This window comes from Phyllobates terribilis, unplaced genomic scaffold, assembly GCF_046119375.1.
Source record: "Phyllobates terribilis strain yellow unplaced genomic scaffold, ASM4611937v1 Scaffold_4__5_contigs__length_816908805, whole genome shotgun sequence".
Lineage (NCBI taxonomy): Eukaryota > Metazoa > Chordata > Amphibia > Anura > Dendrobatidae > Phyllobates > Phyllobates terribilis.
The window spans coordinates 257,559,401-257,631,489 of record NW_027362764.1 but is presented as its reverse complement, the minus strand read 5'-3'; positions in this window follow the sequence as shown (position 1 = coordinate 257,631,489).

The following is a 72,089-nucleotide window of genomic DNA, read 5'->3' as shown; positions in this document are numbered from 1 at the left end:
GAACTCGTACCTAACTCCTGCCTGTTGTCTCTGTACTCCCGTTTGTGAGTTTGTGGTCCACTCGCTACTTCACTGCAAGTACCCTGTGGGTGTCTGGCTCTGCCTTTCCCTTCCTGTCTGTTCCGTGTGAACAGAGCCCTGTCCCCCCTACTCTGCCTTGCCTGCTCTGACTCCTTTGCTCACTGCTCCGGCGGTTCTAGCCTGCTCTGACTCCTTTGCTCACCGCTCCGGCGGTTCTAGCCTGCTCTGACTCCTTTGCTCACCGCTCCGGCGGTTCTAGTCTGCTCTGACTCCTTTGCTTACCGCTCCGGCGGTTCTAGCCTGCTCTGACTCCTTTGCTCGCTGCTCCGGCAGCCTTGCTCCGCTCTGACCCTTTTGCTCGCTGCTCCGGCAGTCTCGCTCCACTCTTGCTCACCGCTCCAGGCGGCCTCGTCCTGCTTTACTCTTGCTCACTGCTCCAGCAGTCTCGCTCAGCTTTGATCCTTTGTTCACCGCTCCTGGCGGCCTTGTCCTGCTCTACTCTTGCTCACCGCTCCAGGCGGCCTTGTCCTGCCCTGTTCTCGCTCACCTCTCTGGGCGGCCTCACTCTGCTGTGTTTGTCCGCCACATCTGTGGCTCTGTTCCTGAGTCCCAGTGTGTACTGGGTCCTATCCCGCCAGTGTCCCTACCTGCTAGTGCCTCCCTGTCTGCACTCTAGCTGTGCTTGGCTGTACCCCTCTGCCTGTATTGTTCCAGAGTCCCAGTGTGTACTGGGTCCTATCCCGCCTGTGTTCCTACCTGCTAGTGCCTCCCTGTCTGCACTCTAGCTGTGCTTGCCTGTACCCCCCTGCCTGCTTACCCGCCTGCCTGCATACCAGTCGTGCCTGCCTATACCCACCAGTCTGTGTGCCAGCCTACCAGTCTGTTCCTGTATTCCCCTGTGTGGGTCAACAGCCGTGTCCGGGGTCTGTCCTGGAGTAGCACCTGGTCCCTTTGCTCGGTTCCTCCTTGGTGCACTGGCGTCGTATGCCGTCGTGCGACCCTGGTCGGATCGGGTGAATACCTAGTTAAGCCCCTCCAGGCATTCACTCTCCGGCACGGTCCAGTGGAATCACTACAATCACACGCACACGCCGCTCAGCCCGGGCGTGTGCATAACACAAAGTTTGGGAAGATGGTGAGGGAGTACCTTGCCGACCATACCAACGTCCTCCGTGAATCCTCTGTGCCTTATAATTACTGGATATCCAAGCTGGACACATTGAATGAACTGGCTCTCTACGCCTTGGAGGTCCTGGCCTGCCCTGCCACTAGCATTTTATAAGAGCGGGTTTTTAGTGCCGCCGGTGGAATTATAACCGATAGGCGCATCTGCCTGTTAACTGAAAATGCTGACAGGCTGACTCATAAAAAATGAACAAGGGCTGGATTGTGCCAGACTTCTCAACACCAACGAATGATTGCAGCGTAACATAAACTCAAATCCAGTGTCTTTTTTTGGGAGATCTATTCCCATGCACCTCTTCACACCTGCACATGGGTATACGATTCCTGATATTCTCTATTTGCTCTTGTCCTCCCCCTTCTCCTCATCCTCCATAAGCATATCATTCACCACCATATTTACCATATCACCTTCTCTAAGTGTCTTGCAAGGGCCATTGGAGTTCCTCCAAATTTTTGGCAGCTTTTGCATTCACTGCATAGGCAAACAGTATGGGAGACCCACTTCCTTATAATGAGAACATTGTATTTAGAAGGCTCTCCGACCTCTATGTCTCTTCCAAGGGGCATTGTAGTGCCTCCAAATTTTTGGCAGCCACTGCTTCACTGCATAGGCAAACACGATGGGAGACCCACTTCCTAATAATGGGAACATTATTTTTAAGAGGCTCTCCGACCTTTACGTCTTTTGCAAGGGGCATTGGAGTGCCTCCAAATTTTTGGCAGCCATTGCTTCACTGCATAGGCAAACACTATGGGAGAACCACTTCCTAATAATGGGAACATTGTTTTTAGGAGGCTCTCCGACCTCTATGTCTCTTGCAAGTGGCATTGGAGTACCTCCAAATTTTTGCAGCAGTTGCTTCACTGCATAGGCAAGCACTATTTTGGAGACCCACTTCCTAATAATGGGAACATTGTTTTTAGGAGGCTCTCCGACCTCTATGTCTCTTCCAAGGGGCATTGGAGTGCCTCCAAATGTTTGGCAGCTTTTGCATTCACTGCATAGGCAAACACGATAGGAGACCCACTTCCTAATAATAGGAACATTGTTTTTAGCAGGCTCTCCGACCTTTATGTCTCTTGCAAGGGGCATTGGCGTGCCCCAAATTTTTGGCAGCCGTTGCTTCACTGCATAGGCAAACACTATGGGAGACCCACTGCCTAATAATGGGAACATTGTTTTTAGGAGGCTCTCCGACCTCTACGTCTCTTGAAAAGTTAATAATGGAAATAACAAAGCATAGCCGGCTGATGGCTCTCTAACAATAGCAAGGGCCAACTACTAGCCCTTTAAGAAAAGTAAGGGCCACCTGATGACCCTATAAAAATATGCTTTGTGACTTTCACATTCCATCCATCATAAATAGTGTTGAGCAAGCATGCTCGATACTGCTTGGTACTCGCCCGAGCATCTCATTACTCGGGATGTTCGGCGAGCACCGAGCATTTTCGGGTTACTCGGGCGGGAGCTCGGGTCTCCACCCTGCATGTTTGGCGCTCTTTACAGAGCCAATGAACATGCAGGGATTGCCAGCCAGTCACTGTAATGCTGCAGCCATGTTGGTTGTGGGCATTACAGTGATTGGCTGGCTGCACAGCATCACCTCGAGTATTTAAAACCGGGCAACGCCATCTTGGACACAGTTGCTCCAGATCAGACAGTGTAGGAAGACTGCGGCTGAGCTAGGGAGAGATTTATACTGCGAAATAGGTAGTGTAGGGTCTCTAAAGCCTGCAAAATCAAACAGTCCTTCTGAGGACTAATATCCATCCCAGATATCAGGCAGGCAGGCAGGCTGTATAGGAGATGCAGTGGTTATACCAATAAACACTGCATTACAATCCTGTGTGCTGCTTCTCAAATTGCTAGACTTAGCCCCAGGTCTCAGGGGCCAAGAAAAATCCTTTTTTTTCATCTAAATCCTCTTTTTTTTTTTTTCCTCAACCAGACTGCACAAATACCAGTCTTATTAACCTTTTAATATCCCCCCCCCAAAAAAAAAAAATTAGTGTGTCTGTGAGTGTTCAGACACAAATATATCTGTTTAAAAGATTCTGGTGTAGGCCAGAGAAATAGAACTGTGGTTTTCCTCTTCCACGGTTAAAATCTGGGTGTAATCCACCTTTTTGCCTTTTTTACATAAGAAAAAACAGTTTGAGTGTCTCGCTGACTGTTCAGAGACAAATATATCTGTTTAAAAGGTTCTGGTGTAGGCCAGAGAACTAGAACTGTGGTTTTCCTCTTCCACGGTTCAAATCTGAGTGTAATCCACCTTTTTGCCTTTTTCCCATAAAAAAAAACAGTTTGAGTGTCTCGCTGACTGTTCAGACACAAATATATATGTTTAAAAGATTCTCGTGTAGGCCAGAGAACTAGAACTGTGGTTTTCCTCTTCCACGGTTAAAATCTGGGTGTAATCCACCTTTTTGACTTTTTTACATAAAAAAAACAGTTTGAATGTCTCGCTGACTGTTCAGAAACAAATATATCTGTTTAAAAGATTCTGGTGTAGGCCAGAGAAATAGAACTGCGGTTTTCCTCTTCCACTGTTCTAATCTCCTTTTACTTACCCTTTTGCCATTGAAAGTGCGAGTGTAAGCTATTTTACTTAATTTACAATGGGCAAGGCGCATGGCAAGGGACATGAAACTGGACGTTCTGGTGATGGTGTGTGCAGAGGACGGGGCCGTGGCCAAGGTGAAAATTTGCCACAACCAACAGCCACATTTTCTTGCTCCCAGTTCTTGACCGAATTACTAGGGAAGCACACAACAACACCACTAGTGCCAACTGATCAGTGTGAACAGGTTATTAATTGGATAGCAGATAATACTTCCAGTCACCTGGACACCATCACCTCCGGTCTGTCTTCCACACGGTCAAGTCTTAGTAGCCGTGAGTCTCGACCGCATACTCCTCCTCACCCTGATGCTCCTTCCTCCCACCATGCCGAGTGTCGTCAGACAGCAGCTGATCCCACAGTTGGACACTCTGAACAGCTGTTTACTGGTCCATTTCCATATTTGGGCCCCTCGCCTGCTCCGCTTGAAGTGGTGGAAGAGGGGATGCCATGTAGCGATGGCCAAATATTTTAACAGCCATGGCCACTGGAAGGTGACGCTGACAATTTGTCACAAGAGGTGGACGATGATGAGACACAATTGCCACGAAGTGAGGAGGAGGACCATGGTGCGGAAGTGGAAGAGCAGGAGGTGGTGGATGATCTAGTAACTGACCCAGCATGGCAGGAGGACACGCAGAGCGAGGCCAGCAGCCCACAGGGGGAGGGAGACAGAGTACCCCAACAGGCAGGAAGAAGCAGTGTGGTGGCCGCAGACAGAAGGCAAGCAACCGTTCCCCATAACCATAACACCAACACGAGGGACGTTGCCAGTACAACCGGTAGGTCTTCCAGAGTCTGGAATTTTTTTAAAGACTCTGCTGATAACCCCAAAAAAGGTCATTTGTACCACCTGTCAGGCCAGCATCAGCAGGGGTGACAAAACTACCAGCCTGACCACCATTAGCATGATCAGGCACATGTCAGCAAAGCACCCGACTTTGTGGGGCGAATCCCAGGGTCCACGACCAGTGTCAGCGAGTGTCACCACTGCTTCTTCCGCTGTTGTGCATGTAAGAGAACCCCCTGTTGTGCGTGCAAGGCAATCCCCTGTCCATACTGAAAGCAAAGATGCCCCCTCCTCTCAGTCTTCACTTGTTATGGCAGTTTCTCAAGAAACAGCATCAACGTCCACGTCCATGTCAAACCGCAGAATTCAATTGTCCATATCCAAGACTTTTGAACGAAAGCGCAAATTCTCAGCCAACGCGCCATAGGCCACAGTCCTAAATTCGCACATTTCACGACTGCTTGCGTTGGAAATGCTGCCTTTTAGGCTGGTGGAGACGGAATCCTTCCGCAACCTTATGGCGGTGGCCGTCTCTCAGTACTCGGTCCCCAGCCAACACTATTTTGCCGGTGTGCCATCCCCGCACTACACAAGCACGTGTCCCAAAACACCTGCTGTGCCCTCAACAATGCAGTTACTGGGAGAGTCCACCTGACAAATGACATGTGGCCAAGTGCTTGTGGCCAGGGACGGTACATCTCCCTGACGGCACACTGGCTGGAAAAACATAGTGGAAGCGGGAACCCAGTCGGACGTTGGGACGGAACACATCCTCCCCACACCGAGGATTGCGGGCCCTATGTCAGTCAGAGTTGCCCCCACAGTGTACAGCTCCTGCGCATCATCCTCCCCCTCATGTTGAGCATCCGTCTCAGATATCACCACATCAGTTACAAGCTAGAAGTGCCGCAGAACTGCCTCAGCCAAGCGACAACTGGCTGTGCTGAAACTCATAAGCTTAGGTGATAGACCTCACACTGCTTGTAAGTTGTGGACAGTTGTGAAAGAGCAGGCAGATCTGTGGCTGAGACCACTGAACCTACATCCAGGCATGGTCGTGTGTGACAATGGCCGTAACCTGGTGGTGGCTCTGAGGCGAGGCGAGATCACACACGTACCATGCCTGGCTCATGTGCTTAACCTCGTGGTTCAGCGGTTTCTTAAATCGTACCCCGTGTTGCCAGATCTGCTCGTCAAAGTGCGCCGCCTGTCAGCTCATTTTCAGAAGTCAGCTACAGCTACCGCCGCCCTTGCTGTGTTGCAGCAGAGTTTGCAGCTTCCGGCACACCGACTGGTGTGTGATGTCCCCACACGTTGGAACTCTACCCTCCACATATTGCAAAGGATTTGTGAGCAGAAGAGAGCAGTTGTGGAGTACCAGCTGCAACAAGACCGTCGATATTCAGGTCAGACTCCACACATAAGACCTCATGAGTGGACCTGGATGTCTGACATATGTACCAACCTGACAAACTTTGAGGAGTCCACCAAGATGGTGAGTGGCGATGATGCCATCATTAGCATCAGCATCCCTCTTGCCTATCTTTTGCAACGCTCTCTGCAGAGAATTAAAGAGTAGGCATTGCAGCCAGAGTATGATGAGATGGATCAAGAAGCCGTAGCGGGCGATTACACACAGCCCAGCCTCATCTCATCCCAACGTGCATTGGGGGACAATGAGGGAGTGGAGGAGGAGGAAGAACAGGAGCTGGTATCATGCACTGTAGATGGTAGTACCTGTACAACTGTCATACCGTCAATTCAGTGTGGGTGGTCTGAGGACAGAGGAGAGGAGGAGGAGAGCATTGTCAGTCATCATCTTGGTGAGGACACGGAAGTCTTGACCGTTACGAGTCTGGCACACATGGCTGACTTTATGTTACGCTGCCTTAACCGTGACCCTCGTGTTCTCAAATTGTTGGGTGACAGTTATTACTGGTTGGTGACACTTTTAGACACCAGCTACAAGGAGAACTTTCACTCTCTTATTCCTGAGGTGGAGAGGTCTACAAAAATGGGGCAGTACCAGAAGGCCCTTTCTCCAAAACTGTTAAAAAAAATCCCATCTGAACACGCTAGCGGCAAAGGTCACAGTTCGCTGCCCAACCAAGGTGTACAGGTGAGAGAGACGCAACTCCAATCCAGCCGAGACAGGGGAACACTGTCAATGTTCTGGGACAGTATTCTGAGTCCCGCCCAGCTTACAGGCCCTGAGGCACGGGGTACTCTCACAAGGAGTGGAAAGTTTCAAAAGATTGTGAGGGATTACCTTGCTGACCGTACCAGCATCCTCCGTGATTCCTCTGTGCCTTTTAATTATTGGGTATCCAAGCTGGACACTTGGAATGAACTCGCTCTGTACGCCTTGGAGGTCCTGGCCTGCCCTGCCGCTAGCGTGTTATTGGAGTGTGTTTATAGTGCCGCTGGGGGAATTATAAGTGATAAGCGCACTCGCCTGTCAAATGACAAAGCTGACCGTTATCAAAATGAACAAGGGGTGGATTGGGCCAGACTTCTTATCACCACCAAATGACAGCAGAGTAACATAAAGTCAAATCCAGTGTGTTATTTCGGGAGGTGTAATCCCATGCACCGCTTCACACCCACACATGGGTATACGCTTCATCATTTCGGCTGTTTTTTGCTATACCATCAGGGTGACCATGGTCCATGTTGCCAGCATTGCAAGTTCCTCCGTCCTAATTTTTGGCAGCTTTTGCTTGGAAGGCATAGGCAAAGACTATGGGAGAGCCACTCCCCAATAATGGGAATAATGTTTTTAATATGCTGTTCTGCATGGCTCTTGTAAGGGGCATTGCAAGTTCCTCCGTCCTAATATTTGGCAGCCTGTGCTTGGAAGGCATAGGCAAAGACTATGGGAGAGCCACTCCCCAGTAATGGGAATAATGTTTATAGTATGCTGTACTGCATGGCTCTTGTAAGGGGCATTAAAGTGGTCTTGTTAAGCTACTGTGACCTCCACGTCTCTTCCAAGGGTCATTGATATTGTATTTTCATTCCACTGCGACCTCCACCACTCTTCCAAGGGGCATTGATATTGTCTTTTTATTCCACTGGGACCTCCACCACTCTTTCAAGGGGCATTGATATTGTCTTTTTATTCCACTGCGACCTCCACCACTCTTCCAAGGGGCATTAATATTGTATTTTTATTCCACTGCGACCTCCACCACTCTTCCAAGGGGCATTGATATTGTCTTTTTATTCCACAGGGACCTCCACGTCTCTTCCAAGGGGCATTAAAACCATCTTGTTAAGCTACTATGACCTCCACGTCTCTTCCAAGGGGCATTAAAACCGTCTTGTTATACCACTCTGAACTCCACGTCTCTTCCAAGGGGCATTAAAACCTTCTTGTTAAGCTACTGTGACCTCCACGTCTCTTCCAAGGGGCATTAAAACCGTCTTGTTAAACCACTCTGTACTCCACGTCTCTTCCAAGGGGCATTAAATTCGTCTTGGTAAGCTACTGTGACCTCTACGTCTCTTCCAAGGGTCATTGATATTGTCTTTTTATTCCACTGGGACCTCCACCACTCTTCCAAGGGCCATTGATATTGTCTTTTTATTTAACTGGGACCTCCACATCTCTTCCAAGGGGCATTAAAACCATCTTGTTATACCACTCTGAACTCCACGTCTCTTCCAAGGGGCATTAAATCCGTCTTGTTAAGCAACTGTGACCTCCACGTCTCTTCCAAGGGGCATTAAAACCTTCTTGTGAAACCACTCTGAACTCCACGTCTCTTCCAAGGGGCATTAAAATCGTCTTGTTAAGCTACTGTGACCTCCACGTCTCTTCCAAGGGTCCTTGATATTGTCTTTTTATTCCACTGCAACCTCCACCACTCTTCCAAGGGCCATTAATATTGTCATTTTTTTCCACTGCGACCTCCACCACTCTTCCAAGGGGCATTGATAATGTATTTTTATTCCACTGCAACCTCCACCACTCTTCCAAGGGGCATTGATATTGTCTTTTTATTCCACTGGGACCTCCACCACTCTTCCAAGGGGAATTGATATTGTCTTTTTATTCCACTGGGACCTCCACGTCTCTTCCTAGGGGCATAAAAACCATCTTGTTCAACCACTCTGAACTCCACGTCTCTTCCAAGGACCATTAAAATCGTCTTGTTAAGCTACAGTAACCTCCACCACTCTTCCAAGGGGCATTGATATTGTCTTTTTAGCCCACTGGGACCTCCACCACTCTTCCAAGGGGCATTGATATTGTCTTTTTATTCCACTGGGACCTCTACGTCTCTTCCAAGGGGCATTAAAACCGTCTTGCTAAACCACTCTGAACTCCACGTTTCTTCCAAGTGGCATTAAAACCATCTTGTTAAGCTACTGTGACCTCCATGTCTCTTCCAAGGGGCATTAAAACCGTCTTGTTAAACCACTCTGAACTCCACGTCTCTTCCAAGGGGCATTAAAATCGTCATGTTAAGCTACTGTGACCTCCCCGTCTCTTCCAAGGGTCATTGATATTGTCTTTTTATTCCACTGCGACCTCCACCACTCTTCCAAGGGGCATTGATATTGTCTTTTTATTCCACAGTAACCTCCACCACTCTTCCAAGGGCATTGATATTGTCTTTTTATTCCACTGGGACCTCCACCACTCTTCCAAGGGGCATTGATATTGTCTTTTTATTCCACAGGGACCTCCACGTCTCTTCCAAGGGGCAAAAAAACCGTCTTGTTAAACCACTTTGAACTCCACGTCTCTTCCAAGTGCCATTAAAACCGTCTTGTTTAGCTACTGTGACCTCCATGTCTCTCCCAAGGGGCATTAAAACCATCTTGTTAAACCACTCTGTGCTCCACAGCTCTTCCAAGGTGCATTGAAATGTTGTTTTTAATTACCTCTAACCTCCACGTCTCTTCCAACAGGCATTGCATTTCCTCCTAATTTTAGTCAGCTTTTGCTTTACAATGCATAGGCAAACACTAAGGGAGACCCACTCCCCAGTAATGGGTAGATGGCTTTAAGTACGCTTTAATCCACGTCTGTTTCAAGGGGCACTGCAGTTCCTCATAATTTTTGGAAAGCGTTCCATTCACAGCTTAGGCCAACAGTGTACTGGAGACCCAGTTGCTATAAATGGAAAAAATGGTTTAGTTAAGGCCCTCTGACCTCCATGTCACTTCCAAGGGGCATTGGAGTGCCTCGAAATTTTTGGTAGGCATTGCACTCACTGTATGCCCTATAACTGTGTAGCTGAACCGCTCCTTTTGGTACAGAAACATATCCTACAAGACATGACTGGCCTGATATTGATGTGAATGGTCCCTGTTCCTCCTGCTCTTTCTCCTTTGCCACCACCTCATCCATCATTCATCACCTGAAGCTTTGTTTTAACGGGAGTCATAGAACTGGGATAGAAGCAGGAAAACATCCAGCAATCCTCGGAGGAGGTAGGATATGCCTATGCTGATCACCTCAGGCCTAGCCGCTACTACATACATGCGCTTGCATTCCAAGGAACAGAAAGCTAAGGAGATGGATGGCCTCATGATCATGAATAATTTACTCGTTGTGTAGGAGGCCGACCACTGCTGCAGTCTACCTTCTGAACTTTGTGTTGAAGCCTGATTGACCCAGAACCCGCAATCCTCTATGTATGGAGGACGTGTTGCATCCCAGTGTCCAACTCCGTCCCAGCTTCCACAATATTAACCCAGTGTGAAGGCGTCAGTAAGATGGACCATCCCTGGCCACATTCACTTGTCCACGTGTTTGTGGTTAGGCTGTGCTTCCCACTAAATGCACTAGGGAGGGCACAGGTAATGTTTTGGTATGCGCGCTTGTGTATAAGGTGCACCGGGACAAATAGGGGCGGCTGGGGACCGTTTATGGATACCAGGCCACCGACGCAGCCATGACGTGGTGGCCAGATTCTGCCTCCACATGCCTAAAAGGACCAATTTCAAGTGCAAGCAAGCAAGCAGTATGGTATTGCAGCCTGGGGGTGGGTGGGTGGCAGGCTGCACACTTGCACTTGCATTGCAAGGAATGGGGGAGGTACAATTGAACACTGCCCTGGGACAAGGACTTGCACGAGGATAGTTGCAAGTCTGCCTTTTCTGATGCGGCAAGGATCACTTCTGATGGGAACACATTTAGACAATGACCTGGGTGTCAGAGATGCTTCCAGGGGTCTTCCCCATGCTGTTCTTATGTCTTTTCAGCACTGTATGCATGTGTCACACAGCACATGGCCAGGTAAGGTTGTAAAATGTTAAAATGACATTTCCCGTGAATGCATTTGTCACGGTTGAAAGCAATACAAAGGTGCTAAAACACATAAAAAATGCTACTTGTGAACATAGCCCAAGGTGTGGAGGAGTAATTTTGTTTTTGGTTATTTATTTTACCTTATACACAAGTCTTTACCCTGGAAAGGATGTTCCGTAACATATTTCACAGGAAAACAGTTTCAGTTTAGTTTTTGAACGTTTTATTGTGAGCCCGTAAAAGTGGCTTAATACCTCTGACCACATTGTTGACAGCAGTGACCAGGGGGTCAGAAATGCGTCCTGGGGCGATCCCCATGCTGTCACCATGTCATTTGAGCACTGTCACTATCGTTTTGGGCACTTTTTTGGCTTTCTACAGACTGCCGAGGGTGCCGCCGAAAAAATGCTCGGGTCTCCCATACACTAACATTGGACTCGTTGCTCGGGTCGAGCACCCGAGTATCACGGTAAGCTCGTCCCGAGCTTCGAGCACCCGAGCATTTTAGTGCTCAATCAACACTAATCATAAATGAAACAGGATGTGTCTGATGATGTGTCAAACACCACATGGCCAGCTAAGGTTGTTAAGTGTTAAAATGACCTGACCTATAAAACTGTCGTGCTAGTTAACCCCTTTACTGAACACGGTAAAAAAAATTAATAAAAAACAAAACATAAAACGATGTTTTATCATCATACCGCCAAAAAAAATATGGAATAAAACGTGATCAAAAAGACGAATGTAAATAAAAATGGTACCCCTGAAAGCGTCATCTTGTCCCGCAAAAAACAAGCCACCATACAGCCCCAACGGCCGAAAGATAAAAAATTTATAGCTCTCAGAATGAAGCGATGCAAAAACAATTATTTTTTCAATAAAATAGTTTATATTGTGTAAAAGTGCCATAATATAAAAAAAATATATAAATTAGGTACTAGTGTAAACGTATTGACCCAAAGAATAAAGCTGCTTTATCAATTTAACCACACGAAGAATGGCATGCAAAAAAAACAAATAAACAATTCCTGAATTGTTGGTTTTTGTTTATTCTGCTTTCTAAAAATCAGAATAGAAAGCGATCAAAAAATGTCACATGGCCGAAAATGGTACCAATAAAAATGTCAACTTGTCCTGCAAATAACAAGCCATCACATGACTCTGTGAACCGAAATATGAAAAAATTATAGCTCTCAAAATTTGTCGATGCAAAAACTAGTCTTTGCAAAAAAAAGGGTTTTTTAGTGTGTGACAGCTGTCAATCATAAAAACCCAATATGAATCTGTCATCGCTGTAATTGCACCAACCCGAAGAATAAAGACATCGAATTACTTATACCACATTAGGAACGGCGTAAAAAATAAACTTTAGGGTTGTGCTAGGGTTAGGGTTGTGCTAGGGTTAGGGTTAGGGTTGTGCTAGGGTTAGGGTTAGGGTTGTGCTAGGGTTAGGGTTGGGCTAGGGTTAGGGTTGTTCTGGGGTTAGGTTTGTGCTAGGGTTAGGATTGTTCTAGGTTTAGGGTTGTGCTTTGATTAGGCTAAGGTTAGGGTTAGGTTAGGGTTAGGCTAGGGTTAGAGTTGGACAAGGGTTTGGCTAGGGTTAGGGTTGCACTAAAGTTAGGGTTGGTGTTGGGATTTTTTCAGAAGGAAAGAAAAAAATGACGATGATATGGCGACTAATGTTGAGCGCAAGTGCTTGCTATTTGAGTTTGCATCGAGTGCTCGGGTATGTGCCCAGTAGAGCGGGTGCTCGAGTGACATGCTCGAGTCTCCGCCCCAAATGTTTTGCAGCTGTTATACAGCCAAAAAAACCTTGGGGGATTTCCTGCCATGCACGAGCGATCCCCGCATGTTTATTTTTGGGTGTCTAATAACCGTGAAACATGCGGGTGGGGACTCAAGCATGTCACTTGAGCAGCCGCAATACTTGGTGCATACCTGAGTACCCGATGCAAACTGAAATAGACAACACTTGCACTCAAGACTAATGACAACTTATTCAATATGACCTAATGTTATCAAATTCTGTGTTGTACCTCTGGGTTCAAAATGTTCACTATACCCCTGGATAAAATCCTGGAGGGGTGTAGTTTCCAAAATGGTGTCACTAGGGGGGGGGGGATTCCACTGTTTAGGCCCATCAGGGGCTCTCCAAACACAACATGGCGTCCACTAATTATTCAAGCAAATTTTACATTCAAAAAGTCAAATGGCGCTCCTTCCCTTCAGAACCCTGCCGTGCGCACAAACAGTGGTTTTCCTCCACATATAGGATATCGGCTTACTCAGGAGAAATTGCACAATAAATTTCATGGTGCAATTTCTCCTGTTACCCTTATGAAAAAGCAAAATTGGGGGCTGAAAAACATTTTTGTTGGAAAAATGTGAAAATTTTATTTTTACGGCTCAATGTTATAAACTTCTGTGAAGCACCTGGGGGCTCAAGGTGCTCACCACTCACCTAGATAAGTTCCCTGAGGGGTCTAGTTTCCAAAATGGGGTCACTTGTGGGGGTTTTCCACTGTTTAGGCACATCAGGGGCTCCCCAACGCAACATGGTGTCCGCTAATTATTCAAGCAAATTTTACATTCAAAAAGTCAAATGGTGCTCCTTCCCTTCCGAACCCTGCCGTGCGCCCAAACAGTGTTTTTTCCTCACATATGGTGTATCTGCGTGCTCAGGGAAAGTTGCACAACCAAATTTGGGGTCCATTTTTGGGTCCAAACTTTTGCATGTGGTTTTGAACACCTTGAGGGGTGCAGTTTTTAGAATGGTGTCACTTTTGGGTATTTTCTGTCATAAAGGCCCCTCAAAGTCACTTCAAATGTGATGTGGCCTCTAAAAAATTGGTTTTGTAAATTTTGTTGTAAAAATGAGAAATCGCTGGTCAACTTTTAACCCTTATAGCTTCCTACTAAAAAAACTGTTGGTTCCGAAATTGTGCTAATGTAAAGTAGACATGTGGGAAATGTTATTTATTAACCATTTTGTGTAACATATCTCTCTGATTTAAGGGCATAAAAATTAAAATTTTGGAAATTGCGAAGTTTTCAAAATTTTTGCCAAATTTCCGATTTTTTCACAAATAAATGCAAGTGATATTGAAGAAATTTTACCACTATCATGAAGTACAACATGTCACGAAACAACAGTCTCAGAATCAGCGGGATCCATGTAAGCGTTCCAGAGTAATTACCTCATAAAGTGACTGGTCAGAATTGTAAAAATTGGCCTGGTCATTAACGTGCAAACCACCCTCGGGGGTAAAGGGGTTAAAGTTGAAATTCATATCTGATGTTTTTAATCAATGAGATGACCGGTGTAAGTGGGCGAGCTAATTTATTAAAAGAACAGGGATCAATCAAAGTCTTATCTTCAAAACACGTTTGTGGAAGTGTATCATTGTACGAACAATGAAGATTTCTCAGAACCTCAGAAGAAGAGCTACTGATGTTAATCAGGCAAGAAAAAGTTGCAAAGCCATCTCTAAAGAGTTTGGACCAAATCACAGTCAGACAGATTGTGTGCAAATAGAGAAAATTCAAGACTATTGTTACATTCTCCAGGAGTGGTCGACAAACAAAGGGCAAAAGTGCATAATAATCTGTGAGGTCACAAAAGATAACCTCTAAGCAACTAAAAGCCTTTCCCACATTAGCTCACTTTCATGCTCCCAAGGGTGCTTTCATATTGCGTTTAGGCACCCGCTCAGTGGCTCCCGTCGGGACTTACATCCGAACTGCCCGCAAAACAGGATTCGGGTGTATGTGTCGATGGGGCCATAGACTATAATGTTGCCGGCAGAGCAAACGTGCATCATTTTCGGGTGTATATGCCTACTGGAGGTGGAAACCCAGACGTAGTAGCCTACCATCAGGAGGACACTGAACAACAATGATGTGTATAACAGGCATGTAAGGAGAAAGTCACTGTTCTCCAAAAAGAACATTGCTGCCCATCCACAGTTTGCTAAAGATCATCTGGACAAGTCAGAAGGCTATTGGAAAAATGCTTTGTTGATGGATGAGAGCAAAATAGAGATTTATTGTTTAACTGAGAAATGTTATGTTTAGAGAAAGAAAATCACTTCATTACAGCATAAAAACCTCATACTATCAGTGAAAGGTGGTGGAGATAATATTATGGTTTGGACCTGTTTTGCTGCATGTGGGCAAGGACGGCTTGCCATCCATCATTGATGGAACAATGAATTCTGCATTTTATCAGCAAATTCAAAATGAAATTGATGGGACATCTGCCCATGAGCTCAATATTAGGAAAACCTGTGTCACACAGCAAGACAACAATTCAAAACACATAAGTTATGCTACAAAAGAATGGTTAAGGAAGTTAAAGTTCTGGACAGGCCAATCAAAGTTCTGACCTTAAAGGAACCTTTCAGAAACTTATACCCCAACCACCCACCCCAATATGATACCCTAGCCCTTTAAAAGATAAGGCAGTTAGTCTCTGCATTATCCCAAAGCACTGCTCAGGCATCGAGAAATCGCATTTTGAAGTTATGTCTGGAAGTGAATTGGGGCTTTATAATGCACTTTTAGCTTCTGTATTTCCTACCTAGTAGATCTCCACTTGCTTATTGATAGGTTGTTTGCTTTTGTACTGTACATGGACATTGACTTGTCAATCAGCTAGGGGAAGCTAGAAGTTGATTGTCAGGCTCCAATGCACTTCCAGACACAACTTCAAAAAGCGATTTCTTTTTAACCTGGAGGCTAAATGACTCATTAATAGATAATAATTAGTGATGAGCGAGAACTAAAATGCTCGGGTACGCGTTGCTGGAGTCGAGCAAATTGGAATGCTCGAGTGCTCGACCTGAGCAACGAGCCCAATGTAAGTCTATGGGAAACTCGAGCATTTTTCCAGTGCCCCCCTCCCCCCGGAGGTCAGCAGGGGACCTAAAAACTGCCCAAATAGATGTGAACAGTGCTCAAATGACATGGGAACAGCATGGAGATGACCCCTGGAAGCATCTCTGACTCCCAGGTCACTGCCTAAAATTGTGGTCATCAGATATGATCCTATATTACTTTGTTAATAATACAGACATTTTGGGCAACGTGACAAATATTAAAATCCATTTAAAATGGTCAATGTGTGTGGCAAGTGACAGGAAAGGGGACGTTATGGTGATGGTGATAGTGCACGCAGAGACCGAGGCCGTGGGCAAGATGAAACTGTGCCTGCTGAGGGAGCACAACAAACACCTACATCATGTTGAACTACCTTCCTGTCCCAATTTCTATGGGGCCATGGTACACCACTACTGAAGCCAGAGCAGTGTGAAAAAGTTGTTGCTAGGATAGCAGATAATGCTTCCAGTCAGTTTGCCACCACCACCGCCACCCTGTCTTCCCCATGGTCCATTCTCAGTAGCCGTGAGTCTGGACAACATTATTATTGCTACTTTAGCGCCATATATTCCATGGCTATTCACATGTGGAAAAGGGTTATGCATCACAAAAACAATTACAATAATCTTGAACAAAAATGTGACAGCGACTGGTACAGGAGAGGAGTGGACCCTGCCTCGTGAGGGCTCACAGTCTATAAGGGATGGGTGAGGATACAGTAGATGAAGATAGAGCTGGTCGTGCAGCGGTATGGTGGAGTGAAAATTACTGCAGGTTGTATGCTTTTCCGAAGAGGTGGGTCTTCAGGTGCCTTTTAAAGGTTTCAACAGTTGGAGAGATTCAGAAATGTTGGGGTAGAGAGTTCCAGAGTAGGGGGGATGCACGGGAGTAATCTTGTATGCGAATGTGGGAAGAGGAGATAAGAGGGGAGTAGAAAAGGAGATCTTGCGAGGATCGAAGGTTGCGTGCAGGTAAGTATCGGGAGACTAGGTCGCAGATGTATGGAGGAGACAGGTTGTGGATGGCTTTCCATGCCAAGGTTAGGGTTTTGAACTTGAGTCTCTGGGTAATGGGGAGCCAGTGAAGGGATTGACAGAGAGGAGAGGCCAAGTAATAGCGAGGGGACAGGTGGATTAGTCGGGCAACAGAGTTTAGGATAGATTGGAGAGGTGCGAGAGTGTTAGACGTGAGGCCACAGTGCAGGAGGTTGCAGTAGTCGAGACAGGAGATGATGAGGGCATGCACTAGTATTTTTGTAGATTCATGGTTGAAAAATGTGCGGATCTGGGAGATTTTTTTACTTGGAGTCGGCATCTTCCTCACCCTGATCCTCCTTCCTCCCACTATTCCGAGTGCCCTGAGACAACTGATCCCACACTTGGACACTCTGAAGAGCAGTTTTGTTAATCTTTCCATTTATATAACCTGGCCTCTCGCTCGGTCCGCTCAGAAGTGGAAAGAGCTTGGATATGTGGTTTTAAGGAGAGATTAGAGTCCAGGGCTACCCCAAGAGCTGTTCACGTTTCCATTTATAGATTCGGGCCTCTCGTCCTGCTTGCTTCAAGCAGGGCAACAGAGGATCGCATGAAGCGATGCCCAAATATTTGAGCAGCCATGGTCACCCGAAGGTGACAATGGGAAAGTCCAATTACTGTCGCAAGAGGGGGATGATGATGAGACACAATGGACAGAAATTCAGGAGGAGGACCAGGGTGTGGAAATGGAAGACGAAGCGATGGACGATGAAGTTGCTGATCCATCCTGGCAAGAGGACATGCAGAGCGAGGGCAGCAGGACACAGGGGGATGGAGGCATAGGACCACAACAGGCAGGAGCAAGCAGTGTGGTGGCTAAGTGACAATACTAAACTGCCACATTTCTGGACTGCTTGCACTAGAAATTTTGCCTTTTAGGCTCGTGGAGGCAGAAGTTTTCCACAACCTCATGGTGGCTGGCCCTTGGTACTCAGTCCCCAGCTGCCACTGTTTCTCCTGATGTCGTCCCCACCTTATACAAGCTTGGGTCCCCGAACATTACCTGTACCCTCACCAGTGCAGTTAGTGGGAAGGACCACCAAACCACAAACACGTGGACAAGTGAATATGGCCAGGCAAGGTACATCTCACTGATGCATTCACTAGGTTAATTTTGTGGAAGCCGGGACCCAGTGGGATCATAGGACGGAACACGTCTTCCTGACGCATAGGATTGCGGGCCCTGGGTCAATCAAGCTTCAAGGCAACAATGTTCACAAGGTAGACAGCAGCAATGATCGGTCTCCTAGACAATGAGCAATTTATTCCTGATAATAGAGGCCATCAATCTCCTTAGCTTTGTGGTACTTGGAATGCAAGTGCAAATATGCAGCCAGCCATCCACCCACAGGCCGCAATACTAAACTGCCACATTTCTCGACTGCTTGCACTCGAAATGTTGCCTTTTAGGCTCGTGGAGGCAGAAGCTTTACACAACCTCATGGATGCGGCTGGCCCATGGTACTCAGTCCCCAGCTGCCACTATTTCTCCCAGTAACAGGTGAATAATGGGAGGGCTCCATCCAGTTTTAGGCTATGTGCACACGATGCGTATTTCATGCGTATTTTGAGCGGAAAATTCCGCAGCGTAAATGTATGAATTACGCATGTTAGCCTTCTGCCATGGTCCCCTATGGCATTCCGCAATTGTAATGCCCACGCTGCGGAATTTTCCGCAGCGTTTTGTTGTGCGGAAAATTCCGCAGCATGTCAATTCTTTGTGCGTTTACGCGGAATTGCCATCTACAATGCAGTAGAAAACGCAAGGCAATACCGCATGTGCAAAACGCGCGAATTACGCGCGAAAAACGCATGCCAAATTCCGCATGCGTTTTCCAGGAAAAAGGACATGCGGAAATGAAGCGGAAATTTCCGCTTCAAATATGCATCGTGTGCACTTAGCCTTAGGGATCTACATGCAGTATACCAAACATGAAGATTGTAAATCCAAGCAGAAAATAGAGGTATACTATAAAAGCCGTGATCACCAATAAATAATTAGATGTAGAAAAAAAATATATATAGAGAGAATATAGACTATTCAGGCAAAAAATAAAGACAGGCAACACTTATATCAGAGCATAAGGCAAACTGTCTATAAAGCCATGAGATCTACACAGCTTGCAGAAAATTCCTTCACGGAAGATTGAATATACAGTCTATATTCCCTCTTTGAACAAATGGGAGCTATACTTATTGATTTATAGTTTGTTCTATGCTTTGATATAAGTGTTGCCTGGCTCTATTATATGCCGGAACAGTCTATATTCCCTTTTTGAACATATGGGAGCTATACTTATTGACTTACTCATCTATACTGATATGCTAGTCCATTAGATGTTTTCATTACAGATGAGCGGTGTTCGACTCAAACTGTTTGCCAATCTCAAATTCGAGTTGTTTTGAACAGTGTTCGACTCGTTCGACGAGCTCAAACGATTTGCAAAAAATTCGGTTGTTCGAGGTTATGTTCGATAACTGTTCGTGCACCAAAAATGTAACTGGATTTTTTCACACTAATACTGTTAATCCATGTTAATAGACAGTTTCAGTGTAGAGTGGGCGGGGGGAGGGGCAGGGGATGGATCTCTGCAGAAATAATTCCGATCTCCATTATTTTTTTCTTTCCCGCATTTACAGTGATGGAAGGTACACCGCCTGTGTATCTAATTCTAATTTTTTACTGCATCTAACCCAGGAAATCCTTTTGGGCCTAGTAGCAGTGTCTGGTAGTTAGTGGAGTAGCGCATCTGAAGCAAGCTACACCACCTGTGTATCTAATAATTTTTTACTCCATCTAACCCAGGAAATCTTTTTGGGCCTAGTAGCAGTGTCTGGTAGTCAGCAGTGTTGCCCACCTGTGAAGGAAGCTACACCGCCTGTGTATCTAATTCTAATTTTTTACTGCATCTAACCCAGGAAATCCTTTTGGGCCTAGTAGCAGTGTCTGGTAGTCAGTGGAGTAGCCCATCTGAAGCAAGCTACACCATCTGTGTATCTAATAACATTTTTTTACTGCATCTAACCCAATAAATCCTTTTGGGCATAGTAGCAGTGTCTCGTAGTCAGCGGAGTAGCCGACCTGTGAAGGAAGCTACACCGCCTGTGTATCTAATTCTAATTTTTTACTGCATCTAACCCAGGAAATCTTTTTGGGTCTATTAGCAGTGTCTGGTAGTCAGCAGAGTAGCCAACCTGTGAAGGAAGCTACACCGCCTGTGTATATAATTCTAACTTTTTACTGCATCTAACCCAGGAAATCCTTTTGGGCCTAGTAGCAGTGTCTTATAGTCAGTGGAGTAGCCCATCTGAAGCAAGCTACACCACCTGTGTATCTAATTCTAATTTTTTACTGCATCTAACACAGTAAATCCTTTTAGGCATAGTAGCAGTGTCTCGTAGTCAGCGGAGTAGCCCACCTGTGAAGGAAGCTACACCGCCTGTGTATCTAATTCTAATTTTTTACTACATCTAACCCAGGAAATCCTTCTGGGCCTAGTAGCAGTGTCTGTAATTCAGCGGAGTAGCCTACTTGTGAAGGAAGCTACACCGTCTGTGTATCTAATTCTAATTTTTTACAGCATCTAACCCAGGAAATCCTTTTAGGCATAGTAGAAGTGTCTCCTAGTCATTGGAGTAGCCCAGCTGTGAAGCAAGCTACACCACCTGTGTATCTAATAAAATTGTTTTACTGCATCTAACCCAGCCAATCCTTTTGGGCTAGTACCACAGTTTGGCCACTCAGCTCTGATCGGTTTCCATCCATCGTCTTTTGTGCAAACAACTACAGAGTTGCCAATTAGTTAACCACCAAAATGAGTGGCAAAAGGCCTGCTGCTGGTGGAATGGGGAATAGGCATGTTGGAAAGGGAAAAAAAGGTAGTGTCCGTGGGGTAGGTGGTAAAGCAACAGTAACATCTGCAGAAGAAAGACCATCTTCCAGCCAAACTAAGATGTCTACTTCTTTTCGTGGACCATGTGATATGATCCCTTTCTTACGGATACCCCCATCACTACAAATTCCAGATGAGGCACAAAAACAGCAGGTGCTTCAATGGATATCAAGTGCTCCATCAAGTGAGCTCTCCTCCACCTCAACTTCAACATCACAAATACTCCAGTCCTCAGAAGTGTCACCACAATAGCACTTGCTTCCTCACAGCTCCCAAGTCTCCAGTTGCCCGTCTGAGTATGGGGTAACACAGATGGTTGAGTCTGCAGAGCTGTTTACTCATACTATAGCCTGGGAATCAGAGGTCTGCTCCAGAGCTTCTGTGAATGCAGACAAGGAAATGATCTGCACTGATGCCCAGATGTTTATGAGTCGGATCCAGGCCCAGATGAAGAAGGTTCTGAGCATAATGTAGACCCTCATTCCCAAACTGTAACTCCTGTTGGTGGAGACAATGAGGAAGACGATGATGAGACTCAGATACCTGATTGTAGCGACAACTTGACTTTTCGGTCAGGACAGGAAGAGGTTGGCTCTGAGGACGACGGGTGTGAGAACACACAGGGTGATGATGACGAGGTTGGAGATCCCACTTACTGTCAACCCACAGTCAGCCAGTCGATGAGGTCAGCAGAGGAGGTGGAGGAGGTTGCTTGTGATGACGAGGTTAGGTTGCGCCTTCCTGGACAGAGATGGAGTACTGGAAGCACGTCAACAACTGCATCCTCAAACACAACTCTACCTCTGACCACAAGTCGTGGTGGCTCTTCAGGTCGCATGGGCTCTAAGCCTTGCATAGCCTGGGCATTTTTTGAGATCGCAAAGGATGACCCAACTCATGTTATCTGTAACATTTGTCACCAAAAGCTAAGTAGAGGCCAAAAAATCCATAGTTTGAGTACTTCATGCATGAACCGTCACATGGATATAAAGCATAAGTTGCAGTGGGAAGCTCACTGTGCTACAATGCGGCCTAGCGGGCCGGGCCAACAACCGTCTGCCCCATCTTGTGCATCCACGCCCTCTTCATCCTCTGTGACTGGGGGAACAGCAGTCACACATGTTTTTGAACGCAGATTTGCAACCTCTTTACCCGCAACAGCCAGTGTGATTGGCAGGTCGTCAGTTCATTTGGAAGTGGAAACACCTGCAGATGTTGAGCGCTCTCCAACATCGAGAGCACCACCTTTGGAACAAGTGAACATAATGTTATGATCTGCTACAAGAACTATGGAAAGAAAGGGAATCTGTCCCTACAATAAGACTAAGCGGATTCCCTACGATGCAGCGGGCAACCTGTTCCTTGTGAACAGACCCGCTTTCATCCTCAGCTAGTCTGAACGCAGACCTATAGAATAAGGGGAGGGGTCCCTAAAAGAACTAAGGTCTGGGACAAAATTGGACACCTCCTAGCAGAAGTTGAAGCGGAGCAAAAAGACAAACAGACAAAAAGTACTTAGAGGTCCAAAGGACCAAACGAACTAGAGAGATAGGTACAAAAGCACCTGGCTAGATAGAGAGTCAAAATAACACTGAATTCCAGCAAGGCAAGAAGGGTGAAGCTGGAATAAATAGGCAGCAGGTCACGTGACCAAAAAATAGAAAAAACTAACAGGAAGGTTCTAACACATAACATGTCCACCTGCACCTTCCTCACAGACCGGCAGTTTGCCGGGGACACCCTACTCAACACCGTCTAAGCACTACAGCCAGCCCTCAGTCCATCAGATGTGGACAAGTAAAAGACCATTTCCTCCTAGCCATGACAAAGCTAAGAGGTTGAATTTCACCATCTGCAAGCTGTTGGCTACAGAAATGCTGCCTTTCTGCCTGGTGGACACAGAGGATTTTCGAGACCTTATGTCCATCGCAGTGCCCCAGTACCAGATGCCCAGTCGCCACTACTTCTCAAAGAAAGGTGTGCCTGCGTTACAACAGCATGTCGCACACAACATCACGGCTTCCTTGAGAAACTCTGTGTGTGACAGAGTGCATTTCACCACAGACACTTGGATGAGTAGGCATGGACAGGGGCATTACATGTCGCTGACTTGGCACTGGCTAACTATGGTGACAGCAGGACTAGGGGCTGCTGTCCAAGTCTTGCTGTCCCCATGAGTTGTGCGTCAATCCTCTTTATCTAGAAGTTCCTTCACTGCTTCTGCCTCCTCAACCTCCTCTCGGTCCTCCACCTGCACCCAAAGCCTGTCTGGTAATGCCACCCGCGTTCTAACTGTGCAGAAGGAATCCTGCACACCTCCTTACTAAGCTGGCAGCAGAGCTCAACGGCATCAGGCGGTGTTTACTTTGAAATGTCTGGGAAATATGAGTCACACAACTGAGGAGTTGTGGTCATCTCTGGAGACCGAGTTTCATGAATGGTTGTCTCCACTGAACCTGCAGCCAGGGAAGGCCGTGTGCACCAATGCTGCAAACCTGGGTGCGGCCCTTCGTCGGGGAAATGTCACACTCGTGCCTTGTATGGCTCACGTGTTGAACCTGGTTGTCCAGCAAATTTTAGCCCACTATCCCGGACTAGATGGCCATCTGCAGAGGCCACGGTTACTGTGTGCTCACTTCTGCCGTTCACATCCCGCAGCTCAACGACTTACATCTCTACAGAAGTCGTTGGGCCTGCCAGTTCACTGGCTGAAATGTGATGTGCTGACGCGATGGAATTCAACTCTGCACATGTTACAGTGACTGTGGCAGCACCGACGAGCCCTGGTGCAATATGTTATGGCATATAGCCTGGGCCAATGAGATCCAGAAGTGAGGCAAATCACGCTGCAGGAGTGGTCTCAGATCAGGGACCTATGCACCCTTCTGCACAGTTTTGAAATGGCGACGAAGATGTTTAGTGCTGACGATACCATTATCAGCATGACTATTCCAGTCATTTACATGCTGGAGCACACTTTAAACAGTATTCGGAGTCAGGTGGTGGGACAAGAGGAGTGGGAGGAAGTACAGGAGGAGTTGTTTGCGGAAGGGATAACATCTCCAAGGTCCAGACGGTCGGCAGCACCAAGGCGGCAGGCATGGAAGGGTGGGGGAGAGGAATTAACGAGGGCGCAATGTAGCAGCCAAACTGTTGAGAAAGGTGCAGGAGCTGAGGAAAAAGTGGAGGACAAACTGGCGATGGGCATGGAAGACTCATCAGATGAGGGAGACCTTGATCACATTTCTGTAGTGCGAAGTTGGGGGGAGAGGGCAGAGGAAGGAAGCATGATTCTTACCTCGCCACCAACACAACAAGGACTTGGTCCTCCTGGATGCGCAAGACACGAGTGACTTCTAGCTGCACTACCTGCAACATGACCCTCGGATAGTCAGAATTCGAAGTCATCCCGACTACTGGGTTGCCACACTCTTAGATCCCCGGTACAAAAGTAAATTTGCCGAAATAATTCCTGCCATAGAAAGGGATTCACGCATGCAGGAGTATCAGCAGAGGCTGTTACAGAATCTTACATCTGCTTTTTCACAAAACACCAGTGGTGCACGTAGTGAATCTCACAGTTCTAACTTGCCAACCGTGGGACTGTCGAGTCTTCATCACTCAAACCGTAACAGTAACACCGTATCTGTTGGTAACAGCAATTTTGTGGAATCATTACACCAATTTTTTAGACCATCCTTTGCGAGGCCACAGGAGACAAGAAGTCTGACACATAGTCAACGCCTAGAAAGGATGGTACAGGAGTATCTCCAAGTGAACATCGAAGCCATGACTGTGTCACTGGACCCTTGCTCATTATGGGCTTCCAATCTGGAAAAATGGCCTGAGCTTGCCACTCACGCATTGGAGATCTTGTTGTGCCCCGCAGCCAGCATTCTCTCTGAACGTGTGTTCAGCGCTGCTGGTGGTGTGCTGACAGAAAAGCACACGCGGCTGTCCACTGAGAATGTAGACAGATTCACATTCATAAAGATGAACAAATCATGAATCCGCAAGGACTTTTCTACCCATGTGTCATCCTGGGGAGACTAAAATCTTGAGGATTTTGGAAAATCACCTCATCAACCATTTTAAGCAACTCTGGGGCAATTGATGCCACTTAAGTGGTGTCTGTGCCACAATTTTTGGAAAAAATGGAGACTCTTTTAGGAGTTCCCTTGCAGTGTTTTACATGACGCTGGCATCGTCAATTCCAGGTGGGTCGGGTCGCTCCCCCCCTTTTAACCGCAAGAAACTGCATACACTATGGCTTGATTTAACACAGATGGTTGAGTCTGCAGAGCTGTTTACTCATACTACAGCCTGGGAATCAGAGGTCTGCTCCAAAGCTTCAGTGTCTACTAGTCAGCGTAAAAGCCCAGCTGTGAAGCAAGCTACACTGCCTGTGTATCTAATAACAATTTTTTACTGCATCTAACCCTGCCAATCATTTTGGCCTAGTAGCAGTGTCTCGTAGTCAGCGGAGTAGCCCATCTGAAGCAAGCTACACCACCTGTGTATCTAATAACAATTTTTAACTGCATCTAGCCCAGGCAATACATTGGGCCTATTAGCAGTGTCTGCTAGTCAGTGGAGTAGCCCAGCTATTAAGCAAGCTACACCGCCTGTAGATCTAATTACAAATTTTAAACTGCATCTAGCCAAGGCAATACTTTGGGCCTAGTAGCAGTGTTTGCTAGTCAGCGGAGTAGCCCAGCTGTTAAGCAAGCTACACCACCTGTGCTTTGGACACTTAATTTTTTCAAAGGAAATGCTTCAGGCCCCAGGGACACTCAGTCAATAGCATTGGGGAGGCACCCCAAGGCAAAGGGGCTGGGACTGGCGGTAGCACGCCTTGTGGCGGACCGCCAAGCTCGATCCTTATAAAAGCTTTTTAACTGGAGCAGCTTTAGTGGACGCTACTGGAGCAGGAATTACTGCGGCTGCTGGCACCAGACTTGCCCTCCAATAGATCCTTGTAAAAGGATTTAAAGTGTACTCATTCAAATTAGAGAGCCAATTTAAATTACAGAGCTTAGACCTGCCTCCACTGTGGGGGGTCTCGACCCACCAGCGGACAGGCACCAGTATTGGGAGATGGGGGCTGGCCATCAGGGTCCACCGTGGCTCTGGCACAAACCCGGTGACACGGAGGTCGCACGGGCAGGAACGGCCTGGCCGTGTCGGCTTCGCACTCCAGCGTAGTCCCTCTGCCCGCTCGCGCCCGTAACCTCAAAGGGATGCGCAAGCGACTTTTCTTCTCAGGGCTGTTCCCCGCCCAGCAGGAACGTGGGGGAGCTCAGGTCGGCCTTCCACCGTACTCCCTAACCTACCTCGCCCTCTTTCCTTCTTCCGTTCTCCATCTAACCCCTCGGCTCTGTGGTGTCCACTCTCCCTCCAGCTCTCTCCTTCTCACAGGTGGACTACCGCATGTATTCACACTGTGGCGAATCTTTTGAGCCCAGGCATAAGAAGTCGTCGAGGTAATGGATAATATGTTCCCCCTTAGAAACGTCCATGACGACCCATTCGAGGAAGCAACTAAACGCCTCAAATAGTGAGCAGGATAAGGAGCACCCGATGGGCAAACAGCGATCTATATAGTATGCTCATTCCCAGAAGCAGCCCAATAGGCGGACAATATTCGGAGGCACAGGTAGTAAGTAACTGGAACGCCCCCTCAATGTCTGTTTTGGCCATTAGGGTGCCCCTTCCCAGCTTCTTGACCCGCCTGATTGCCTTGTCAAAGGAGGTACAGTATATACTATTGTACTTGGTTCCGCGTCGATGTTGTCGTTTACTGACCTGCCCCTTGGATATGACAAATGGTGGATTAGTCCGAATGTATTGGGTTCCGTTTTTGGCATGACTCCCAACGGGGATACCACTACGTCTTGTAAGGAAAGTGTTCTGAATGGAACCGCCATTCTACCTAAAGATATTTCTTTTTTTAATTTTCTTGTCACGACGTTTGGGTGTTGGTAGGCTGATTTTAGATTTTTACTCCAGCTTTTCTTGATTTTAGAAGGGCATGACATGCCTATATCTGTGTCTCCTCCTCCTTTTACTCCTCCACCTCTTTTCTTTTCGCATGACTATATGTACTTGTCACTTTTCCATGTGTTAGTTGTGTCTTCTGGGCAGTTTGTCAGCTTTTGGACACCTTTGAAGGTGTTTTCTATGTGTTTTCTATGTGTTTCTGTGTGTTTTTGTTTGCCTGCCATTGGTTTTAACGGTGTTTGACGGTGTTCGACGAACGGTTCGACGAACCGTTCGGCAAACATGCCGGTGTTTGACGAACCAAACTGAACCCGAACACTACGGGGGTGGCTCAACACTAGTTTTCATATTTGATTGTGCTCTCACCATATCACCTTTTGAGGGTTAAATATAACTATACATTGTCCTTAGTAGGGTTCATGACTGTGTAATCTTGGCACATCTAATCTGAAACATATTTTTTCAAGTGACCACATCTGGGCCATTATGGGGTATCAACCCACAGAGTTAATATTGGATAGTGGTTACCCTCTTCATGTGTATCTCTTACCTTATAAGGGACTAGTATATTAGTAATGTTTATGACTGTGTAATCTTGGCTCACTTATTCTGCAACATATTTTTTCATGTGACCATAACTTGGCCATTATGTGGTATTAACCATCAGAGAAAATATTGGGTAGTGGTTACCCTCTGCATGTGAATTTAAGGGGTTAATACATTTTGTGGATGGACCTTCACTCAGTGATTGTCAGCACTCAGTTTTTATTTGTGTTTTAATATATTTGTGTGTCTTTTGACGTATGTATTCATGTTAAAATAAAATTTATATTTATTTTTTTACATCTAATTATTTATTGGTGATCACGGCTTTTATAGTATACCTCTGTTTCTGTTTATACAAGCATAGGTCCCAGAACATTACTCGTACCCTCACCAGCGCAGTTAGTGGGAAAGACCCCATAACCACAGACCTGTGGACAAGTGAATGTGGCCAGGCAAGGTATATCTCACTAATGCATCACAGGGTTAATATTGTGGAAGCCGGGACCCAGTGGGACCCTGGGACGGAACACATCTTGCCGACGCATAGGATTGCGGGCCCTGGGTCAATCAAGCTTCAACACAATATTCACAAGGTACACAGAACCAGTAGTCGGTCTCCTAGTCAGCAAGTAAATTATTCATGATGATAGAGGCCACCATCTCCTTAACTTGCTGCTGGTACTTTTCTGTGGACATTAGCTTGGCTCCAACCAGCCTGGAATATTTCCAGTGAATTATGGCGCAATGCCATGGTATTAGTAGTGTCCTTAGTACCAATAGCGAAGCCATCCACACTTTCCTTCTCAGGAATTTTATTTGGTAGACTGAGTGGCTGGCTAAATACATTAGCTTCTCACAAAGGAGCTGAAGATACTGAGTGGCAGTAGGTGCAAGTTTCTCCAGCATGTTTGACTGGAGATTATGTAGGGGAATATATCGGGAGAGATTAGTCAGAGATGTACGGAAGAGAAAGGTTATGGATGTCTTTTTAGGTCAGTGTTAGTAGTTTGAACTGGATACGCTGGGCAATTGGGAACCAGTAAAGGGATCTTATGGATTGCAATCTTATAGATTACTGGAGCCAGTCCACAGTAAAAAAAAAGCAGCCATAGAGTGTCCAAGAACTTTCCCACAGACTTTTCTTAGCCAGGGCTGCTTCTTGGCAGGGTTGGACGGGCCCACCAGAGAACCGGAGAATCCTCCTGTGGGCCCTGGCATTTGCTTCAGGAGAGTTCATAGCGCAAACCTTGCAGCTGCTATGGGACTCTTGAGTGAGTGAGAGAGGTGGGCCCTCAGAATAAAATCCTCTGGTGGGCCCAATGTTCTTCAGTTTGACACTGCTTCTCCGTGACAGTTGTATTTCATCACAGCCATATTCTTTAGCTCGGTGAAAGGACTGGCATAGAGGGAAACCGTATCTACTCCAGCTGTCATTTCTCCACCACCAGGTTTCGGACATTGTCACACATGGCCATGCCTGGCTGTATGTTCAGCAGTGAGAGCCACAGATCTGCCTGCTGTGTTACAGCTTTCAACAACTCTGCAAAAGTGTGCGGTTTGTCACCTAAGCATAAGCATATTATCTTCAGCACAGCCTGTTGCCATTTGGCCAAGGCAGTGCTGCAGTGCTTCCAGCTTGTGACTAATGTCATTTCGAGATGGAGGCTGAACAGGAGGAGGAGGAGGAGGTGCTGGAGCTGAACAATGTGATTACATTGAGGGTACATTGGCGAGTGTAATTTATTTATTTTTTTTTTACGTCTCTTCAAATGTGTATTGGAGTGCGTCCTAATTTTTGGAAGGCCTTGAAATTGCTGCATATGCAATAACAGTATAGGAGACCCACTCCTTAATAATGAGAAGGACAATTCAAATATATTCTATATTCTAGAATATTAACTGTCTTATCTGAAATTTGTTAACGGGTGAGGTATCAAAGTATGGATAGCATATTTCACTGATCCAGCCAGGTCAGGTATTATTGCCTATATATGGACTGCTGCTGGTGCTGCCCAAAAAATGTTTACATTTATTTTATTCCATATCGATAATGCTGTTAGATGTATTTACAATAGGGAAAGGTGCTAGCTGGTATCATCAGCTCCAGATAAGAATTAATTTTGGTCGCATAAATGTCTTCCACAGTCCATAACTTTTTTTATTATTATTTCTTTGGCCTTATTTACAAGTCATTCATTACCCTGGAAAGAATGTTTCTTAACATTTTTTCCATTTTAGCTTGTTTTTTGTATGTTTTTTTACTGTCAGTCTGTAAAAGTGGCGTGATACTCTGACAACATTGTTCACAGATAATCAGATATTCTATTTGTCAGTGACCAATTGTGAATAGGTTTGAACCCACAACTGCAATACTTTAAATGGATTGTAATATTTGAGATGCTCACAAAAATTGCTGGATTATTTGGGCAGTCATATTGGATCACGTCTAATTGCCATGGTTTCAGGCAGTCACCTAATAGTATGGTATTTGTCAGCAACCAAGTGTAAATAATTTGGAACAACATACACCTGGCAGACTTTAAATGCAGTGTAATATGTGACACATTCCCAAAATTTTCTGTATTATTACGGCAGTCATATGGGATAACGTCTCATGGCCACGGTTTCAGGCAGTCGCCTAATAGTATGGTATTTGTCAGCGACCTAGTGTCAATTTTTTCAACAAAACACAGCTGGCTGATTTGAAATTCAGTGTAATATTTGGCATACTCCATAAAATGTCTTTATTATTACGGCAGTCATATGGGATCACGTGTGATCATTGAAAAAAGCTTCTCTGCTTCCACAATACAGTAATGCGAATAAAATAAAAAAAAATCTGGCTGTATTCTGCTAACAAGCAAATTGAGCAGTGAAATGGTGTATTGTTTTTTAAGCAAATAATCAGGTTTAAGATAAAAAATATGAGCCCTGGCCCCTGACATCTAGGACTATGTCTACGGATATCTGTAATAGAAGGCGTGGACAGAACGTGCAATGAACCCTCTTGTGCTGTATACACTGCCACAAACCCTGCCTGCCTGACTGCCTAACTCCTGCTATCACCACTGAATACACTACCATTCAAAAGTTTGGGGTCATTTAGAAATTTCATTATTTTTGAAAGAAAAGCAATTTTTTTTCAATGAAGCTAACATTAAATGAATCAGAAATATACCCTATACATTGCTAATGTGGTAAATGACTATTCTAGCTGCAAACATCTTGTTTTTATTGCAATATTTACATACAGTACAGACCAAAAGTTTGGACACACCTTCTCATTTAAAGATTTTTCTGTATTTTCATGACTTTGAAAATTGTACATTCTCACTGAAAGCATCAAAACTATGAATTAACACATGTGGAATTACAGTGGTGGCCAAAAGTATTGCAATTCTGTCAGATAATACTCAGTTTCCTCCTGAAAATGATTGCAATCACAAATTCTTTGGTATTATTATCTTCATTTAATTTGCTTGCAAGGAAAAAACACAAAAGAGAATGAAGCAAAAATCAAATCATTGATCATTTCACACAAAACTCCAAAAATGGGCCAGACAAAAGTATTGACACCCTCAGCCTAATACTTGGTTGCACAACCTTTAGCCAAAATAACTGCGAACAACCACTTCCGGTAACCATCAATGAGTTTCTTACAATGCTCTGCTGGAATTGTAGACCATTCTTCTTTGGCAAACTGCTCCAGGTCCCTGATATTTGAAGGGTGCCTTCTCCAAACTGCCATTTTGAGATCTCTCCACAGGTGTTCTATGGGATTCAGGTCTGGACTCATTGCTGGCCACCTTAGAAGTCTCCAGTGCTTTCTCTCAAACCATTTTATAGTGCTTTTGGAAGTGTGTTTTGGGTCATTGTCCTGCTGGAAGACCCATGACCTCTGAGGGAGACCCAACTTTCTCACACTGGGCCCTACATTATGCTGCAAAATTTGTTGGTAGTCTTCAGACTTCATAATGCCATGCACACGGTCAAGCAGTCCAGTGCCAGAGGCAGCAAAGCAACCCCAAAACATCAGAGAACCTCCACCATGTTTGACTGTAGGGACCGTTTTCTTTTCTTTGAATGCCTCTTTTTTTTCCTGTACACTCTATGTTGATGCTTTTTGCTAAAAAGCTCTACTTTTGTCTCATCTGACCAGAGAACATTCTTCCAAAACATTTTAGGCTTTCTCAGGTAAGTTTTGGCAAACTCCAGCCTGGCTTTTTTATGTCTCGGGGTAAAAAGTGGGGTCTTCCTGGGTATCCTACCATACAGTCCCTTTTCATTCAGACGCCGACGGATAGTACGGGTTGACACTGTTGTACCCTCGGACTGCAGGGCAGCTTGAACTTGTTTGGATGTTAGTCGAGTTTCTTTATCCACCATCTGCACAATCTTGTTTTGAAATCTCTCGTCAATTTTTCTTTTCCGTCCACATCTAGGGAGGTTAGCCACAGTGCCATGGGCTTTAAACTTCTTGATGACACTGCGCACGGAAGACACAGGAACATTCAGGTCTTTGGAGATGGACTTGTAGCCTTGAGATTGCTTCCTTACAATTTGGTTTCTCAAGTCCTCAGACAGTTCTTTGGTCTTCTTTCTTTTCTCCATGCTCAATGTGGTACACACAAGGACACAGGATAGAGGTTGATTCAACTTTAATCCATGTTAACTAGGTGCAAGTGTGATTTAGTTATTGTCAACACCTGTTAGGTGCCACAGGTAAGTTACAGGTGCTGTTAATTACACGAATTAGAGAAGCATAACATGATTTTTCAAACAGTGCCAATACTTTTGTCCACCCCCTTTTTTTGGTTTGGTGTGGAATTGTATCCAATTTGGCTTTAGGACAATTCTTTTTATGTTTTTTCATTGAAGACTAATTAAATGAAGATAATAATACCAAAGAATTTGTGATTGCAATCATTTTCAGGAAGAAACTGAGTATTATCTGACAGAATTGCAGGGGTGCCAATACTTTTGGCCACCACTGTATATGCTTAGCAAAAAAGTGTGAAACAACTGAAAATATGTGTTATATTCTAGGTTCTTCAAAGTAGCCACCTTTTGCTTTGATGACTGCTTTGCACACTCTTGGCATTCTCTTGATGAGCTTCAAGAGGTAGTCACCGGAAATGGTTTTCACTTCACAGGTGTGCCCTGTCAGGTTTAATAAGTGGCATTTCTTTCCTTATAAATGGGGTTGAGACCATCAGTTGTGTTGTGCAGAAGTCAGGTGGATACACAGCTGATAGTCCTACTGAATAGACTGTTAAAATTTGTATTATGGCAAGAAAAAAGCAGCTAAGTAAAGAAAAACGAGAGGCCATCATTACTTCAAGAAATGAAGGTCAGTCAGTCCGAAAAATTGGGCAAACTTTGAAAGTGTCACAAAGTGCAGTTGCAAAAACCATCAAGCGTAACAAAGAAACTGGCTCACATGAGGACCACCCCAGGAAAGGAAGACCAAGAGTCACCTCGGCTTCTGAGGATAAGTTTATCCGAGTCACCAGCCTCAGAAATCGCAGGTTAACAGCAGCTCAGATTAGAGACCAGGTCAATGCCACACAGAGTTCTAGCAGCAGACACATCTCTAAAACAACTGTTAAGAGGAGACTTTGTGCAGCAGGCCTTCATGGTAAAATAGCTGCTAGGAAACCACTGCTAAGGACAGGCAACATGCAGAAGAGACTTGTTTGGACTAAAGAACACAAGGAATGGACATTAGACCAGTGGAAATCAGTGCTTTGGTCTGATGAGTCCAAATTTGAGATCTTTGGTTCCAACCACCGTGTCTTTGTGCGGCACAGAAAAGGTGAACGGATGGACTCTACATGCCTGGTTCCCACCGTGAAGCATGGAGGAGGAGGTGTGATGGTGTGGGGGTGCTTTGCTGGTAACACTGTTGGGAATTTATTCAAAATTGAAGGCGTACTGAACCAGTATGGCTAGCACAGCATCTTGCAGCGGCATGCTATTCCATCCGGTTTGCGTTTAGTTGGACCATCATTTATTTTTCAACAGGACAATAACCCCAAACACACCTCCAGGCAGTGTAAGGGCTATTTGACCAAGAAGGAGAGTGATGGGGTGCTATGCCAGATGACCTGGCTTCCACAGTCACCAGACCTGAACCCAATCGAGACAGTTTGGGGTGAGCTGGACCGCAGAGTGAAGGCAAAAGGGCCAACAAGTGCTAAGCATCTCTGGGAACTCCTTCAAGATTGTTGGAAGACCATTTCCGGTGACTACCTCTTGAAGCTCATCAAGAGAATGCCAAGAGTGTGCAAAGCAGTCATCAAAGCAAAAGGTGGCTATTTTGAAGAACCTAGAATATTAGACATATTTTCAGTTGTTTCTTTTTTGTTAATTATATAATTCCACATGTGTTAATTCATAATTTTGATGCCTTGAGTGTGAATGTACAATTTTCATAGTCATGAAAACACCAAAAAAACTTTAAATGAGTAGGTGTGTCCAAACTTTTGGTCTATATTGTAGGTGTATAGAGGCCCTTTTCCAACAGCCACCACTCCAGTGTTTTAATGGTACATTGTGTTTGCTAACTGTGTAAGAAGGCTAATGGATGTTTAGAGAACACTAGAAAACCCTTGCACAAGTATGTTAGCCCAGCTGAAAACGGTTTGGCTGATTTGAGAAGCTATAAAATTGACCTTCCTTTGAGCTAGTTGAGAATCTGGAGCATTACATTTGTTTGTTAAATGAAACTCTCAATGGCCAGAGAAAGAGAACTTTCATGTGAAACTCGACAGTCTATTCTTGTTCTTAGAAATGAAGGCTATTCCATGTGAGAAATTGCCAAGAAACTGAAGATTTCCTACAACGGTGTGTACTACTCCCTTCAGAGGAGAGAACAAATAGGCTCTAACCAGAGTAGAAAGAGAAGTGGGAGGCTCTGCTGTAAAACTGAGCAACAAGACAAGTACATTAGAGTCTCTAGTTTGAGAAATCGACGCCTCACAGCTCCTCAACTGGCAGCTATTTTAAATAGTACACGCAAAATGCCAGTGTCAACGTCTATAATGAAGAGATGACTCCGGGATGCTGGCCTTCAGGGCAAAGTGGCAAAGAAAAAGCCATATCTGAGACTGGCTAATAAATGGAAAAGATTAATATGGGCAAAAGAACACAGACATTGGACAGAGGAATATTGGAAAAAAGTTTTATGGACAGACTAATCAAAGTTTGAGGTGTTTGGATCACACAGAAGAACATTTGTGAGACACAGAACAACTGAAAAAGTGCTGGAAGAGTGCCTGACACCATCTGTCAAGCATGGTGGAAGTAATGTGATGGTCTGAGGTTGCTTTGGTGCTCGTAAAGTGGGAGATTTGTACAAGGTAAATGGGATTTTGAATAAGGAAGGCTATCACTCCATTTTGCTACTCCATGTTATACCCTGTGGACAGCACTTGATTGGAGCCAATTTCATCCTACAACAGGACAATGACCCAAAGCACACCTCCAAATTATGCATGAACTATATAGGGAAGAAACAGGCAGCTGGTATTGTATCTGTAATGGAGTGGCCAGAGCAGTGACCAGATCTCAACCCCATTGAGATGTTGTGGGAGCAGCTTGACCGTATGGTACGCAAATAGTGCCCATCAAGCCAATCCAACTTGTTGGAGGGGCTTCAGGAAGCATGGGGTGAAATTTCTCAAGATTACCTGAGCAAATAAACAGCTAGAATTTCAAAGGTCTGCAACGCTGTAATTGCTGCAAAGGGAGCATCCTTTGACGAAAGCAAAGTTTGAAGAAGAAAATTATTATTTCTAATAAAAATCATTATTTCTAACCTTGTCAATGTCTGGACTATATTTTCTTATCATTTTGCAACACATTTGAAAAATAAAATTATGAGTTTTCATGTAAAACTCAAAATTGTCTGGGTGACCCCAAACTTTTGAACGGTAGTGTATATGCAGCTGCATTAGTCCTTAGAAGGACTGTTGGTTCAGATGGATATGTATCCTGGTGTGGAATACCTATATCTAACTATTACACTGCCAATTCTGTCCCTAGCTCAGCAGCATCTCTCCCTGCTCTGCCTGTTTCCGGGTTAGACTGTGATGAGGGTCTTATATAGACCCAAAGACGCTATGCGGCCAGTCAATCACTGTAATGCCACAACCAACATGGCTACGGCATTACAGTGCTTGGCAAGCAATCCTTGCATGTTCATTGGCTCTCTAAAGAGTGCCAAACATGCAGGGCAGTGACCCGAGCTCCCACCTGTGCACCCCAGACATACTCGCCGAGTGCCGAGCATGTCGAGCAGTGAGATGCTCGGGTGAGTACCGAGCAGTGGCGAGCATGTTAGCTCATCACTAATAATAATGTAAACATTACTAAATAATCTAACACTTTAGGCTTATATTTTAAAGAAAATTCAACTTCATTCCCTCCAATCCACGTAATATGGGAGGCCCATAAATCTGTATTAAGGGGCGAATTAATTGCTCTAGGTTCTCACCTGAAAAAAGAAAAGGATAAAGAAATTGCCTCTATAATACATCAGATAAATACCCTGGAAAGCATTCAGAAAAGGTCAGTGGCAAAAAGTGTACAATCTGATCTTTCAATTTGAGAAATAAGCTTAAAGATATTCTAGATGTACAGTCAGCCCAAATTTATCAAAGGTGTAAACAACAAATTTTATATGCACGGTAACAATTGGAGTAAGCTTAACTCCTCGTTGCTTAGAAAATGCTCTGATAGATCTTTCAGTAAACAAAAAGTGACTGATAAAAAATTTCTAGCTGATAAAACAGGAGAAATAGCAAGCTCCTTTAAGCATTTTTATGAAAATCTCTGTAACCTAGAGGCACCAAACTTTATGTAAGATCCATCAGAAGTTTCTAACAAAATAAACAACTTTTTAAATTCCCTGTCTCTTACTACACTCATTCCGAGTGGCTGTAAATTGCTGACTTGTCAAATCACCCCATAAGAGGTATTGGATACACTGAAATCTATTCCCAATGGTAGAACCCCAGGTCCCGATGACTTCTGGATAATCTACTATAAAAAATATATATAAACTCTACTTCGCCATTTGGTGAACGTGTTCAACTCCTCTCTCTATGGTTTCCCTCCCCCCAAACAATCGTTAGAGGCCTTTAAATCTATTATCCCTAAAAGGGCAAAGACTTAATACTATGCAGCAGCTACTGCCTTGTCTCTCTGCTAAATACAGACAAAAAACTTTGGGCAAAGACTGTAGCTAGAAGGATTAGCTGTTACGGGTCCGGGGGGCCAATTTAACGGCTAAGAGTTCTCGGTCTCTTATGGAGTAGTTGCGCTCAGATGAGGAGAAGAGTTTGGAGAAGAAGCTGCAGGTTACCATTCTCCCGGATGAAGACTTTTGGGTGAGTACCGCTCCGGCTCCGGAGGAGGAGGCATCAACCTCCAGGTAGAACTGTTTGTTGTTATCCAGACGGTGCAGCACTGGGGCAGAGGAGAAGGCTTGATTTAAGGAAAGGAAGAGCTCCTCAGCTTCGGGCGACCATTCCTTGGGATTTGCTCCCTTATGGGTGAGCGCAGATATGGGAGCAGTCCGGAAAGAGAAGTGCGGGATGAAGAGACGATAGTAGTTGGCGAAGCCCAGGAATCGCTGAATCGCCTTCAACCCCTCTGGACGGGGCCACTTAAGGACAGCAGAGAGCTTCTCGGGATCCATTCATAGGCCTATCTGGGAGATAACATAGCCCAGGAAAGGAAGAAAGGTCTGCTCGAAGAGGCACTTCTCGAACTTTGCATAGAGGTGATTCTGCCTGAGCATAAGCAGGACCTGACGAACATCCCTCCGGTGTGTGGGAAGATCCGGAGAGAAGACCAAGATATCGTCCAGGTACACCACCACGCAAGAGTAAAGAAGATCACGGAAGATGTCGTTGACCAATTCTTGGAAGACGGCAGGAGCATTGCATAGACCGAAGGGCATCACATGGTATTCATAGTGACCGCCCTGGGTATTGAATGCCGTCTTCCACTCGTCTCCTTGACGGATTCGGACCAGATTATACGCCCCACGTAGATCTAGCTTGGTAAAGATCCTAGCTCCCTTAAGACGGTCAAACAACTCGGAGATGAGCGGCAGGGGGTATTTGTTCTTTACCGTGATTTAGTTGAGTCTTCTATAGTCAATACAGGGGCGTAATGAACCATCTTTCTTCTTAAAGAAGAAGAATCCGGCTCCAGCTGGGGAGGTAGATTTTCAGATAAATCCCCTGGCCAGATTCTCCTCAATGTACTCCGACATGGCCCGGGTTTCGGCCGACGACAACGGGTAAATACACCCACGGAGTGGAGTGGCGTCGGGTACCAGGTCGATCGGGAAATCATATGGCGTATGAGGTGGCAGTGTCTCTGCTTCCTTTTTACCGAAGACATCTGCATAGGGCCAGTAAGGTGCCGGTAGACCGGGTAAATTAGCCGAGGTAGGTGGAGGACGAGCCGGGCGAACCGGAACCAGGCAGGTCCTATGGCAGTCCTACCCCCACTGGAGTACTTCACCGGATTGCCAGTTCAGCACGAGTTCATGTGTCTGGAGCCAGGGTAGACCTAGCAATAGGGAGTAAGAGAGTCCGGACAGCACATGGAAGGAGATCTTCTCAGAGTGCAGCATTCCCACCTGCAGGGTTATGGGTTCAGTGATGAGCAGGATGGTCACCGGAAGGAGTCTTCCATCCACGGAGGCAACTGCCAATGGTTCAGCCAGAGGTTTGGTGGGAATCCGGTATCTCTCTACCAGGGACTGGGAAATGAGGTTTCCAGCAGCTCCAGAATCCAGGTGAGCAATTTCAAAGTGACGGTTCTCTCCCCAGGAGATAGAGGCAGACAAAGTCAGGGACGGAGAGGGCTTACTTTTGCCTAGGACGAACTCTCCGAGCTGTCCTAGACACTTCTCCGGGCAGGAATGGATGAAGTGCTCCTTACTGCCACAATAGAAACAGCTTCCCTCGGCTCGACGTGACTCTTAGCGACATTTGACCATCTAGGTCTGGTCGATCTGCATAGGTTCGGGCAAGTGCACCCGGGGAGTGACTGGTTAAGAGACAGGTCTCTGGAAAGTAGGAGCAAGGCGAGGAAACGTTCTCTCCCGGGTAGTCTCTTTGGTACGTTCTTGGAAACGGATGTCAATCCGAGTAGCTAGTGACACTAGGTCATCCAGGGTGGTAGGAATGTCCCAACCAGCTAACTCGTCCTTAATCCGACCGGAAAGACGGACACCAGAGCCTCGTTGTCCCAGGCAAGCTCAGAAGCCAGGGTATGGAACCGTATGGCATATTGGCCCATGGTGAGACTCTCTTGGCGGAGACGTAGCAGAGAGGAGGCTGAAGAGGATTTTCGTCCTGGTTCATCGAAGACTTTCCAGAAAGCAGTGAGGAAAGACGATAGGTCAGACACCAGGGGATCCCCTCTCTCCCACAAGGGATTTAGCCATGCCAGTGGCTTCCCAGTGAGATGGGACATAATGAATGCCACCTTGGCCCGGTCGGAGATGAACTGATGTGCCAAGAGTTCAAAGTGCAGGGTGCATTGGTTTATGAAACCTCGAGCTAAGGTGGGGTTGCCAGCAAAACGTGGAGGTGCCGAGAGCCGGGGTTCATAGCCGGACGCCATAATAGTACTAGGTTGTGGTGCCACGGAAGCAGGCTCTGCCTGACCAGAGATGGACACAGACGGTTTGGGCAATGTGCCTAGGCGAGAGTTAACAGACCGCAGGAAGGACAGGACCGACTCCTGTTGAGCCCTCTGATGTAAGACCTCCTGGTGCAGGTCGGAGATTGCGGGAGTCTGGGGGCCACCGGGTTTCATGGCCCGAGCAAACTGTTACGGGTCCGGGGGGTGGAACCTCTGTGCTACGGTGCAGGGAGGGACCCAGAGGGGCATAACTAACTATCAACCCGGACTGACCCTGGTCGTACCGCGGCTAATGACTCCGTGACCAGGGAGGGACCGAGCCGAGGGACCAGGTGCTACTCTGGGGACGACCTTGTAAGGGAGCATGTGACTCCCACGGTACAGATGGCAGGGACTGACCGGAATAGCAGGTAGGCACAACAGGCAGGCTGGCGAGCAGAAGCCTCCAGGTAGGCTATCAGGTAGACATGGCAAGTGACGGCAGGAGTCTCTAGGTGAGCTGGCAAGTGGTCACGGCAAGTGACAGCAGGATTCTCTAGGTGGTCACGGCAAGTGACGGCAGGAGTCTCTAGGTGGGCTGGCAGGTGGTCACGGCAAGTAATGGCAGGAGCCTCCGGGAAGGCACGGCAGGTAACAAGCAGGTAGCAGGCAGGTAACAGGCAAGTGCTCCCAGGTGAGCGAGCTGGCAGGCACGGCAGGTAACAGGCAGGGAACAGGCAAGTGCTCCCAGGTGAGCGGACTGGCAGGCACGGCAGGTAATAGGCTGGCAACAGGCAAGTGCTCCCAGGTGAGCAGACTGGTAGGCACGGCGGGTAACAGGCAGGCAACAGGCAAGTGCTCCCAGGTGAGCGGGCTGGCTGGCACGGCAGGTAACAGGCAGGTAACAGGCTGGCGGGCAAGACTGGTAGTCTGGCTAGCAGCGGGACCTGAGGGCTGAAGCAGAGGTCAGAAACACTGTGCAACAACTTTTGCTTTGGCACCTCCATTTTGAAGGAGGTGCCTTATATATGGGAGGATCCTCGGCTATTGGCCGGGGACTCCTTAGGACGGCGCGCGTGGCCTCTTTAAGAGGGAGGGAGCACGCGCGCGCCCTAAGCACAGTGCCCGGGGAGCTGCGCGTGCCGGCAACAGGAAGAGGAGCGCTGGTGAACGCAGAGCGGGGAGAGCGGGGAGTGAGGAGGTGAGTGGGACGGCGTCTCTGCCTGGGAGGGGGCAGAGACGCCGATGCTACATTAGCGCAGTCCAGACAACACTAATCAACCCGGACCTGGCTTTGTGAAAGGCAGAGAAAGTAAGAGTCACTTTGCTACAGTCATACAGTCTATCACATATGCCTTAAAAACAAAAACAACTTAACCCTTTTCTCAACTGATGCAGAAAAAGCATTTGATGGACTTAAGTGGCGCTTCATGGTAAGCACCTTGGAAAGATTTGCTTTTCCAACTACATTCATAGATATGATCCTAACACTCTACTCTCAACCATCTGGGAAAATTAGAATTAATGGCTTCTTCTCTTGAAGCTTAATTAACATCCATAGCGGTAGCAGGTAGGGATGCCTTCTATCCCCCTCTCTATTCATATTTGTTATGGAGACTCTCATACAAAAAAATTAGACAAGACCAGACCATTCAGGGACTAAAACTAGGACATTTCAAACAGAAATCAGTAGCATTCGACAATGACCTTTTACTCTTACTGGCAAACCCCAAGAAACCTTTTCCAAAACTAACGGAAACAATTTGGTGAAATTTTAAATTTTCAAATCAATTTAGATAAATCAGAGGCCCTCAACATTTCAGCCCCAAACAATGATTTTGAGCCCCTACAGTAAAATACCCCATTTAATCCAATCAAAACATATCAAGCACTTAGGTGTACAAATTACCAATGTTCCAAAAGACCTTTATAAAAGCAACTTCCTACTCCATATCAACTTCATAAAAACTCTCCTAAAAACCAATGACCTACCTTTTTTTGTCCAGGATGGGTAGAAAAAGTGTTATCAAACCCTACATACTTCCGTAAATAATTTACACAATGATCATGTTGCCTATCATTCTACCCATATATTTCTTCATCAGTTAAACAACTCATTTCTCTTTATATCTGGAAATATTAAACATCAAGACTTCCACACAAGCTTCCATCACAAAGCATTACATGGTTTGGGATTGCCAGATATTCACTCCTACTACAAAGCAATCCACCTTGGTAGGTGGTTAAAATTGGTCCATTCTCTAAAACAAAAGAGCAAAAGTAATTTAAAGCTACTTTTACTTGGCAAACAAGCATGTCAAAACATTTGCACTAATAGCTCTCCTCCGATAGATACCAAACTTGATGGCATTATGACCATAACACTAAAAACTAAAAGAGACTTAGTCAAAGCCTTACCTCCTCAACCTTCCCATCACCCATTGCATTTGCACCATCCCATACATTCTTGGTCCCACTTATGTAGATATATATGATTCATGGTCCCACCTACCTGTATACACTATCTACCAATTCTAAACTAACAAGGTTTCCATCAAAAATTCATGGCCAAAGAAGCCAAGAAGCACCCTAACAACTTCCTGAAACAAGTACATGTCACTCATATTTTTGAACAGTATAGTGAATTGGTCATGGCTTGACCTGCTCTCCAAGTTTCCCTTCTCCAAGAAGATTTCTAAAATATACAACTATCGAAATTCTCCTTCAACGCCTTATAAAACAATATATCTGACTTCTTGGTAAAAGGATTGTACATCAAGTTATAAAATACCGAAATTAAGAACTTTCTTTCCAACTCACATGATTTTTCCAGATGTACACTCCTACAAGAAAACTCCTACAAAACATTATCCCATTGGTACAGGACCCCTGAATTCCTACACCACTTAGGTCTTTCTGACTCTCACTTGTGTTGGTGACGTGGCACTCATATTGGGAACTTAGCACACATATTGTGATCTTGCCAATGCTTACAACAATTCTGGGCAGACATTAACAAGACTTTAAGAAACCTTGGACATATAACAAAATTCCTATTCAAGCGGACATACTTTTGTCCTGCCCCTCCACAATTTTTAAAGCAAAAAACATAACCGTTTTCCTTTAATGGTGGGAGCTGCAAAGCATTTAATCCCAATACACTGGAAGCAGCCCACTCCTCTGACCCATTCAGAATGGCTGGACAAAATATGCATGATTAGAAGAATTACAGTTAGGTCCATATATATTTGGACAGAGACAACATTTTTCTAATTTTGGTTCTAGACATGAACACAATGAATTTTAAACAAAACAATTCAGATGTAGTTGAAGTTCAGACTTTTAGCTTTCATTTGAGGGTATCCACATTAAAATTGGATGAAGGGTTTAGGAGTTTCAACTCCTTAACATGTGCCACCCTGTTTTTAAAGGGACCAAAAGTAATTGGACAGATTAAATAATTGTAAATAAAATGTTCATTTCTAGTACTTGGTTGAAAACCCTTTGTTGGCAATGACTGCCTGAAGTCTTGAACTCATGGACATCACCAGACGCTGTGTTTCCTCCTTTTTAATTCTCTGCCAGGCCTTCACTGCGGAGGTTTTCAGTTGCTTTTTGTTTGTGGGCCTTTCTGTCTGAAGTTTAGTCTTTAACAAGTGAAATGCATGCTCAATTGGGTTGAGATCAGGTGACTGACTTGGCCATTCAAGAATATTCCACTTCTTTGCTTTAATAAACTCCTGGGTTGCTTTGGCTTTATGTTTTGGGTCATTGTCCATCTGTAGTATGAAATGACGACCAATCAGTTTGGCTGCACTTGGCTGGATCTGAGCACACAATATGGCTCTGAATACATCAGAATTCATTCGGCTGGTTCAGTCCTGTGTCACATCATCAATAAACACTAGTGACCCAGTGCCACTAGCAGCCATGCATGCCCAAGCCATCACATTGCCTCCGCCGTGTTTTACAAATGATGTGGTATGCTTTGGATCATGAGCTGTACCACGCCTTCACCAGACTTTTCTCTTTCCATCATTCTGGTAGAGGTTGATCTTGGTTTCATCTGTCCAAAGAATGTTCTTCCAGAACTGTGCTGGCTTTTTTAGATGTTTTTTAGCAAAGTCCAGTCTAGCCTTTTTATTCTTGATGCTTATGAGTGGCTTGCACCGTACAGTGAACCCTCTGTATTTACTTTCATGCAGTCATCTCTTTATGGTAGATTTGGATATTGATACGCTTACCTCCTGGAGAGTGTTGTTCACTTGGTTGGCTGTTGTGAAGGGGTTTCTCTTCACCATGGAGATTATTCTGTGATCATCCAACACTGTTGTCTTCCGTGGGCGCCCAGGTCTTTTTGCATTGATGACTTCACCAGTGCTTTCTTTCTTTCTCAGGATGTACCAAACTGTAGATTTTGCCACTCATAATATTGTAGCAATTTCTGTTTTTGCAGCTTAAGGATGGCTTGTTTCACCCGCATGGAGAGCTCCTTTGACCGCATGTTTACTTCACAGCAAAACCTTCCAAATGCAAGCACCACACCTCAAATCAACTCCAGGCCTTTTATCTGCTTAATTGAGAATGACATAACAAAGGGATTGCCCACATCTGTCCATGAAATAGCCTTGGAGTCAATTGTCCAATTACTTTTGGTCCCTTTAAAAACAGGGTGGCACATGTTAAGGAGCTGTAACTCCTAAACCCTTCATCCAATTTTAATGTGGATACCCTCAAATGAAAGCTGAAAGTCTGAACTTCAACTGCATCTGAATTGTTTTGTTTAAAATTCATTGTGGTAATGTCTAGAACCAAACTTAGAAAAATGTTATCTCTGTCCAAATATATATGGACCTAACTGTATCTAGTTTGAAAACACATACACATTCATTATTTCAGAAAATTGGAGCACCTTGGTCCAAAAAATTAGACACCAGTATTTAGCTGTTAACCTCAATTTAAATCTGTCCTTTCCACCCCCATTCCATCTTCAGCCACCTTCGTTCTGTTAATAACAGTCAAATAATTACTCTTCATTTTTTATATCAACTTTCATAAAAATCCTTTAATCAGTATTTGATAGACTCTTCACTTTGTTTCAATTCTACTATTTGTTACTACAATACTTCATGATTATTAATTATTTTGCCTTTAAATTGTTAACCTGTATACGCATATTATTATCACTAGTTGTATTAACTTATTTGTGTCTTTAAATAATTAATTAATTTAAAAAAAGTGATTTCTTGCTGTTGGAGATGCACTTTAAGGTCATAAAGAGATTGACTGGCTTATCTTTTAAAAGACTACACAGCCATATAAATGATTTGTGGTACTTAAAGTGTCTGAATTTCCACCATGGAGATTGGGACTACATAATAATACCTATTCCTGACTTTTTTATAAACCTGTTAGGGTATACAAGTCATTGACTTTGATAACATCTGAAAATTGTTAAAAAGAAAACAAAGGGCCTAAAAATTGCCCAAATCGATGGGAACAGTGCTCAAATGACATGGGAACAGCATGGGGAAGACCCCTGAAAGCATTTCTGACTCCCAGATCACTACTGTCAGTAACATTGTCTGCGGTATTATGCAACTTTTACGGACTCACAATAAAACATACAAAAATGAAACCAAAATGGTTTTTCCTGGGAAATATGTTAAGGAACATCCTTTCCAGGGTAATGATTTGTATATAAAGGAAAATAAATAACCAAAAACAAAAATGCTCTTCCACACCTTGGGCTATGTTCACACGTAGCGTTTTTGATGCTTTTTTGCACTTTTATATTGCTTTCAACCAAAACAAATGCATTTACTGGTAAATGTAATTTTAACATTTTATAACCTTAACTGGCCATGTGGTGTGTGACACATCATCAGACACATCAAGTTTCATTTATGATGAAGGGACTCTGAAAGTCACAAAGCCTATTTTTATAAGGACATCAGGTGGCCCTTACTTACGGGTAGGCCGTGGAGACAAAAGATGTGATGGATGAAGTCCTTAGCCAGCACAGATGCAGACGGGAGACCAGGCAGAGGGATGAAGTGGGCCATTTTAGAAAAGCGGTCAGCGACCACCCAAATGACCGTATAACTGGCAGAAACAGGGAGATCAGTAATAAAGTCCATAGCAATGCAGCGGGTACGGGAAGAGGCAGGAGAAGGCTGGCTGGAAGATGTCTGGGAACCTTGTCGCGGGCACAGGACGAACAGGCCGTGACGAAGTCTACCACATCCTGGAGCAGAGTAGGCCACCAGTAATGCTGGGTAATGAGTAGGAAGGTATTCTTCTGGCCAGCATGGCTAGTTTAGATGAATGACCCCAGTGAAGAACCTTCTTAAGATCCGGAACCGCTACAAACGTCTTAACGGGTGGGAGATGAGACAGATCTAAGGGGGCCACATTCATCACTTCGGAGGGATCGATGATATGCATGGGCTGCTCCTCTTGATTGGAAGACAGGAAGGATCGGGACAAGGCATCGGCTTTAACGTTCTTGTCCGCCGGGCGGAAATGTAGGGTGAAGTTGAAGCGGGCGAAGAACAAAGACCACCGGGCCTGACGCAGATGAGTCTTTGGGCATTCTGTAGATATGCCAGGTTTTTGTGGTCAGTATAGATGACCACCGGGTGCAGAGCCCCTTCAAGTAGGTAACGCCACTCCTCCAGTGCCAATTTGATGGCTAGCAGTTCTTGGTCTCCTATGGAGTAGTTGCACTCGGATGAGGAGAAGAGTTTGGAGAAGAAGCCGCAGGTTACCATTTTGGGTGAGCACAGCTCTGGCTCTGGAAGAGGAAGCATCAACCTCCAGAAAGAACTGTTTGTTGCTATCTGGACGGTGCAACACTGGGGCAGAAGAGAAGGCTTGTTTTAAGGAGAGGAAGGCCTCCTCTGCTTCGGACAGACATTCCTTAGGATTTGCTCCCTTTCGGGTGAGCGCAGAGAAGGGAGCAGTCATGGAAAAGAAATGTGGGATGAAGAGACGGTAATAGTTGGCGAAGCCCAGGAATCGCTGAATCACCTTCAACCCCTCCGGACGGGGCCACTTTAAGATGGCAGAGACCTTCTCGGGATCCATCTGTAGACCAGTCTTAGAGATAATATAGCCCAGGAACGGAAGTGAGGTCTGCTCGAAGAGGCATTCCTCAAATTTTGCATATAGGTGATTCTGCCTGAGCCTAAGCAGGACCTGATGAACATCCCTCCAGTGTGTGGGAAGATCCGGAGAGAAGACCAAATGTTGTCCAGGTACACCACTACACAAGAATATAAGAGGTCATGGAAGATGTCATTAACTAATTCTTGGAAGATGGCTGGAGCATTACAGAGACCGAAGGGCATCACACGGTATTCATAATGGCAGTCCTGGGTATTAAATGCAGTCTTCCACTCGTCTCCTTGGTGGATTCGGACCAAGTTGTAAGCCTCACGAAGATCGAGCTTGGAGAAGATCTTCGCGCCTTTAAGGCGGTCGAACAGCTCAGAGATGAGCGGCAGGGGGTATTTGTTTTTGATAGTTATCTGGTTGAGTCCTCTATAATCAATACTGGGGCGTAGTGAACCGTCTTTATTTTTTACGAAGAAGAATCCGGCTCCAGCCGGGGAGGTAGATTTCCGGATGAATCCCCTAGCCAGATTTTCTTCGATGTACTCCGACATGGCCCGGGTCTCTGCCAACGACAACGGATAAATATGCCCACGGGGTGGAGTGGCACCGGGTACCAGGTCGATAGGGCAATCATATGGCCTATGAGTTGGCAGTGTCTCTGCTTCCTTTTTGTCAAAGACATCTGCATAGGACCAGTATGATGCCGGTAGACCAGGTAAATTAGCCGGAGTAGACGGAGGTCGAACCGGGCGAACAGGGACCAGGCCGGTCTCGTGGCAATCCTGCCCCCAACGGAGCACCTCACCGGATTGCCAATTCAGAACGGGTTCATGTCTGTAGCCAGGGTAGACCAATCAAAAGGGAGTGAGAGAGTCCGGAAAGCACATGGAAGGAGATCCTCCTGATTGCAGCATTCCCACCTGCAGGGTTACGGGCTCTGTGACGAGCAATATGGTCACAGGAAGGAGTCTTCCATCCACAGAAGCGACTGCCAATGGTTCAGCCAGAGGTTTGGTGGGAATCTGATACTTCTCCACAAGGGACTGAGAAATGAGATTTCCAGCAGCTCCGGAATCCAGATGTGCGGTTTCAAAGAAGCGGTTCTCTCCACAGGAGTTAGAGACGGACAAAGTCAAGAATGGAGAGGATTTACTCTTGCCTAGGATGACCTCTCCGAGTTGTCCTAGACACTGGAGTTTCCCGGCTTCACCGGATAGGAATGGATCCGATGCTCCTTACTACCACAGTAGAAACAGCTCCCCTCGGCTCGGTGTGTTTCTTGGCGAGACTTGACCATCTTGGTCTGGTCGATCTGCATAGGTTCGGGCGAGAGTGCCCGGGGAGTTGCTGGTTGGGAAGCTGGTTTCTGGAAAACAGGAGCAAGACGAGGAAATCTTCTCTCCCGGGTAGTCTCCTTAGCACGTTCTAGGAAACGGATGTAAATCCGGGTAGCTAGTGACAGCAGGTCATCCAGGGTGGTAGGAATGTCTCGGCCGGCTAACTTGTCCTTAATCCGACGAGAAAGACCCTCCCAGAAGGTGGACACCAGGGCCTCGTTGTCCCAGGCAAGCTCAGAAGCGAGGGTACGGAACCGTATAGCATACTGGCCCACGGTGAGACTCCTTTGGCGGAGACGGAGCAATGAGGAGGCAGAAGAAATCCTTCGTCCGGGTTCATCGAAGACCCTCCGGAAGGCAGTGAGGAAAGCCGGAAGATCGGACACCAGGGAATCCCCTCTCTCCCATAGAGGGTTTAGCCATGCCAATGCTTCCGCGGTGAGGTGAGACATGATGAACACCACCTTGGCCCGGTCGGAGGGAAACTGATGTGCCAGAAGTTCAAAGTGCAGCGTGCACTGGTTCAGAATGCCCCGACATAAGACGGGGTCACCTCCAAAACGAAGAGGCACAGAAAGCCGGGGTCCTAAGCTGGATGCCGTGTTTTTGGTAGGCAGTGGCGCTGCCGGAGCGGGTGTTGCACGACTCGAGGCGGGCACAGGTGAGACAGACAGCACGTCCAGGCGAGAGTTGACAAACCACAGGTAGGTCAGGATGGCTTCCTGTTAGGATCTCTGACAAGAAACCTCCTGGTACAGGTCAGCAAGCGAAGGAGCCTGGGGGCCACCAGGTTCCATGGCCCGTGCAAACTGTTACGGATCCGGGTGGTGGAACCTCAGTGCTGCGGTGCAAGGAGAGACCAGAGGGGCGTAACTAGGTATCAACTCGGACTGACCAAGGTACGGCGGCTCATTCGACTCCATGACCAGTGAAGGACCGAGCAGAGGGACTAGGTGCTACTCTGGGCCAGACCTTGTATGAGAGCAGGTGACTCCCACAGGTCAGAAGGCAGGGACTGACCGGTACAGCAGATGAGCACGGCAGGCAGGCTGATGGGTGAACCGGGTAGACGGACTGGCAGACATGGCAGGTAACAAGCAGGAACCTCCAGGTAGGCTGGCTGGTAGGCACGACAGGTAACAAGCAGGAGCCTCCAGGTAGGCTGGATGGTATGCACGGCAGGTAACAAGCAGGAGCCTCCAGGTAGGCTGGCTGGTAGGCACGACAGGTAACAGGCAGGTGCTTCCAGGTAAGCAGGCGGGCAGAGCGCTTATCACTTATAATTCCACCAGCGGCACTAAAAACCTGCTCTGAAAAATTGCTAGCGGCAGGGCACGCCAGGACCTCCAAAGAATAGAGAGCCATTTCATGCCACATGTCCAGCTTGGATATCCAATAATTATAAGGCACAGAGTAATCACGGAGGACTTTGGTGCAGTCGGCAAGGTACTCCCTCAGCTTCTTCCCAAACTTTGCACTCTTTGTGAGAGTACCTCACGCCACTGGGCCTATGCGATGGGAGGGGCTGAGAAAATTCTACTAGAACTTTGACAGTGTTTCCCTGTCGAGTCTTGCCATGTCGCTAAGCAGTAGTGTACAGCCACATCTAGGTATATCTACATTCAGCAGAAACTGTGTGACAAATTTTGGTGCTATTTTTACCCATTTCCCAGTGTGCAAATGTAAAATCTAGGGCTAAAACAAAACATTGGTGGTAAAAATGTAATTAGTCTTTCTTCACTGCTCAATTTTATTAAACTCTTTGAGGCACATGTGGTGTTAACACGCTCACTGCACATCTAGATGAATTCATTGAGAGGTGTATTTTGTAAAATGGGGTCTCTTATGGGGAATTCAGCTGTTTCGGCACCTTGGAGGCTCTGCCAATATGACATGGCACCATAAAACCAGTCCAGCAAAATCTGAACTTTAAAATGGCGCTCCTTCCCTTCTGAACTTTCCCCTGTGCCTCAAAAGTAGTTTTTGGCCACATATGGGGAATGAGTATACTTAGGAGAAATTGCATAACACATTTTGGGGTCCATTTTCTCCTGCTATGCTTATGAAAATGAAAAAAATAGGGGCCTATCAACATTTTTGTGGGTAAAATATTTTTTTTCATTTTCACAGATCACCATTGTAAAATTCTGTGAAGCACCTGTGGGTTTAAGGTGCTCACCATACAGCTAAATAAATTCCTTTAGGGGGTCTAGTTTCCAAAATGGGGTCACTTATGGGGTTTTTCCACTGTTTAGGCACAACAGGGCTCTCCAAATGAGAAATGACACTGGCAGACCATTCCATCAAAGTCTGCATCCCAAACCACCAAACCTTCTTTTCTGAACTCTGTTGTGCACCCAAAAAGTAGTTTTTCCCCATATATGGGGTATCTGCATACTCAGGAGAAATTGCACAACAAATTCTGGGTTCCATTTTCTCCTTTTACCCCTGTGAAAATAAAAAAATGGTACTAAAAGAACGTTTTTGTGGAAAAAATGTGACATTTTTATTTTCAAAGCTCAATGTTATAAACTTTGGCGAAGCACCTGGGGGTTCAAGGTTCCCACCACACATCTAAATAAGTTTCCTAAGGGGTCTAGTTTTCAAAATGATGTCACTTGTGGGGGGTTTCCACTATTTAGGCACATCAGGGGCTCTCCAACTGCGACATGGCGTCCGCTAATTATTCCAGCAAATTTTGCATTCAAAAAGTCAAATGGCGCTTTTTCCCTTTCAAGCCCTGCTGTGTGCCATAATAGTAGTTTTCCTCCACATATTGGGTATCAGAGTACTCAGGAGAAATTTCACAACAAATTGTATGGTGCAATTTCTCCTGTTACCCTTATGAAAATGCAAAATTTGGGGCTAAAAAACATTTTGTGGGAAAACTTTTACATTTTAATTTTCATGACTCAATGCTATAATCTTCTGTGAAGCACCTGGGGGTTCAAGGTGCTCACCATACATCTTGATAAGTTCCCTGAGGGGTCTAGTTTCCAAAATGGTGTCACTTGTGGGGGTTTCCACTGTTTAGGCACATCAGGAGTTCTCCAAATGTGACATGGCTCCAGCAAATTTTGCATTCAAAAAGTCAAATGGTGCTTATTCCCTTCCTAGCCCTGCTGTGCACCCAAACAGTAGTTTTTACCCCACATACCGGGTTTCGGCAAGCTCAGGAAAAATTGCACAACAAATTTTGAGGTCCATTTATTCCTTTTACCCCTTGAAAATAAGTAAAATGTTTGCGTAACAAAGTTAAATGTTAATTTTTTTCTTACACATTCCAAAAATTCCTGTGGAGCACCTGAAGGGTTAATAACCTTCTTGATTGTGGTTTTGAGAACCTTAAGAGGTGCAGTTTTTAGAATGGTGTCATTTTTGGGTATTTTCTGTCATATAGACCCCTCAAAGTCATGTCAAATGTGATGTGATCCCTAAAAAATTGTTTTGTAAATTTGGTAGGAAAAATGAGAAATAGCTGTTCAACTTTTAACCCACTATGTGGTATAAGTAATAAGACTGATTTCTTCTTTGGGTCAGTATGATTACAAAAATACCAGATTTATATGGTCTTTTTTATGCATTGCTACTAGTGCACCCTTAAAACAAACTTTTTTATAATATTTTTTTCATTGCTAGATTCTAAGAGCTTTAACTTTTTTATTATTTGGCTGACAGCTGTATAAGGGCTTGTTTTTTGTGGGTTGAGTTATAGATTTAATTTGTACCAATGACATTTTATGATCACTTTTTATTCAGACTTTTTGGATGCAGAATGATCAAAAACCAGAAATTCTGAAATTTTTTTTAGCTTTTTATTTGACTGTGTACTGTGCGTTAAAAGTGAAAAGACACCTTTGCTCCTTCAGTCAGTACGAATATAATGACACCAGATTTATATAATTGTTTTAAGCTTTGCTGCTTTTGCCCACTAAAAACAATATTTTCCAAAATATAATTTCTATTTGCACTGTCGTATTATAAGAGCTATAATTTTTTTAGTCTTCTGACTAAGACAGTTGAGGGCTTATGTGACAAGTTGATGTTTTCAGTGATACTATTTTTTTTTTTTACCTACGACTTTTTAATAACTTTTTATTAATTTTTTTTATGTGTCAGTATGATGAAAAATTACATTTAGATTTGTTTTTTGCTATTATTTTCTATGCAGTGTTCACCATATGGAATAAATAATATGGAAGAATGAAGGTTCCAATTATTTAAAATATCATTTGACAATATGATGGGGAGACAGGAAACACAAAGGTAGCACACTTTGAACGCAGTCCGGAGTTCTTTTTCAAATAAGTATTATGACAGATTTATAATTCAGGTCGTTCACGATAATACAAATTCTGTGTACTTTATTTATGTTTTTTTATGTTTTTTCACATTTTTTGTGACAAAAGAGATTTTTGCTATTTATTTACATTTTTACTTACTTCCACTATGGGACTTGAATATTTTTCACCTTGATCACTGATCTCAGGCACTGCAATACTTCTGTACTGCAGTGAGCTTTCAGTTTAAGATTGACACAGCCTATTACTATGTGGAGGCTTAATTGGTGCACTAATACTGTGTGTGGGTACTATGAGGCACTATTGCTATATTGCTATATTGCGGCGCTGAGGGGGGCATTATTTCTATGTGGGGACACAGAGGGAACATTATTACTCTGTGGGGACATAATGAGGTCACTATTTTTGTGTGTGGGCAAAAAGGGGTCACTATTACTATTTGGAGACACAAATGGGAAATTATTCCTAGGTTGAGGCACTATTAAAATGTGGAGGCACCGAGGAAGAAACTTTTGCTAGGTAGAAGCAAAATAAATACACTTTTACTATGTGGATATATGTTCTACAGAGAAACATGGAGACATGTATCACTTATAATGGTAAAAGTCAGTTTTATTCAACTCTAAAATAATCACAAAAATACATACAAAAATAAAAAACAAGGTGTGAAGACTCAAGTAAATAAGGGGGAGCGATCATGAGCTCATAATGTAAGGATGGGAAATACTGTAAATGTTCAAACTATAACCGACATATGTAAACTGATATAACATAATAGCCTAGTATGATATGGTACAAGGATCTAGGCCATATGAAGTGCAGTAATCACCAATAGTAAAAAATCACCTTACTCCATGATAGGAAATGATTAGTGATGAGCGAGCATGCTCGTTACTCGAGATTTACGAGCATGCTCGGGTAATTCTGAGTATCTTCAGCATGCTCGGATGTTATGTTTGAGTCACTCTATGCGCATGATTTGCAACTGTTTAAGAGCTTTAATACATGTGAGGAATGCTTGTTTCTGAGGCATTCCTCCCATGTGTTAAAGCTATCAAACAGTCGCAAATCATGCACACGGAGTGACTAAAACATAGCACCCGAGCATGCTGAAGATACTCAGCAAGCACTCAAGCATGCTTGCGAAAGGGTTAACAGGACATGTGACTCGCCCCCCTGGGCCGTGGGGTACTCGAAACCGGGTCTTTTGTGGGATGCTGGGGGTTGTAGTCTCCGCGTGGCGGTGACCCGGTCCGTGGCTCAGGGTGGTCAAACCAAATGGCAGTCTTTTATGGGTTTTAGGTTAATTGTCCGACTACGCCATCCGTGGATTGCGGTCAGGGTGTACCGCCGCTGTGAGGCAGACCGCTGAGGCTGGTGTTGTATGCGCAGCAGAGAATGGGATGACTCCCCTCAGGAGGAGTATAGCCTCAGGGCAATGAGTGTGGATGATGGGAGTGATGGTGCACGAGCGCAACAGGAACGACTCAGAGTCTTTGCAGTGCGGTTCAGGGTTTTACTGATGATAATAAGGCAGACCCTCCCGGGAGTACTGGCTAGCATAAGAGGCCTGGTCAGTCTGTGAGCAAGTGGGAGCTCCCGTGGCCAGGTGGAGTTGTAGGCCTGCCCGTCTGACTGCACTCTTCCTGGCTACCTTGCTATAAGCGGGTGATAGTAGCCCACGTCCCTGAGTGTACCGTGTAGTGCTCACCCGTATGGCTGGTGACTTGGGGCCTTCTGTTAGCCTCCGCTCCTCGATGGCGGTGCTGGTCCCTTGCTTGTGACTTAGCCTCCGGGCTTCTATGGCTAGAGGACCTGGAATCCCCTGCCGGCTGGGTTCTGCTGTTGGACTTAGAGATCCTTACAGCCTCGGACTCCGTTGTCCAGTACTTAGATTCTTCTGCCAGGGCGAGCTCTGCTCAGCTCCAGCCCCTGGTCTTCAGCTCCTGCTCCTACAGAGCTCCTAGCTGTTACTTTCCTTGTGTCTGCTTGTTCTCTTCTAACCCCGCCCCAGACCCAGTTTATAAGGGCAGATTCCTCCCCACCCAGGACTGGGCAGGAGGTGTTGCATGCTTAAGGGCTCCTGACCAGGAAACCTCCCACTTGCTCCCAGACATAATATTTCTATTACTGTGGTAACCAGACCCCTGGGGTGCCACATTCATCCCTAGTAAATTTTAGTACTCCGGTACTAAACACATTTTTAAAACATAATATAACAGGGTATAAACAACAACAGGAAAAAGTACATTTTGTCTTTATGGTCACGGAATTTCAGTAACCGGGTGTCCATATCACCCAAGGTGAAGGTTTTAAGCAGAGTAGGGGACCTGTCTAAAGCAAACCCCAAACATTGGCCCTGGGCGTGGCTACAAGGCGAGGCTAACTTCTTTGGACCACACGGGACCACGCCAGACAGGTTTTTCTTCCGTGGCCGTCTTTGCAAGAAGCACCAAGTGTAACTATCTACAATGTAGTTCCGGTTATTCAGCGTCCATAACCTGTCAGTCCAAATAAACCTGAAGGTTAACTAGAGAAACATAATTAATAAACAGGCAACAAACATAAACCATTTTCAACATTTGCAGTTTACAGGTAACTTCACATTACAGTTTAGATTCTCCAGCGAGCGGGCATCTGTCCTCTAGTGCTCCTGGTGGACCCTACGTAACCCACTATCTGGTTCTGCCCTACAGGGTGTAGGAGGTGTTACGGGCAGGCCTGGCAGCCTTCTGCATACTCTTTGGCTTACTAGGGGCACGGCAGGCTCACTACTAGCAGAGGGTTGATTCTCCTGGGCTGCTGGTATGGATTCTTCTGCCTCCTGGGCCGGCTGCTCTACTGACACTACCTGTTCTTCTGTAGGCCCTTGAGGGGCTGGCTGGAGAAAGGTGAGGACGGGTACCACGACTGCGTTGTTGATTTGAGTCCAGGACCGGGGAAAGTCTCTGAGTACGGTACTGATCATTTCTTCCCTTTTCTCTGCGGGTTGAGGGTTGTCTTAATCTTCGTCAAGGCTTTGCAGCTGCTCGGGACACTTTTTCAGGTGGTCTCTGGAGACAATGGCTGTGGTTTCTCCTCCATCCTTACTGATTACACAAACTTTCAGATTATCATGGCTTGAGGGCAGTACTGTGTACGGGTCCTTCTCCCACTGGTCGTCCAACTTGTGGAGCCACCTCTTTCTCTTCAAGACCTGCTCTCCAGGTACCAGCAGAACAGCGGGAGCATGCAGGTTATAAGTCTTCTCTTGCCTTTCTCTTGCTTGAGACAGACTTCGCTCGACGCTCTCCTGTACTTTCCGATACTGCTGCTGCCGTTCTGTATCCCAGTCTGCCTCTGGCGAGGTGTCCTCAGGTGTCAGGACTCCCATATCCAGGTCAATAGGCAGCTTACCAGGTCTTGCTCTCATTAGGTAAGCCGGGGTACAGTTGGTGGAACCTATGGGGATGTGATTATACAAGTCCACCAGATCAGGCAGTTTTTCAGGCCACAGACTGCGTTCTTCCAGGGGCAACATTTTTAGCAAGTCTATCACCACCTGGTTCATTTTCTCACATAGTCCGTTGGTCTGAGGGTGATAGGGCGTTGTTCTTATCTTCCTGCAGCCATACAGATTGCAGAACTCTTGGAAGACCTCCGCTTCGAAGGCTGGTCCTTGGTCCATCAGCACTTGCTCCGGATACCCGTGTGGACGGCAGAAGTGCTGCTGGAAGGCTCTAGATGCTGTTTGAGCCATTAAGTCCTTGACAGGGACCACCACCAGGAACCGGGAGTAGTGATCTACGATGGTGAGGGCGTAGACGTACCCAGATCTGCTTGGAGCCAGTTTCACATGGTCCAGGGCTACCAGTTCCAGTGGCTGCCTGGTGATGATGGGCTTGATGATGGGCTGCAGGGGAGTCTTCTGGCTGGCACGGTCCTTCCTTCTTAGGTTGCACGGGCCACAGTCTCTGCACCACCTCTCGATGGCTCCTCTCATGCCTACCCAGTAGAACCATCCACGCAACAAGAACTCCAGCTTCTTCCATCCGAAGTGTCCTGCTCCGTCGTGGTATGCCTCCAGAACCATAGCCGCGTCTCGTCTTGGGACCACTACCTGCCAGGTCAGCTCATGTGTTCTTGAGTTGACCATTCTCCGGCACAGCTTCTCCTTGTAAAGAAACAGTTTACTTTTCTCCTTCCACGGTTGCTTGGTCTCCTCCGGAGCGTCTGGATCAAGACGGGCATCAGCCTGTGTCAGCATTTCCTTCACCAGATGGACTGCGGGATCACTGTCTTGTGTCTCCGCCCAGCTGTAGTGGGGTAAGGGATTGAATGTAGCAGAGCGCCTGTCCCTTACACGGTGGGAATACAGGGTAATCCCATGATGGTGGAACGCAGGGAGTTCGACTTCTTCCAGTTCTTCTGGATCTTCCCCTACGTCTGGTAAGTTTGGCATTCTGGACAGGGCATCCGTGTTGGCATTTGAGCGTCCCGCCCGGTATTTGATGGTGAATTCATAGTTGGACAGGCGGGCCATCCATCTCCGCTCCAGGTCACCAAGGTTTGCAGTGTCCAGGTGTGTCAACGGGTTGTTATCCGTGTACACGGTGAACTTGGAAGAGGCAAGGTAATGCTTGAAACGTTCGGTCACTGCCCACACCACTGCCAGGAACTCTAGCTTGAATGAGCTGTAATTCTCAGGGTTTCTCTCTGTGGGCCGTAGTTTTCGGCTGGCGTAAGCGATTACCCGTTCTTTCCCCTGCTGGATCTGGGACAGTACGGCTCCTAGCCCGATGTTGCTCGCGTCTGTGTGGAGGATAAAGGGCTGGCCGTAGTCAGGGTACGCCAGAATTTCATCCCCCGTGAGGGTCATCTTCAGCTGGCGGAAGGACTCCTCTTCCAGCTTTTCCCACCTGAAGGGCGGCTTCTGGTTTTTGGCCTTCCTGGATTGACCTATCAGGAGGTCCTGCATAGGAGCTGCCATTTTGGTGAAACCGGGAATGAATCTTCGGTAGTAGCCTACCAACCCGAGGAACTGCCGCACTTCCTTTATGCTGGAGGGTCTTGGCCAGTCTTTAATCACGGTGATTTTATCGGGGTCGGGAGCCACTCCATCAGCACTCACCACGTGTCCCAGGTACTGTACCTTTGGTTTCAGCAGGTGACACTTGGAGGGTTTCACCTTTAGGCCGTAGCTTGCCAGGGCGTCAAACATTTCTGCCAGGTGTTTCAGATGGTCCTCGTAGGTTTTGGAATAAACAATGACATCGTCCAGGTATAACAGGACCGTCTCGAAATTCCGGTGTCCCAGACAGCATTCCATCAACCGCTGGAAGGTTCCTGGTGCGTTGCAGAGCCCGAACGGCATACAGTTGAATTCGCTGAGACCCATCGGCGTGGTGAACGCAGTCTTCTCCTTGTCCGCCTCTGCTACAGGAACCTGCCAGTACCCGCTAGAAAGATCCAAAGTGGAGAAGAAGTTAGCAGATTTTAATGCAGCTAAAGATTCTTCTATTCTTGGTAACGGGTACGCATCTTTGTGTGTGATACGGTTGACCTTCCTGTAGTCTACACACATTCTCATTGTGTTGTCCTTATTTTTCACTAGAACTAGTGGAGCTGCCCTGGGGCTACAGCTGTCCCTGATTACCCCAGCCTCCTTCATGTCCCGCAACATCCCTTTTGCATGCTGATAGTGTGCAGGGGGTACAGGTCGGTATCTTTCCTTTATGGGTAGGTGGTCTCCTGTGGGGATGTGATGCTCTACCCCCTTTACTCGCCCGAAGTCTAGCGGGTGTTTACTAAAGACTCTTTCGTACTCCTGAACCACCCGGTAGACTCCCTGTTTTTGGTGTGAGGGAGTGGAGTCAGTACCCAAATGCAGTTGCTGACACCAGTCCTCCATTGGTTTCTTAGAGCCGTTACCTTCCTCTGGTTCAGATGGAGGCAAGGGTTCTACTGCCTTTACAGAATTTTGGTTTATGGTGAACAATTTGGCTATCATGGCATACCGGGGCAGGTGTACTTCTCTCTCCCTGATATTTACGATGCGGACAGGTACCCTCCCATGGCGTACATCGACCACTCCCCGTGCTGTCAAAATGGTGGGCCTACTGTCTGAGAAGACGGGCTCTACCATTGCTTGGTAGTCTCTACCTCTTAGACCAATAGCTGCCCGGCACCATATCATCATCTCACTTTTCGGGGGCATGGCAATAGGGAACGGGTCACACATTCTCACGCTACCAATCTCACCACCAGATAATTCCACTTGCTGCCGTTTCATCAGTGCCCGGATCTCATTTTGGAGAACACGCTGCTGGCTGGAACTGGCGTTCTTGGCAACCTGCTGTAAAATGAGAATTATCTCTGCAAGACAATTTTCAATCACCTTAGTTCCCAATGTTATTTTAGGGTGACTCTAATGACGGTCAATGTCCACAATAATCAGTCCTTGTGCCGCCAGTTCGACTTTACCGATTTTAATGGTCACCTCTTTGAATCCCACCTGCGGCACGGGCTGACCATTGCTTGCGATGATACTCATGTCGTCATCTGGGTAGCGGGTTATGTCCGAGTCATTCCAGTACCGTTTAAAGAGCACATAAGGGATGGTAGTTATCTGTGACGCGGTGTCTAGTAGGGCACTCATTGGAATGCCATCCAGTACCACAGGCAAGACAGGACGTCCCCCTACATATTTATCATGCCAGTATGAGGGGCCTGATGATCTTATGCCTGGGGGTTGGCCCTCTGCCCCAGGTTGTGCCCGTTTAAATGACAGTACCTTGCCATATGTCCGGGTTGATTGCAGCGGCGGCAGATGGGTTGTCCGTCCTCGTTGTATCTGTCGCTGGGTCTTCCTCTGACGATGGGATCCTCCTCTGTCGGTACCACGGGACGTCCTCCGGACTGGTGGCCAGCTTAATCCTTCCTGGAGGAGAGACCTGTAAAGACTGCACAGTTCGGGTTAGCGCGGCTACGCTTTTAGTTAGCTCTTGGACCTGATGGTGCAGGTCTGTAGCCGGGTTGTTGTCCAAAGCCTGCACACCAGCTCCTACAGGCTCTGCAGACAAGGGTGCCGCCTCCTGGTGATAGATAATAGCAGGGCGCCGGTGAGTTACAGCGCTACCCGGTGCCGGTTCTCTGAGCACCTGGATGGCCCTGTCTTTGAACTTTGCAAAGTCTAAACCAGGGTTCTGAATTGCTCAGTTAACAGTTCATCTGCATTCCGCACACTGTCAGGGTCTGCCTGTTTAATGGCTCCCAGGACCTCTTGCACACTCAAAGCATAGTCTCTTATACTCTCTTGGGCCCGCTGCTTACACCCATAAAATCTCATTTTGATCTCGGCTGAGGTGCAGGTATCAAAAGTGTCCTTCAGCCGGGCTAAGATCTCCTTTACGGTCTCCTTGTCCCACACTGACCAGGACTTTACTTCGCGTTGGGCTGCGCCGGTTAGCTGGCCTATCAATATGCTCACTTTCTGGCCCTCCGTCAGGGGGTATACCTTAAATTGGCTGTACAGTCTCTCTTTAAAGTCGCTTAGGGTATGCGACTCCCCTGAGTATTGGGGCAGCCAGGCCGCTCCGGGGATGTAAGGCATTGTAAATGGCATTACTGCGGCAGTGGCCGCGCTGGTGGTAGAGGGTCCCTCCGTGTCCGTCATCTTCGTCCCCCCTAGTTAAGTGTGATCTACCTTCCGACGATCCTGTTCTGTAGGCCGCGGCTCCGCTGGTGCTGCTCCAAACAAGGACCTTGCATCGCGTCCTGGTGACGTCAGCGTCGCTCTCTCTCCCTTCCAGGACCTTGCGCAGCGTCGGTGCATTGGGCGGAGCTTCAGGTCTCGTGCGCTTTCGGCGTCCACGCCCCTCTTTTTCCCGCGCGGCATCCCGAAGATGGCGCCCGATGGCGGGAAACTTCACCACGGCAGGTATGACAGTCTTTTGAAGGCGCGCAGTGCCCTGTGGTTGCGGGCACGAAATCCTGCCGACTACGCCAAAGTTGACTCGCCCCCTGGGCCGTGGGGTACTCGAAACCGGGTCTTTTGTGGGATGCTGGGGGTTGTAGTCTTCGCGTGGCGGTGACCCGGTCCGTGGCTCAGGGTGGTCAAACCAAATGGCAGTCTTTTATGGGTTTTAGGTTAATTGTCCAACTATGCCACCCGTGGATTGCGGTCAGGGTGTACCGCCGCTGCGAGGCAGACCGCTGAGGCTGGTGTTGTATGCCCAGCAGAAAATGGGATGACTCCCCACGGGAGGAGTATAGCCTCAGGGCAATGAGTGTGGATGATGGGAGTGATGGTGCACGAGCACAACAGGAACGACTCAGAGTCTTTGCAGTGAAGTTCAGGGTCATTACTGATGATAATAAGGCAGACCCTCCCGGGAGTACTGGCTAGCTTAAGAGGCCTGGTCAGTCTGTGAGCAAGCGGGAGCTCCCGTGGCCAGGTGGAGTTGTAGGCCTCCCCGTCTGTCTGCACTCTTCCTGGCTACCTTGCTATATGCGGGTGATAGTAGCCCACGTCCCTGAGTGTACCGTGTAGTGCTCACCCGTATGGCTGGAGACTTGGGACCTTCTGTTAGCCTCTGCTCCTCGATGGCGGTGCTGGTCCCTTGCTTGTGACTGAGCCTCCGGGCTTCTATGGCCAGAGGACCTGGAATCCCCTGCCGGCTGGGTTCTGCTGTTGGACTTAGAGATCCTTACAGCCTCCGACTCCGGTGTCCAGTACTTAGATTCTTCTGCCAGGGCGAGCTCTGCTCAGCTCCAGCCCCTAGTCTTCAGCTCCTGCTCCTACAGAGCTCCTAGCTGTTACTTTCCCTGTGTCTGCTTGTTCTCTTCTAACCCTGCCCCAGACCCAGTTTATAAGGGCAGATTCCTCCCCTCCCAGGACTGGGCAGGAGGTGTTGCATGCTTAAGGGCTCCTGACCAGGAAACCTCCCACTTGCTCCCAGACGTAATATTTCTATTACTGTGGTAACCAGACCCCTGGGGTGCCACACATGCACGCTCATTACTATAAAATATGTGAACTGCTAGATCAATAATAATCATACTAGGCTATTCATATCACTTTACATATGTGGGTTACAGTTTGAAAATTTATTTCAGAACTACCCATCCTTACTTTATGTGCTCATGATCGCTCACCATATTTGCCTGAGTTTTCACCCCTTGTTTTCTATTTTTGGATCTATCTTTGTGATTATTGTAGTGTTTAATAAAATTGACATTTTACCATTATAAGGAATGCATGTGTCTGGGTTGGCCTCCAGCGAGCCGGGGCATAATGGCGGCCAACTACCATGGCGGTCTTGCCGGCCGGCAGGCCGTTCTCAGCAGAATAAAAAGGGGAAAGTTGTGGAAGGGATGCAGGATCAGCCCGTCTTAATAAGTAATGTCCAAACTTCAGGTGCAACATGAAAAAGAATTCCCTTTTACTGGAGCAGTTGATGATGATGATTGATTACAGCTCTCCACAGTTATTCATTATACTGAGCCAACAGCCCCTTATCGTGTGATGAATCCAACTCTTTTCCGGCAATATGTAGCAGCTCTCCTCACTCCGGCTGTGTATAGTTCTATACGTGTACTAAAACTTCTCCTCTCAGCCTGGACCTTGACATTCAGGGCACCTCAGGCTTACAGGAAAGTACCCCAACTCTCTTCCCACCACTGACAACTACGGATCCTCCATAGACATCCCTCGTCTGATCCCTAACTGATGTCGTCTGGCAATTGGGCACTTTTGAACCGCTCAGGACACTATGTCCCATGCGGCTTCATGGATTTCACTGTTGTCCCAACAACGACCACCGCAAAGGCACTGGCTGGCCTCCTTAATATCAAGCACTACTCAATCCCATGGGAGCAGGATTGCTTCTCCTAGGCTTAGTAGTTCTCCTGCAGGTGCTGCTACCCATCTGACTTTACAATAGCCCTTACACTAATTACATGTGTGTATGTAAAAAAGGCTGAAGAGCTGGCTTCTCGCACCATCAGAGTTCACAGATATTTGTGACGCTTGTCTTTGCATTGCGTGACACTTGTCTTCATGTTTTTCTCAGTAGGACATATATTTAGATTAGAGTTTTCTCTTGTCTAACCCAGATTATATTGTGGCACTGTGGCTTTTATTTTTTGGTTCTGTGTTACCTTCGCAGTTTGAATTATATTGTTCTATGTGGATTTTGTAGCAGAAGTGGTAATATCACTAGTCCAGAGAGGCGGACCATGTTACTGCTATGGGATCATAGAAGAGAGGAGCGTATGTTATTATTTGGATTCATTGGTACTAGGTGAGGAGAATCTCTTTTCTGAGGAACTACACAGTTAACAAACAGGGAGGTCAGGAATTTTCCCAAAGGTCATGGAAAAAAGAAGTCTGTCTTTAGCGGTACATGAGCATACAAGAAAGGATGACATCAGCTCACCAGATCCTGACTTGAATCAATCTAATAGGGTGTGGTGCACGGAGAAAGTTCTCAGGCCGGCTCCTGGGTAGTAATAGCTGAGTAGAAAGGCAGGTATCCATCAACTACAGTGAAAAACTTTATAAAAATATCAATTATTAATTGCTCTAAGATATTCAATAAAGGGAGCATAAAAAAGGGGTTGAAACACATGACCTACGCATTTTGATCAATAAGGTTTTTAGTCATAGCACTGTATTCTTATGTAAATTTCCCTTAAATGCCTTTAGGAGTCGGTATAATTGGTAGAAGAGTAATTAAACAATGTACATAGCATCCCAGGGCAGAGCATTAGAGGGCAGTGCATACAATAGGAATTCAAAGGGCACCAAAGAGAGAATCCCTTTAGGTTCCCCACAAGGCAGCATACATTGTATCAGTTTTGCCTTCTTTAACATGTTATATTTTTATCAAACTTTCAAGACTCAATAAATAATGGAGTTGATCTCTCTTTCATCTGCATGTACAAAATAGACCAATTTCCATCCTGAAATAGTCAAAGCCAAATCTTTCCCTGCTACTGTACATGTTCACTTTTTACAATATCACATATTTTTTTTCTTTCAGCATCCCATGTGTACATAGTAATTTTCTATATGTTGTTTTAATAATTGTGCTAAATTACTTGGTCAGCCAAGCAGATCTAATGTGTAATTGAAGATGTGCACTGTAATTTCAGGATCTAATAATATCCACTTATCTCAATGTCATATTTATCTGATATAGGCAATGCTGTGCGACCAGAGCTAACTACTGCCAGTCAAAATGTGTTTCTCATAAGCTTCATCATGGCATGGGTGATACTGATCTGTACTCACATCTGTACAGTAATCATTTTAAGTATGCTTTTTAATGAAAAATACACAATCGTTTTGTAGTTGTAAATCCATGATATAGGAAATGTGTTACACATCCCTCCAAATGAGCACTTAGCAAAATTAGGTCTTTGCCAAGTTAAAGAGTTATTTAGGCAGTAATAGATACTGAGAAGTTCCCAAAGATTTTATCACTTGCTTCTTTTCAAAAGTGCTTTAATAGTATTTCAAAAGATGCTCTTAATGCTTAGCACATGGGAATAGATTCCTCAAAATGTTTATGCCAGTTTTACGACATAAATATATGGAAAAATATGGTGTTCGGGCTGAGCACCATATTTTTAAAGCCTTTGCTCCAATTGAGTGGAGCATAGTTGTTACAGTTAGCACAACTAGTTTTTAAAAGTTTTCTTTATTCCAACTTCCATTGTGTCAGCAAAGCATTGTCAACAGATACTGTATGTTAACTGAGCACTATTTAATGGATCTGATATATGCTGCACTGGGGAAGAGCAAGGCCTGCATAAGTCAGCAGAGGCATCGGTAATGAAAAAATGGTGGGATTCCTTTCTCATTTTTGATTATCACATTTAACAGAATTCAATGCTAGACATAAGAGAATCGACCTGAAAATGATCATCTTTGAGTCAAGCCTCCTCAAATTTGCATGTCTTCAAGAATTCAAGCACTTTGCAATTTAATTTGCATGGATCACAAACAAAAAATAGGAGCTTATTCACACACTGTTGAATGGACTAATAATGTTAGGTGCGGAAATTTGGATTCATCGTAATGCCTTGCAGCTACAACATCACATGGTCTAGCGAGGCAAATCAGGAATTACTAACACAGTCAGTATAAAAGATGAAGGCTGGCCAAGCAGTTCCATTTTAAGCTATTACAGCAGAGGTATAGGAGGTGAGCGCGCTCTGCTCATTTCACATAGGGATAGATAAATGTCTAAATCTGATTGTGGTGTACTGCTTCAATGCTGAAACATATTGAAAATAGGAGTGCTAGTCTTAGTCTGTGCATAATAATCCAAAGATTTCAGTGATAAAGGGAGGTGCTGGACCTTCATAGTCACTAGTGATGAGCGAGCACTAAAATGCACGGGTACTCGTTGCTCGGGTCGAGCAAATTGGAATGCTCGAGTGCTCGGTCCCAGTAATGAGCCCAATGTAAGTCTATGGGAAACTCAAGCATTTTTCCGGCACCCCTTTCCATCCCGCCAGTCAGCAGAGGGCATAAAAATTGCCCAAAACTATGGGAACAGTGCTCAAATGACATGGTAACAGCATGGGAAAGACCACTGGAAGCATCTCTGACTCCCAAGTCACTACTGTCAACAACGTTGTCAGGGGTATTATGCCACTTTTACGGGCTCACAATAAAACATACAAAAACAAAACCAAAATGGATTTTTCTGGGAAAAATGTTAAGTAACATCCTTTCCTGGGAAATGACTTGTACATAAGGCAAAATAAATAACCAAAAACCAAAATGCTCCTCCGCATCTTCAGCTACGTTCACACATAGTGTTTTTTGATGCATTTTTGCACTTTTGCATTACTTTCAACGAGGAAAAATGCACTCACCAGGAAATGTCATTTTAACATTTTACTACATTATCTGCCCATGTGGTGTGTGAGACATAATCAGACACATCCTGTTTCATGAAAGAGGGACTCTGACAGTCACAAAGCCTATTTTTACAGGGCCATCAGGCGGCCCTTACTATTCTTAAAGGGCCAGCAGTCAGCTATGATTTGTTGTTCCCATTATTGAAAAGTGGGTCTCCTATACTGTTATTGCGTATGCAGTGACTGCAACGGCAGCCCAAAATTTGGACGCACCCCAATACCCCTTTGAATGTTCCCATTATAAAGGAGTGGGTCTCCTACAGTGGTAATGCCCATTCAAAGACTGAAAGGGCTGCCAAAATTTTGGGAAAAACCTCAATACCAATTTAAAGACACATAGAGCTGGGCCACAGTAATGACATGTTCCCATTAGAAATGAGTCTGTCTGATATACAGTTATACAGTATGCAGTGAGTCCAACGGCTGCCAATTTTTAGGAAATACCCCAATAACATTTTAAAGACACATAGAGCTGGGCCACAGTAAAAACATGTTCCCATTAGAAAGGAGTGGATCTACCATACTCTTTGCCTATGCAGTGAACGCAACAGCTGCCAAAAATTTGTAGGAACTCCAATGTTTCTTGCAAGAGACGTAGAGATCAGAGGGCCTCCTGAAAACAATGTTGCCATTATTAGGAAGTGGGTTTCCCATACTGTTTGCCTATGCAGTGATTTCAACAGTTGCCAAAAATTTGGAGGAACTCCAATCACCCTTGCAAGAGATGTAGAGGTCAGAGGGTCTCCTGAAAACATGTTCCCATCATTAGGAAGTTGGTCTCCCATACTGTTTGCCTATGCAGTGATGTGTGAAGTCTGACCTGAATACCGACGGCCGTGTTGATGCTGGTAGTCAACAACTGCCCTCTTCTGCTCACAAATCCTTCCTAACATCTGAAATGTAGAGTTCCAATGTGTGGGAACATCGAATACCAGTTGGTGAGCTGAAAGCTGCAAATGCTGCTGAAGCATGGAAAGAGCGGCGGAAGCTGTAGCTGACTTTCTAAAATGGTCACACAGGTGGCGTAGAAGATGCGAAAGATCTGGGTAGGTTTTGAGAAACCGCTGAACCACGAGGTTAAGCACATGGGCCAGGCATAGTACATGTGTGAACTCGCATCGATTCAGAGCCGCCACCAGGTTCGGCCATTGTCAAACACGACCATGCCTAGCTGTAGGTGTCAGCCACAGATCTGCCTGCTCTTTCAGAGCTGTTCACAAGTCTTCAGCGGTGTGCGGTTTTTCACATAGCATATTCGCTTCAGCACAGCCTGTTGCTGCTTGGCCGAGGCAGTGCTGTAGGGCTTCCAGCTTCTGACTGATGTGGTCATTTCGGAGATGGAGACTGAAAAGGAGGCGGTGCAGGAGCTGTAGAATGTGGGGGCAATACTTATTGACCCAGGACTCGCAATCCTCGGCATTGGGAGGACGTGTTCCATCCCATTATGCATCTGGGTCCCGGCTTCCACCATTAACCCAGTGTGCAGTCAGCGAGATGTACCGTCTCTGCCCACAAGCACTTGTCCATGTGTCCGTGGTTACGTGGAGTTTCCGAGTAACTGCGTTGGTGAGGGCATAGCTAATGTTGTGGGACATGTGCTCGTGTAATGCTGAGATGGCACACCGGGAGAGAGTGGGGCACTGGGGACCGAGTACCGAGGGATGGCCGCCGCCATCAGGTTGTGGAAAGCTTATGTCTCCATGAGCCTAAAATGCAACATTTTGAGCGCAAGCAGTCGTGAAAATGTGTGAATTTAGTAGTGTGGCCTGTGGGGCATTGGCTGCGTATTTGCGCTTGCGTTCCAAGGACTGGGGTAGGGTCAACTGAACACTGCGCTGGGACAAGGACATGGACGTGTTTGATGATGGTGCTAGTTGAAAGTGTACAACGACACGTGCAGGGCTGGAGGCATCTTCGCATGCGCCATGGACAGGGGATTGGCGTACACGCACAACCGCGGAAGAAGCAGTGGTGTCACCCATAGACACTGTTTCTGTACCTTGGGGTTCTGCCCACTTAGTAGGGTGCTTTGCTGCCATGTGTCTGATCATGCTGGTGGTGGTCAGGCTGCTAGTAAGGCTACCCCTGATGATGCTGGCCTGGCAGGTGGTGCAAATGGCCATTTTGGGGTTATCTACAGAGCCTTTAAAAAACAGCCAGACTTGGGAAGACCTGACAGTTGTACTGGCATCTTCCGTAGTATTGGTGTTACGGTGAATGCTTTCCCGCCTTGTGTCTGAGGCCACCACACTGCTTCTTCCTGCCTGTTGTGTTGCTATGCCTCTCTCCCCCTGTGTGCTGCTGTCCTTGTTCTGTCCCCTTGCCAGGTTGAGTCAATTAATATATCATCCAACACCTCATCGTCCACTTCCGCTCCCTAGTCCTTCTCCTGACTTTCTGGCAATTGTGTCTCATCATCATCATCATCATCTACCTCTTGCGACAGTAACTGCACTTTCACACCGTTACCTTCGTGTGACCGTGGCTGCTCAAATATTTTGCATCGCTACACGCGTTCTCCTTTTGACTCGCTTGGAGCTGGCTGGGCGAGAGGCCCAAATCTACAAATGGAAAAGTAAACAGCTCTTCTGAGTGTCCAAGTGTGGGATCAGTTGTCTCCAGGCACTCGGCATGGTGGGTGGAAGGAGGGTCAGGGTCAGGAATATGCGGTCCAGACTCACTGTTACTGAGACTTGACCGTGTGGAAGACAGGGTGGTAGTGGTGGTGACAAAGTGACTGGAAGCATTATCTGCTATCCAAGCAACAACCTTTTGACACTGCTCTGGGTTCAATAGAAGTGTGCTGCGGTCCCCTAGCAATTGAGACAGGAAGGTCGAGCGACAAGATCCGGGTGTTTGTTGTGGCACAATTTCAGCTTGCCCACGGCCTCGGCCTCTGCATGCACCATCACGTCCACTTCCCCGTCCCTTGCCCATTTTAAATGGAGGACAATATTTTCCACGTTCACTAGAAATGGGTAATTTTGGAACGCAGTTATATGTGATACGTCTGACAGAGAACCACGGTTTTAAATAGCAGGCCTGTAATTTACCAATACTATTCTTCACAGAGACCTAGTGTGAATAATTTGACCGACACACTGCAATGAAATGGAAGGCAGAAATGGCTGATTTTGGATCACTGTTATATGTGATATGTCTGACAGAGAACCACGGTATTAAATACCAGGCCTGTAATATACTAATATTATTCTACACAGAGACCTAGTGTGAATAGCTTGACAGACACACTGCAACGAAATGGAAGGCAGAAATGGCTGATTTTGGAACACTATTATATGTGATATGTCTGAAAGAGAACCACGGTTTTAAATACCAGGCCTGTAATTTACTAATATTATTCTACACAGAGACCTAGTATGAATAGCTTGACCGACATACTGCAACAGAATGGAAAAGGAGGTCAATATTTCCAGGTTCAGTTCAAATTTCTGGATTTTTATCACTGAAATATGGAACAGATCAGGCTGTATTTTGCAGTGCTAACAAGCAAATGGAGCAGAAAAATTGTGTACTCTGGATTGCTTTTTAAGCAAATAACCAGGATTAAGATAAAAAAAAAAATTGCCCTGGCCCCAGATATATGGGGCTATGTCTACAAATATTTGTAACAACAGCAGCAGCAGCAACATGCTATGGACCCTCTTGCACTATATGCACTGCAGTCTGCCACATACACTGCCTACCTGCCTAACTCCTGCTATCACCTTCACCACTGAAAATATGCACCTGGTGCTTAGTCTTCAGAAGGACTGTTAGTTCAGATGGATATATAGATATATGTTGTGGAACACCTATACTAACTCCAGTTTCCGGGGTAGACTGTGACGAGCATAGCGGCGCCAGGTCTTATATAGACCTGATGACGCTATGCGGCTAGCCAATCACTGTAATGCCCACAACCAACATAGCTACGGCATTACAGTGATTGGCAAGCAATCTCTGCATGTTCATTAGCTCTCTAAAGAGTGCCAAACATGCAGGGCGGGGACACGAGTTCCCGCCCGAGCAACCCGGCCATACTCGCCGAGCTTGTCGAGCGCCGTGATGCTCGGGCAAGTACCGAGCAGTGGCGAGCACGTTCGCTCATCACTAATAGTCAGTCAATATTAGGATAGGGTCACATCATCTCTCATCTGAGAGAATGGGGCTACGGTATTTTCCAGAGTATAAGATGACTGGGTGTATAAGACGACCCCCAAATTTTCCAGTTAAAATATAGAGTTTGGGATATACTCACAGTATAAGACTACCCCTCTTCTGGTCAGCTCTCCCTGCCTGCCCAGCCCTCTCTGTCTCCAAGACTATCAGAGCGGTAGCACATCCCTCTGGCCCGCCCTTGTATCCTATTACCGGTATTTACTTCTCTGCCTCTCTGCTCTCGCTCCTGAGGACTGCAGTGACGAGGTGAGTGGGCGCCTCGCCAGGAAAGTGTAAGTGAAGCAAGCTGCAGGCATCCGGGAAGCCCGGGGTGTGGAAAAAAAGAGAAAGTGCGGCGCTGTGCTAAGAAAAACATGCCTCTTTCACTCGTCTGACCCACCATTATATTACCTCCTTCTCTGCCTCTCAGATCTCGCTCCTGAGGACTGCAGTGAAGCGGCGCAGGCACACATGTGCGAGATCTGAGAGGCAGAGAAGGAGGTAATACAAGGGCGGGCCAGACGAGTGAAAGAGGCGTGTTTTTCTGGGCACAGCACGCTCTTTCTCTTTTTTCCATACCCCGGGCTTCCTGGACACCTGCAGCTTGCTTTACTTACCCCTCATCTCGTCACTGCAGTCCTCAGGAGCAAGATCAGAGAGGCAGAGCAGGAGGTACCAGTAATAGGATACAAGAGCGGGCCAGAGGGATGTGCTACCATTCTGATAGTCTTGGAGACAGTGAGGGCTTATAAATTACCATAATTATATGCCCTATAAGATGACACCCAGCGTATAAGACGACTTCTGACTTTTGAGAAGATTTTCAGGGGTTAAAAAGTCATCTTAGACGCCAGAAAATACTCACAGATGATCTGATTTTTTAGGATGTGGAGAAGAAGTGAGAAAAAATGTCTCCATCTTCTCCATGCTGTCAGTCCGTGAAAATCAGACTGCACTCAGATGTCATTTGAGTACAGTATGATGTTTTCCACGGACTCATTGACTTGCATGGGTGAGTTCAATCCAAAAATTTGTCACCAATCATGCCTGTACATGGTCCCATAGAATAGCATTGCTCCCAGTGCTATCCAATGTTTTGTCTGATCGCACTAAGACCAATTATACTGTCATGTGCAGGAGCCCTAATTGTGTTTTATTTTTGTATATCAGTGATATATTGCAGTAAAGGCACCTTAAAGGGGTTATCCGATATTAAGATGCAAGCCTGCAGTCACTGTTAGTGACTGTAGACTTGCGAATCCTCACATTGAGTGCCCTACACACTGTGAGAATTTTTTTGTACTGGTGCTGGGAGCAAGTGATCATGTGACTTCAAGTCAGCAATTCGCATACTCCTTGGTACATTCCAACTAGACTGTTTACGACCTCGTTCAATAGACGTGCATTGAGCGAGGCCGTGCCCATTTAGTTATTACATGACCGCATGTATGCAACCATTTAGAGTTTGTGCTATTTGTGTGTCTAAAATATATCCACACTTGTTCGCTGACCAATAGCATCGGTATACCGGCACTATCCAAAAGAATTGGTCATCAGACGTGATCAAATACTTTGGTATTAATTCTGAGATTTTTTTCTCAAGCTGCAAGATATTATATTCCATTTAAAGTTTGCTACTTGTGTGTTCAAAATATTTCCACACTTGCTCGCTGACCAATAGCATCGGTATACCTGCACTGCCCAAAAGAATTGGTGATCAGACGTGATCAAATAATGCAGTATTAATCCTGACATTTTTTTGCAATCTGCAAATTATTATACTCTATTTAAAATGGGCAAGGCGCATGGTAAGGGACAGGGAAGTGGACGTGATGCTGATGGCATACGCAGAGGTCTAGGACGTGGGCAAGATGAGATTGTGCCTGCTGAGGGAGCAAAATGAGCACCCACATCATGTCGACCTGTCCCACTTTCTAGGGGGCCATGGAACATGACTCTTGAAGCCAGAACAGTGTGAAAAGGTTGTTGGTTGGATAGCAGATAACGCTTCGAGTTAGTTTGCCACCACCCTGTCTTCCACATGGCCCAGTCTCAGTAACAGTGAGTCTGGACCCCATATTCGACACCCTGATCCTCTTTCCTCCCACCATGCCAAGTGCCCGGAGAGCTGGTCACATCTCCATTTATAGATTCTGGCCTCTCGCTTGGTCAGCTTCAAGCGGGGCAAAAGGAGATCGCATGTAGCAAAGCCCAAATATTTGAGCAGCCACAGTCACACAAAGATGACCGTGGGAAAGTGAAATTATTGTTGCAAGAGGTAGATGATGATGATGAGACACAATTGCCAGCAAGTCAGTAGGAGGCCCAGGGTGCATACGTGGAAGAACAGGTGGTACGATGAAGTCACTGACCCAACCTGGTAAGGTGACATGTATAGCAAGCACAGCCGTGCAGAGGGCGAGGGAGGAGTAGCACCACACCAGGCAGGATGAAGCAGTGGGGTGGCCACAGAAACAAGGTAGGCAAGTGTTCCCCAAAACAGCACCAGCACCAGTCGTTGCACACTTGCAACCATCACCGTCAGCAACCACGTCCACATCTTTGTCCCAGCGCAGAGTTAAGTTGTCACTAATTCAACCACATGCCACAATGCTAAACTGCTACATTTCTCAACTGCTTGCACTAGAAATGTGGCCTTTTAGGCTCGTGGAGATGGAATCTTTCTGAAACCTCATGGCAGCAGCTGTCCCTCTGCACTCGGTGACCAGCTGCCACTATTTCTCCCTGTGTGCCATCCCCACCTTACACAAGCACGTGTCCCAGAACATTACCCATGCCCTCACCAACGCAATTACTGGGAATTACTGGTCCACCTAACCAAGGACACGTGGGCAAGTGCTTGTGGCCAAGGATAGTGCATTTCACTGATGGCACACTGGGTTAATATTGTGGAAGCCGGGACCCAGTCAGACCCTGGGATGGAAAATGTCCTTCTGACGCCGTGGATTGCGGGCTCTGGGTCAATCAGTGTTGCCCCCACATTCTACAGCTCCTGCACCTCCTCCTCCTTTTCAGCTTCTATCTCCAAAATGACCATGTCAGTCGCAAGCTGGAAGCACTGCAGCACTGCCTCAGCTAAGTGCATGGGCATTACCAGTCTAGGAGACCCACTCCTTAATAATGGAAAATATTTTTTTTACTGAGGCCCTCCACTACGTCTCTTCAAATTGGTATTGGGGCGCATCCTAATTTTTGGCAGCCCTTTAACTTACTGCATATGCAAAAACAGTATCGGAGACCCACTCCATAATAATTTTTAAAACAATTTTTATGAGGCCCTTCACTATGTCTCTTCAAATTGGTACTGGAGCGCGTCCTAATTTTTAGTAGCCTTTGAACTTGCTGCATACGCA